Genomic DNA, 72,089 nt, shown 5'->3' with positions numbered 1-72,089 from the left:
CTCAGTATTTTCCAACCAGTGTGCCTCCAGCTGTTACAAAACTACAACTCCCAGCATGTACTGATCGCCAAAGGGCGATGGTGCATAGATTTTTTCCGCCCTAGGCGAAAGTAAATTTTGCCGCCCCCCCTTGACCCCGCCCACTGGCTCCGCCCTTTGACGCGCCCAACCTTACTACTGGGATGACCCACTGTAACAAACCCCCTCCTCATTTAATCTCCTTACTACTGGGATGACAAACTGTAACAAACCTCCTCATGTAATCTTCTTACTACTGGGTTGACACACTATAACAAACCTCCTCCTCATGTAATCACCTTACTACTGGGGTGACACACTGTAAAAAACCTCCTCTTCATGCAATCTCCTTACTACTGGGGTGACACACTGTAACAAACCCCCTCTTCATGTAATCTCCTTACTACTGGGGTGACACACTGTAACAAACCTCCTCCTCATGTAATCTCCTTACTACTGGGGTGACACACTGTAACAAACCCCCTCTTCATGTAATCTCCTTACTACTGGGGTGACACACTGTAACAAACCTCCTCATCATGTTATCTCCTTACTACTGGGGTGACAATGTAACAAACCCCCTCCTCATGTAATCTCCTTACTACTGGGGTGACACACTGTAAAAAAAAACCTCCTCATGTAATCTCCTTACGACTGGGGTGACACACTGTAACAAACCTCCTCCTCATATAATCTCCTTACTACTGGGTTTACACACTGTAACAAACCTCCTCCTCATCTAATCTCCTTACTACTAGGGTGACATACTGTAACAAACCCCCTCCTCATCTAATCACCTTACTACTGGGTTTACACACTGTAACAAACCCCCTTCTCATCAGACAATATCACACATAGAGGGATTAGATCAGTGTTTCCCAACCAGGGTGCCTCCAGCTGTTGCAAAATTACAACTCCCAGCATGCTCGGACAGCCAAAGGCTGTCTGGGCATGCTGGGAGTTATAGTTTTACAACATCTGGAGGCACCCTGGTTGAGAAAAACTAATATAAAGGTATATACCAGCTGTATACAGATCTGTATACCATATAAGTGATTAAAATTATATTAAGGGACTCACAAAAAATCCCATTAGCCCCAATAACTTAAATAATAACGTTAGACCCAATAACTCAAAAAATCCCATTAGCCCCAATAACTTAAATAGTACAATTAGCCCTTATAACTCAAATAATAACATTAACCCCAATAACTCTGAAAATCCCATTAGTGAGACTATATGTGTAAAACTTAATGGAAATGTAAAGTGTATTTTCACAAATGCCAGAAGCCTAGCAAATAAAATGGGGGAGCTTGAGGCCTTGATACTGGAGGAACATATTGATATAGTTAGGGTCACTGAGACATGGCTGGACTCCTCGCATGACTGGGCTGTTAATCTGCAGGGGTTTACATTGTTTCGCAAGGATAGAATGAACAGAAAAGGTGGTGGAGTCTGTCTGTATGTAAGAAGTGGTATGAAAGTCAGTGTGAACGATGCCATAGTGTGTGATGATTCTGAGGAGGTGGAATCACTGTGGGTAGAATTACAAAAGGAGGGAAATATTGAAAAAATTGTATTTGGTGTAATCTACAGACCCCCTAATATCACTGAAGAGATAGAAGGTCGGCTGTATAAACAAATAGAGAGGGCCGCCCGGGCAGGTACAGTGGTAATAATGGGAGATTTTAACTATCCAGATATAGATAGGGGCCGGGGGCTGGCTAAAACTACAAAGGGGAGAAAATTCCTAAATTTATTGCAGGATAATTTTATGGGCCAGTTTGGGGAGGACCCAACAAGAAGTGATGCCTTGTTGGATCTGATCATTTCCAACAACGCAGAGCTGATTGGTAATGTAACTGTGCGGGAAAACCTTGGTAATAGCGACCACAATATAGTTACTTTTGACTTAAAATGTAGAAAACAAAGACAGACGGGGAAGGCAAAAACATATAACTTTAAAAAGGCAAACTTCCCTGGGCTGAGGGCTGCACTACAGGACATAGACTGGGGGGAGGTGTTCTCAAATACTGATACAGAAGGTAAATGGGACATCTTTAAATCAACTCTAAATAACTATACAGCTAAATATATACCAAAGGGGAACTAATATAAACGATTTAAACTAAATCCTACATGGCTGACAAATGAGGTTAAAAGAGCAATAAACACCAAAAAAATAGCCTTCAAAAAATTCAAATCTGATGGGTCAGCTATAACTTTTAAACAGTACAAGGAGCTTAATAAAATCTGTAAAAATGTAATAAAAACAGGAAAAATTCAAAACGAGAGACAGGTGGCCAAAGAAACCAAAACTAATCCTAAATATTTTTTTAGATATATAAATACAAAAAAAACAAGGACAGAGCATGTAGGACCCCTTAATAATGATAATGGGGAGGTTGTCACGGGCGATCAAGAGAAGGCGGAGCTACTGAATGGGTTCTTTAGTTCTGTATACACCATGGAAAAAGGAGCTGACATTGGCCAGGTCAGTGCTGGTAACACATCATGTAATGTATTGAACTGGCTTAATGTAGAGATGGTACAAGGTAAGTTAAGTAAAGTAAATGTAAGCAAATCTCCAGGGCCGGATGGACTACACCCAAGAGTTCTTAGAGAGGTAAGTTCAGTAATATCTGTACCCTTGTTCATGATATTTAGAGATTCTCTGGTGTCTGGTATTGTGCCAAGGGACTGGCGCAAGGCGAATGTGGTACCAATCTTCAAGAAGGGCTCTAGGTCTTCGCCAGGCAATTATAGACCGGTAAGTCTAACGTGCATTGTGGGTAAATTGTTTGAAGGACTTATAAGGGATTACATACAGGAATACATAGGGGATAATAGTATTATAAGTGATAGCCAGCATGGGTTTACTAAGGATAGAAGTTGTCAAATCAATCTAATTTGCTTTTATGAAGAGGTGAGTAGAAGCCTTGACAGAGGAATGGCTGTGGATATAGTGTTTCTGGATTTTGCCAAAGCGTTTGATACTGTCCCTCACAGACGTCTGACAGGTAAGTTAAGGTCCTTGGGCTTGGAAACTTTAGTTTGCAACTGGATTGAACACTGGCTCATGGATCGTACCCAGAGAGTGGTGGTAAATGATTCGTACTCTGATTGGTCCCCGGTAATTAGTGGTGTACCCCAAGATTCAGTACTGGGCCCGCTGCTGTTTAATTTATTTATCAATGATATAGAGGATGGTATTAACAGCTCTGTTTCTATCTTTGCAGATGACACCAAGCTTTGTAGCACAGTACAGTCTATAGAGGATGTGCATAAGTTACAAGATGACTTGGATAGACTAAGTGTCTGGGCATCCACTTGGCAAATGAGGTTCAATGTGGATAAATGTAAAGTTATGCATCTGGGTACTAATAACCTGCATGCGTCGTATGTCTTAGGGGGGATTAAACTGGCAGAGTCACTGGTAGAGAAGGATCTGGGTGTACTTGTAGATCACAGACTACAGAATAGCATGCAATGTCAGGCTGCTGCTTCCAAATCCGGCAGGATATTGTCATGTATCAAAAGAGGCATGGACTCAAGGGACAGGGACATAATATTCCCCCTTTATAAAGCATTGGTACGGCCTCACCTGGAATATGCTGTTCAGTTTTGGTCGCCTGTTCATAAAAGGGATACTGCGGAGTTGGAAAGGGTGCAGAGACGCGCGACTAAACTAATATGGGGCATGGAACATCTTAGCTATGAGGAACGATTAAAGGAGTTACAATTGTTTAGTCTTGAGAAGAGACGTTTAAGGGGGGATATGATAAACGTATATAAGTATATAAATGGCCCATACAAAAAATATGGAGAAAAACTGTTCCAGGTTAAACCCCCCCAAAGGACGATGGGGCACTCCCTCCGTCTGGAGAAGAAAAGGTTTAGTCTAAAGGGGCGACACGCCTTCTTTACCGTGAGGACTGAGAATTTATGGAACGGTCTACCTCAGGAACTGGTCACAGCAGGAACAATTAACAGCTTTAAAACAGGGTTAGATACATTCCTGGAACAAAATAACATTAATGCTTATGCAGAATTATAAAACTACATCCCTTTCCCTTATCCCCTTACACCCTTCCCTTCAATTCCCTGGTTGGACTTGATGGACGTATGTCTTTTTTCAACCATACTAACTATGTAACTATGTATCAATCTTTTCTGATCAGCGTCGTCCTCTTTCCGCCATGATGTCTTCTTCCTGCCAAAACTTCCTTTCTTCAGCATCTGTGGGACAAACATGTTAGACCCTGCATTTTTCCCCCTCCTCCCCCAGTGGCATTTCATTAACCCCCCACCCCCTCCTACCCCTGTACCATTTCATTAACCCCTCCATCCCCCTCCCCTTGCAATTTCATTAACCTCCCCCACCCCCTCCTCTTCCCCCCCATGCAATTTCGTTAACCCCCCATCCCCCTCCTCCTCCCCCTATGCGATTTCATTAACCCTCCACTCCCCTTCTCCCCCCCCTGTGCAATTTCATTACCCCCCCCACCTCTCCTCTCCCCCTATACAATTTCATTAACCCTTCCCCCCTCCTCTCCTCCCCCCTGTGCAATTTCATTAACCCTCCCCCCACCTCTCCTCTCCCCCCTATGCAATTTCATTAACCCTCTCCCCCCCACCTCTCCTCTCCCCCCTATGCAATTTCATTAACCCTCCCCCCCTCCTCTCCTCTCTCCCCCTGTGCAATTTCATTAACCCTCCCCCCACTTCTCCCCCCTATGCAATTTCATTGACCCTCCCCCCTCCTCTCCCCCCTGTGCGATTCCCCCCGCCCCCTCCCTGTACGATTTCATTAGTCCCCCCACCCCCCTAAGCTGCAGTCTCATCTGTCAGATTCCTCCGGGCAGGGCAGGCAGCTTGTCTTCTTTTCCCCAGCAGCTCCGGTGAGGACGAGTGGCGCGCGCTCCAGTGATAACGAGTGACGTCCCACTTCGCAGTGTCAGGGGCGTCACTCGTCATCTAGTGCCGGCCCACAGCAGGCTGTTTCTGGTTGGAAGTCACTGCGGGCGGGCAATTAGAATGTGAGCGCGGCCACGCTGAGAAGCTGGATGCGGTCGGGGGTTGCGGGGGAGGGGGGGGGGGGCGGCCCTGCTCCTCTATCAACATGCTGGGCGGGCAATGGATATAATTAGATGGGGGGGTGCGGCTTTTTGCTTGCCGCTCTCCCTATACATGTGTTATCTCGGCGGCGCTGGGCGGTTGCGGCAACAGGCAGAGCGGCGCTCACCTCAAGAGAGCGCTTTAGGCGGCTGCCTACTTTGTCTACAGGCAAAGCCGGCCCTGGGCTCAAGTAAAAAAGAGGGCACTTCTCATAATTTAAAAAACGTCTGCCAGACTTAATGGGCAGATGTGCTGCGGCCCAGGGATACAGTGGACTCCCGTCGGGCCTCCTCAACATTCCAAACCCACATAAAAGTTGGTGTTTTTGTAAAATAAAGTCAAGAACAGTTTCTCTGAGGTCTGCCATGTGTATATACACATTGGCTGTGCTACCAGTCTTATTTACAGAAAACATGTGACAGCTGCACTATAATATACTGTATTATAGAGGAGATTTATCAAAACCTGTGCAGAGAAAGAGTGGTGCAGTCGCCCATAGCAACCAATCAGATCGTTTCTTTCATTTTGCAGAGGGCTTTTCCTCTGCAAAGGTTTTAATAAATCTCCCCCTATATGCCCCCACCTGAGCTCTATATGACAGAACGTGCACTGTACCCGGTCTCACCCAGCACCCATCCCCAATCACCCAGCACCCAATCCCCATCACCCATCCCCAATCACCCAACACCCATCCCCAATCACCCAGAACCCATCACCCGTCACCAATCACCCAGCACCCATCCCCAATCACCCAGCACCCATCACCAATCACCCATCACCCATCCCCAATCACCCAGCACCCATCACCCAGCACCCACCTTATGCAGGAATCTCCACACAGCTCTGGTTCTTACACTGAAGAGATGGACACCACACTAATATATGCTTACATGCTACAATATACAAGAGTTGGAGAAAAAATAATTATAAATATACAAAGACGGCCAGGCATAGCACAGCATACAGGATGGAGGCAGGGAAGCTCCGCCTCCATTGCGCACAAGACTGACTTCGCATACTAGCAATGTGGGGCAATACCTAGAAAACGGCTGGTCCACATTTAGTAAGTATAACATTATCTTTCTCCTGCACTGTAACCTAGTGTATTGGGTTTAATGCGAGTAAACAGCCTGTCAGTTTCTCTTTAATTATATACCGTACCCCCTTAATGATCTATATACTGTGCCACCATTCAAATTCATCTATTAATTCCCTATATACTGTGCTTCCATTAATTAACTATATACTGTGCCACTGTTATTTAACTATACTGTGCCACCATTAAGGATCTATACACAGTGCCAGAATACATAAAAATATAATGTTCCAATATAAATAAAATATATTCTGTGTTTCCATATATTTTCTATCTAATGTGCTTACATTCCTCTATTAATTCCCTAATAATGTGCTTCATACAATACATACAAGCACATAACATAAAGACACATACAGTACATAAGAAAGATACACACATACAAAGAGACACTTTGACACATGCATACAACATGGAATATATACTAAAAGATATAGCCAACAGGCACATCATACATACAGGTTCACACATACATTCACTCACAGATATATATATATATATATATATATATATATATATATATATATATAGATATATATATATACACACACACACATAGATTCACTTGCTCACATTATACATATGTGAATCTATGTATATGTGTGTGTATATATGTGAGCAAGTGAATCTATGTGTGTGTGTGTGTGTGTATATACAGTATATATATATATATATATATATATACATACACACATACATAGATTCACGGGCAGACTGTGGGCGGGGCTTCTCTCTGCCTCCTCTGCTCCTGTCTCCTCCGTGTGCAGAGGAGCAGAGAAATAGCTGATAATGACAAGATGAGTGCAGGGAGGGCACAGCACCCTCCATTAAACCCCATACAACTCCCCAGCAACGGATCCTTTTTACTGTACCTGTCACCCTGAGTCTGTCACCACGTTAAAGTGCCGCTCTAGGCGGTCGCCTATTTTGGATATAGGACAAACCGGCCCTGTGGGAGATGTAATTATCCAACAGCTGGAGGTACGCAACTACAACTCCAAACATGCCGAGACAGCCGTTTGCTGTTCATGCATGCTGGGAGTTGTAGTTTTGCAAGATTTAGAGGGCCCCGATTTAGAAACCACCGCACAGTGATCTCCAAACTGTGGCCCTCCAGATGTTGCAAAACTACAAATCCCAGCATGCCCAGACAGCAAACTGCTGTGTGGGCATGGCGGGAGTTGTAGTTTTGCAATATCTAGAGGGCCACAGTTTAGAGGTCACTGCACAGTGATCTCCAAACTGTAGCCCTCCAGCTGTTGCAAAACTACAAATCCCAGCATGCCCAAACAGCAAACAGCTGTCTGGGCATGCTGGGAGTTGTAGTTTTGCAACATTTGGAGGGCTACAGTTTAGAGACCACTGTGCAGTGATCTCTAAACTACTTACCGGTTTCCTTAGTCTGCAGCAGGGAGTCAGCCTCACATCATTGCCGCCCACATATCGTCGCCTGCCGCTACTGTGGGTGGGCAGAACGGGGGAACTGAACTTTAACCCCCCCAGCCCCTGATCTGCTATTGGTCGGTCGCTTCTGACCAACCAATAGCAGGGTTAGGAGGGGTGGCACCCCTGCAACCTCACTCCTATCCCTTCAGGGTGATCGGGGTATCTTGGAAAGTCCCGATCCCCCTTATTTTCCGGGTCACTGGAGACCCATTTGATCAGGAATTGCCACAGATTCAGACCGGAGATTTACGGCGATCACCAACATGGGAGGGTCTCAGGAAGCTGCGCACCAAAATGTCAGTTGTACCTGAAAGAGTTAAAGATCCACTGGAAAAATGCGCCAAAGATTCCCACCAAGGCCAACTATGGCCCCACCCTGCTTGTCTAAGGGACTTTTTGGTCCCCTCCCTTCTAGTTTTAAAGGAACCATAACCCAGGAGTTGTGGATCAAATGTGACAGTTCTGTCTTGTATTTTTAACCCCTTAAAGGAGTAGTCCAGTGGTGACTCAGTGGTTTACAACTTATCCCCTATCTTAAGGATAGGGGATAAGTTGCAGATCGCGGGGGGTCCGACCCCTGGGGCCCCCCCGCGATCTCCTGTACGGAGCCCCGACAGCCCACGGGAAGGGGGCGTGTCGACCTCCGCACGAAGCGGCGGCCGACACGCCCCCTCAATACAACTCTATGGCAGAGCCGAAGCGCTGCCTTCGGCAATCTCCGGCTCTGCCATTGAGATGTATTGAGGGGGCGTGTCGGCCGCCGCCTCGTGCGGGGGTCGACACCCGCTATCTCGGCGGAGAGCCGGGGCCCCGTACAGAGAGATCGCAGGGGGCCCCAGCAGTCGGACCCCCCGCGATCTCAAACTTATCCCCTATCCTTAGGATAGGGGATAAGTTTTTCACCACTGGACTACCCCTTTAAGGACCGGGGGTTTTTCCGTTTTGGCATTTTCGTTTTTTGCTCCTTGCCTTTAAAAAATCATAACTCTTTCAATTTTGCACCTAAAAATCCATATGATGGCTTATTTTTTGCGCCACCAATTCTACTTTGTAATGACATCACTCATTTTGCCCAAAAATCTACGGTGGAACGGAAAAAAAATCATTGTGTGACAAAATTGAAAAAAAAACGCAGTTTTGTAACTTTTGGGGGCTTCCGTTTCTACGTAGTAAATTTTTCGGTAAAAATTACACCATATCTTTATTCTGTAGGTCCATATGATTAAAATGATACCCTACCTATATAGGTTTGATTTTTTCGGACTTCTGGAAAAAATCATAACTACATGCAGGAAAATTAATACGTTTAAAATTGTCATCTTCTTACCCCTATAACTTTTTTATTTTTCTGTGTATGGGGTAGTATGAGGGCTCATTTTTTGCGTTGTGATCTGAGGTTTTTAACGATACCATTGTTGCATTGATAGGACTTATTCATCGCTTTTTATTCATTTTTAAATGATATAAAAAGTGACCAAAAATGCACTATTTTGGACTTTGGAATTTTTTTGCGCGCACGCCATTGACCGAGCGGTTTAATTAATGATATACTTTTATAATTCGGACATTTCCGCACGTGGTGATACCATATATGTTTATTTTTATTTTTATTTACACTGTGTTTTTTTTTTATTGGAAAAGGGGGGTGATTCAAACTTTTAATAGGGGAGGAGTTAAATGATGTTTATTCACTTTTTTTTTGCAGTGTTATAGGTCCAGAACAGCCCACTGAGCTAGCCGGCAACTTTCGCTTTAGCTTTTAGCCGTGCGGCTCAGCTCTGAGCGCGCGGCTAAAGGGTTAATATCGCGTGGGGCCGCGATCGGCACTGCGCGCTATTAGAGGCGGGTCCCGGCTTCACTATGACGCCGGGCCCGCCGTGATATGATGCAGGGTTACACAGTAACCCCGCGTTATATCAGGAGAGTAGGACCAAGGACGTACCGGTACGTCCTTGGTCCTTAAGGGATTAATGTCAGTAATAAGTTAAAATGTATAAAGTCATTGGGGAAGATTTATCAAAACCTGTCCAGAGGAAAAGTTGCCTAGTTGCCCATAGCAACCAATCAGCTTGCTTCTTTCATTTTTAACAAGGCCTCTGCAAAATGAAAGAAGGGATCTGATTGGTTGCTATGGGCAACTGGGCAACTTTTTCTTTGCACAGGTTTTGATAAATGTCCCCCATTGTGTGCAGTCATGTATGATGTTTGGTTGTCTCTTTACAAGGGTTTATCCTGACATGGTTGGGAGGAGCACATATTACCCCCATCACCAGCATCTAGTACAAACAAAAGTAAATAGTATGTGTAAGTACACTACAGTACACATAGTCATGTACACAATTAATGTACACATAGTACAGTAAACATAAGTCAAGTACACCTCAGTCACACCAAGTAGTACTCACATTTCACAGACTACTCAAAGTAACATGTCAAGTGTATGTAATGTCGTATGTCATCCTGTACAAAAAACTTTCCTGGCCAGTAAGTATTCCTGAAACTAAACTAAAGCACGTAAACAGTAAAAGGTATCATGAATGTCAAAGTGTTATCCATATTCATTGTCTAGCATAAAAAAATGTCTAGAGTAAACCGAAAATAGTGTTCTGGGGAGATGTGTTTTATGCCAAGGGACACCAGTAGCCAAGGCATTAGGCAGACAGCCTCTGGCAACCCAATCCACAACTATAAGTCTAAAGTCATTAGTCTAGTTGTTTATACAATGTTGTTGCGGGTGATAATCCTGTCTGCAGCTCCACTTATTGTGGAAAATCCTGCATACTACACCAATTGTGATTTTAGAATTAGAGTAAAACAAACATTCCCCTCCCCCGACCATGTGCGTTTTTTTGTTAGAGTCAAAATAGCACCAACTATACGAAAACGGAAGCAGGAAGTTCAGGCTAAAACTATAGGTCCTAAATATTTTTGAAAAAAACACCCAGAAACACTGATTAACTTCTTCAGGACACAGGGTGTATGGATACGCCCTGCATTCCGAGTCCTTAAGGACCGTGGGCGTATCCATACGCCCGTGGGAAATCCGGTCCCCACCGCTAGCCGGTTGGGGACCGGAGCCGGATGCCTGCTGAAATCCTTCAGCAGGCACCCTGGCACATCGCCCAGGGGGGTCCTAAGACCCCCCCCCCCCCCCCATGTCGGCGATCAGAGAAAATTTTCTCCAATTCCGGGCTGATCGGGTCTCTGGTGACCCGATCACCCGGAAAATAGGGCTGATCGGAGCTGTCAGCAACAGCCCCGATCAGCCTAAAGGATAGGAGTGAGGTTGCAAAGCTGCGATCTACTCCTTTCCCCTGGTATTAGTCAGAATGGAGTTCTGACCAATGGCAGCGCAGGACAGGCAAACTGGCAACCCCCCGTTCTGCCCGCCCCTGGATGTCGAGGGGCTCTGGGAAGAAGATGGAGGCTGTACCTGCAGGAGAAGATGCCTGGGGACCTGGGATCTTCGCTGGAGCCTGCTGGATCCTGATCAGGTAGGGAATCGACAGTGGGGGGGGGGGGGGGGAATTGAAAGTGAAAGTAAATCGATCTTTACTGTGGCAACCACTAGGGGGGCCAAACTGCAACTCCCAGCATGCCCAGGCAGCCAAAGGATGTCTGGGCATGCTGGGAGTTGTAGTTTTGCAACATCTGGAGGGTCACAGTTTGGAGACCACTGTTACAGTGGTGCCCAAACAGTAGCCCTCCAGATGTTGCCAAACTACAACTCTCAGCATGCCTCGACTGCCCAGGCATGCTGGGAGTTGTAGTTCTGTAACATCTGTCCCTTCAGATTTAGCAATGTTCATGACATTTTTGAAAATTGCTGCTCTACTTTGAAGCCCTCTAATTTTTTCAAAAAGCAAAAGTATGTCCATTTTATGATGCCAACATAAAGTGGACATATTATGTTTGTGAAGAAAAATAAAATTTATTTGGAATATCCATTTTCCTTACAATTAGAGAGCTTCAAAGTTAGAAAAATGCTAAATTTTCAACATTTTCATGAAATTTGGGGATTTTTCACCAAAAAAGGATGCAATTAACGCCGAAAATTTACCACCAAAATAAAGTAGAATATGTCACGAAAAAACAATCTCAGAATCAGAATATTCGGTAAAAGCGTTTTCGCGTTATTAATTCGTAAAGTGACGGTGGTCATAATTGTGAAAAAGGACTCAGTCCTTAAGGTGAAAAAGGGCTGCGTCCTTAAGGGGTTAAGTTTTGTACAACTATGAAATTATTGTACAAGGTATTTTGGCAGAAATGTCTTGTACCAGCAGTGTATACCCACCAAATTAACAATCACTCGGTAACCAGCAAAGTTGATAACATTTAATAAAACATTAATTAGCTAAACCAAATAAGACATACATACAAGCATTAATACAATAGTACATACTCTATGTTTAGCAAACTAGCATGAATCTACCAGAGTGATTACATGAATATTTAGTGTAGAAATGATACAATCAATATACTTATCCATCCCAGGCTAAGGAGCAGAAGAATGCTCCCCTCTTCAACGAAAATCCAAAAGCAAAGAGACCGAGGGCCATATGGTTTCCTGTGAAACCCCTAATGCCCCACCCCTTTGGCCTAATGTCCGCCTGCTCTCCTCACATAACTTAGAAAAACAGGATCTTTAGCCCTGCCTACTGTGGCTGTATGTGACTAAGCTTTAGACCGTGGGGGCAGGGAAATTTATACTAAATGATGGATGTAAAAACACATAATTTCAATGTCCATAACAAATGCCTAGTAAATAATGTCTAGTATATAGTCTAGTTGTGTACAGTATATCACATGCATGGTCAAAATGTCATGTTTTGTCTAGTAAACAGCTATGCAAGTCAATAAATGCATAGTCAAAAGTGTCAGTTGTGTATAGTTAACTATAACATGCATAGTCCAATAATAAAATGCATAGTCCAGTTCTAAAGTGTATAGAAAAGGTCTTTACAAGTAAAGTAACAGTATATGTACCAGTTATATATAACCACCAATCCTGGTCACAATCTTGTTCAACACAAGATAAGAGCGTGTATGGACTATTATACAAAAGACTCTAATGTTGTTTGTTATTTCATCAGCCTGAAATGGACGTTTGTGCATAAAATGCCTCAGGACTGCATCTGGCCCTACGGCCACTTTGTTCCTCAAGCCTGACAGCACTTTACATCGAGGACGACTTATGTTAATAAATGTGTGTATGTTCCGTTAATGCTTAGACAGGATCCCTATGTCTAGATAGTATACAGGACCTGTGGAGGTCTCAAGGACCTGTGAGTAAGCCTGTCACATGTTATGTTATGCAGTTACATGATTTGTTGTAACATGTACTCCCAGAGAGCACCAGCTTTAACATATCACCCACAGCTTGACCAATGGGCTTTAGTCCAGCCCCACTATATAAAGGGGCGGCCATATTAATTCAGTCTCTTTGAGTTAAGTGCTCATAGCTGTAACATCTAAGTCTCTGCTGAAGCAGCTACCAGAGATCTCAGGACAAGTGTTCAGCATCTGGAGGCCACAAGACTACAAGTCTATGTCTGCTGTTACTACATCTAGTCAAGTCTAATTACAAGTCAAAGTCAAGTTTATTACAAGTATTGGTCCAGAAAGCTGCGAGGTCCTCTGGGTCCTGGCCACCTCTCTGAGAATTCTGGCCTTAGCTGTGAAGATAATTACACCTATCTTCTAGTCAGTAAAGTCTCCGTTTACCCATAACTGGTTTTGGACTCTTTATTCACTGCTAGCCCGTGGGATTGCGGAAAATCCGGGCGTGTGGTGTTCTGGAACCCGAACACCACACTGGCATCACAAACACATAGGGGTTAATAACATCCGGCCCCTGGGGTTAAAAACATCTGATCCCACCACTCAGACCGCAACACCCATGGTCCCGCCATACACCGGTGGTTACCACAGTACCTCTAATAAGCTGCATGTGTGAACACCAACCTGAAACAGCTACTCTTATTGAAAGAAACATGTTACACATACTAATTTATTAAGTATCTGATTCAAGATTTCGAAAGATTGTATCTTGACATTATGTTATAATACTGTGTGTTATTCTCCTGGGAAGTGGTCTTTCAAATGGGAAATTCTTTCACTCACTGAGATGCTATACAACTGAAAAAAACCTTACTAGGCGAACAGTTTTTACACAATGTAACATACAGTACAGTCTTAATAGCTCACGTTGCCCACCATAAGGGTGCGTTTCCACCTGGCGTATACACAACGTATTTCACACTGCGCAAAATTGTGCAGCAGCAGCAGCAGGAAATATGCTGCGTATTCCTCGCTCACTATACACACCGGGCTTTCTGGCGGCAGCCCTATGCGTGTAGTGAGATTTGGAGGCGGTGCAGTGTGGCGGCGTGACTGTGACGCGCAGCTCCGCCTCCAAATCTCACTGCACACATAGGGCTGCTGCCAGAAAGCCCGGTGTGTATAGTGAGCGAGGAATACGCAGCATATTTCCTGCTGCAAATTTTACGCAGCGTGAAATACGCTGCATACACGCCAGGTGGGAACGCACCCTAAATGAGCAAAGAAAAAGCTATTAAAGTGAAGCTACTCAAGTTTCTGTCAAGTAAATACTCCACATATATTTTAAAATGCTGAAATAGTAACAAAAAAGATATGGAATATTTATGAAAGTGTGCTTAACACAGTTAAATCTTGCCAAGGGCAACATTATGGCTGTATATGTTCTATTAAAACTGTGCAGCATGTTTATTTAGCTTTTTGGTTGTGTTAGAATTAATGTGCGATCTCACCAAATGGTGAAAAAATGATGGCATCAGAGATGCTAAATTGCATTTAGGAATAAGACGGGATTAAAAGCTGATATATCTTACAAGGATTTGCTTAAATACTATGCTTTTCCCATAAGCACTAGGCCCGTGGGCATAAGATACACAGCTCATATCAAGGCTAACACCATAAATATCCTGCTAAACTGCTTCTCTTTTCTCATGCAGGGGATTGCAGATATTTGGTTCCAATGGGATGTAAATAGAAACTGCAACAGTATTTAAAGAAGACTTATCACAAATTCAAATAAATCATACTGGGAGCAAACATTAACTCCTTTCTGACCCTTGCATAGAGCACATATTTCTTTTTCCTGGCAGTGCCCCTTCCTCTGGTATGACTGCTGTTTTTTGGCATGAGGTTTGTTAATTGATACATGAGTGGGCAGTCTAGGGGTAGACGTAGTGCACTTTTGTGGCAGTGGTATTCCCAAATGGAAGTGGCTTCTTTCAGCACGATAATGTACCATGCCACACCACAAAAAATGTTCATAAAATGATTGCAACACATGTCTAAGAATAAAAAAAAGGGACTTGGCCTCCAAATTCCATAGATCTCATTTTAAATTGATCTTAGAAAAAAACAAAAACTGAATGCACTTGGGCTTGCAAATAATCAAGATTGGCTACCGCCAGCTCCCTTGCCAATGATGTCCCAGATGTACTTGATGGGAGATGCGTCCGGAGACGCTACAGGCCATGGTAGCATGTTAAAGCCATGCAGGCTGCTCACAGTAGCACAAGCAACATGTGGCCTTGCATTGTTGTGTTAAAAAAATGCACCTGGGACACTTTAGAGAAATGATTGTGCTCTGGTTCCATGACCAAATCAATCTCTGGGCTATTATTGTACTGGAAATGAAGACTAGAGGGGTCCATAATTCCGGAAGTAGGACCAGTGTGAAATTCCTTAGTGAACGCTCTTCGTGACATTGCTTACTTGGTCTCAGATCAATACCTCGAATAACTGTAATTGGATATCTAGATTGTCCCTCAGTGTCATGCAAGCTCCTTCTGCTGCTTAATGTACAGTGTTCTATGCCCAAGGCTTGGTATGTGATGTCCTACTGTATTTCACTTGCAGTACAGAATGAATTACTATGCACTAATCTGGCAATCTGTTAAAGGGGTACTCCCGTGGAAAACTGGTGCCAGAAAGTTAAACAGATTTGTAAATTACTTTTATTTAGATTTCTCTGATGTCATGACCACAGTGCTCTCTGCTGACCTCTGCTGACCTCTGCTGTCCATTTTAGGAACTGCCCCCATAGCTAACATATGCTGCTTTGGACAGTTTCTAAAATGGACAGCAAAGGTCAGCAGAGAGCACTGTGGTCATGACATCAGAGAAATCTAAAAGAAAAGCATTTCCTCTGTAGTATACAGCCTCTAAAAAGTACTGGAAGGATTAAGAATTTTTAATAGAAGTAATTTACAAATCTGGAAAGGCAGGAAAAGGAGAGGGCACACAAAAGGGTTACTTTTGTACACCTGTAGTAGAGCTTCGCCTTCGCTGGGACATAGCCCTACTGACTTCTGGGAGTTACTAGCTGATGGAGGTGCCGGTCTTGATGTGGACGTGGGGAAAGAAAGACTTTCTGTGGATCATGTTAATTCCTGGGTGATGTCCACATCTAAGAAACTGACAGCGATTTGTGTTGTAGTTGTAGTATTTCTTTTTTCTGTTACCATTAGATGATCTCAGTATGGATTCTGGAGCATTAGCATCTGTAGCTCTGGTTCAGTCCATGTATACACCACATCTTTCTGGTAATCTGTAGTGTCACGGTTGAATTTTATTTTTTTAATGTCCATAATGTTATTTTCCAAATCTGTTGTCTTCTGTGACACTACAGCTTTCATTAAATGTCGTTCATCTGTCTGGAGTTCAGCTTCCTCCTCCTCCGTAATGTATGAAATACATTTTTGTGAACATTCAGTAAGGACTGTGTCCCATTTAGTCTGGAATCATTGGGATGGGAGAAAATCCGAGTTGGATGCTTCTTTATTCTCAGACCACGGAGGATCATATCTTTGTAGGTGCTTGAGGTTTGAAAGTCCCACTACAATCTTAATTCTTTTATTTGCAGGGATTCCCTCTGTCTCATTGAGAGAACCAAATCTTGTGGTGCAGAGGCAGTTATACCTGTGAGTGACCGTTATTGGATGCAAATACTGCATGCACTTACTTTATCGGTACGGTTCACACTTGGTGTGAGGCTTATATGTTCCGAAGAACCTCCCGATGCTCCCACTTGCTCTGCTGGAATAGAATCCATTGTATGTAGGAGATGTATGCATGCTTTTTGTACTGTGCAAAAGGAGGGCCTGGTCACTCGCAGCTATAAGCACTCACTTCATATGTAGAAAGACCCTCCAATCCTTGCTACCTCCGCTGTGCCTGGGCTGTAGGGTAGTGCCCCCCCTCTCAAGTAGAAATGTAGAAAACGATGTCCGGAACCATGCAGCAAGTAAAAGGCCACTTTATTGGACCAATCAATAAAAGTACAAGCAGAGCGTAGTTGCCTACGCGTTTCGAACAAGCGCAAACTCATTACAAATTTTTGCGGCACAAACCCTGCACAAATTTAAGAACATGGTGGAAAGTGTGCGAGGTTCAAACGTATTGAGTGCGCAATATCTCGGAAACCAAATGTTCATTTCTGGCACAAACTTTCATTTTTGAAGTACAAATCAGCACAAATGCAGCACAAACTGGTGTATTTGTTTTTAAAATTTAATAACATGGGGTGGAAAGTTGGCAGGGCTTAATAAAAACTAACGCTCAACATCTCAGATCAAACTGGCACAAATGTTCATTTTTGTGGCACAAAGGCAGCACAAACAAATGGTGAATTTATATTCATCTTTTGCGAACATGGAGTGCCAACTTCACACAGGTTGCCTCTGTATGTGCACAAGCACATACATTTGAAAGCTTTCTCTCGCCTACACTGATAAAAGAGCATGGCCTCCACCCTTACGCAGTGTCCAGAGCAGGATATGTTTGCTATGGGGATTTACTCCTGCTCTGTGCAGTTCCTGATATGGATATAGATGTCAGTAGAGAGCACTGTGGTCAGACACAAAAGAAATTCAAAAAGAAAATAACTTTCTGTGGAGCATACAGCAGCTGATAAGTACTGAAAGGATTAAGATTTTTAAATAGAATTTATTTACAATCTGTTTAACTTTCTGGCAACAGTTGCTTTACAAAAAAATTCCACCGGGGGGCCCCTTTAATGCTCGCTTTTCTTGGTGTTGCAATTTCTATGTTGAGTAGTGTATAAAGCAAAAAATAAATATGTAAAAATAGGCACACATTTTCAATATTAAAGGGTACTCTGCCCCTAGACATCTTATCCCCTATCCAAAGGATCGCCGGGGTCCCGCTGCTGGGGACCCTTGGGATCTCCACTGCGGCACCGCGCTATAATTACTGCACAGAGCGAGTTCACTCTGCACGTAATGAAGGGCAATACAGGGGCCGGAGCATCGTTATGTCACGGCTCCGCCCCTTGTGACGTCGCGGCCCTCCCCCTCAATGCAAGTCTATGGGATTGGGCGGGCGGTCGTCACTTCCCCTGCCATAGACTTGCATTAAGGGGGCAGGCCGTGATGTCACGAGGGAAGGAGCCGTGACATAAAGATGCTCCGGCCCCTGTATCGCTCTGTGCAGTAATGATAGCGTGGTGATGCAGCAGCGATCCCGGGGGTCCCCAGCAGCGGGACCCCAGCGATCTGACATCTTATCCCCTATCCTTTGGATAGGGGATAAGATGTCTAGGGGTGGAGTATCCCTTTAATACTGTCTCTTTTTATGTCTCTGCTTATATGGTCACCTTAAAGGGGTTATCCAGGAAAAAACTTTTTTTTTATATATCAACTGACTCCAGAAAGTTAAACAGATTTGTAACTTACTTCTATGAAAAAATCTTAATCCTTTCAGTACTTATGAGCTACTGAAGTTTTGTTCTTTTCTGTCTAAGTGCTCTCTGATGACACCTGTCTCGGGAACTGTCCAGAGTAGAAGCAAACCTATTCTACTCTATGCATTTCCCGAGACAAGCAGAGATGTCAGCAGAGAGTACTGTTGCCAGACAGAAAAGAACAACTCAACTTCAGCAGCTGATAATTACAGGAAGGATTAAGATTTTTTTAATAGAAGTAATTTGCAAATCTGTTTAACTTTCTGGAGCCAGTTTATATAAAAATAAAAAAGTTTTTTTCCTGGAATACCCCTTTAACATCACTTTAACCCTTTCCCACCTTTCCACGGGTATTATTGACAGTGGCAGCCTTAAAATAAACTATAAAATATTCAGTGACCTCTACTTAACTATACCTTGATAAGGAGAAAAGACCCTATGATATACCTATGAAACAAAGAAGCTACTGGTGTTTCCTACCCCAGAGTCCAGACCTCAGCATTATTGAGAATGTTTGAGGTTACCTGGATCAATAATGTTCTGAACTTTTCATTTATTTACAAGCATGAAAAATATCCATTCAGATCTCTTGGTTGTATTCCAGTTTATGTTAACTAGTGTATAAATACCCACAGTTTTCTCATGTATCAGCAAGAAACAAAAGAGACATTTCTAAACTATACAAAATGAAGCATAATTAAATTTAAATAACAAATTAATAATGTGTTCACCTGTTGTCTGACACCCTTAATTAAATTCTAGCCTATACAGGGAAAGATGGGGAAGAGGTTTAAGAATCTCCTGTTTAACACTACGGTAATCCGCATGCACAGAGTGATCTCTGCTCTGTGCCGGATTTCTATCGACCACAGCCCAAAGCGATACATCCCCTCTCCATATATCTCTATGGGAGATTCGTAGATACACAAACTCTGCATCTCCATCTCTCCCCTAGACATGACCCACGGACCCTACAAAGCCCAGCTCAGCTGGTGTTCTGAACATAAAATGTATCCCTATTCTTATAAACCACATTTTCAAATGAAATTACAGTATTAACTACCTTTTCCCACAGGGATATCCTCTAGGGGGCGCTCAGCCATCCAACACAATGCAATAGCTTTACGTCCCATATAGACCACCTCAGATTAACCTCTTAAGGACGCAGGACGTACTCAAACGGCCCCTTTTCCTAGTCCTTAAGGACTCAGGACGTTTGAGTATGTCCTGTCAAATCCCGGCCCCCCGCCGCTAGCTGGAGGGGAGCTGGTGCCCGATGCCTGCTGAAATCGTTCAGCAGGCATCGGGGCATATCGCCCAGAGGGGTCATGATGACTCCCCATGTTGGCGATGGCCGCAGATCGCTGGACAATTCAGTCCAGCGATCTGCGGCGGATTCCGGGTCAATCGGGTCTCCAGTGACCCGGTGACCCGGAATTACAGGCTGTTCGGGGCCGTCTCTGACGGCCCCGAACAGCCACAGCCAGCAGGGGTGAGGTGGCACTGGTGCCACCTCACGATCGCCCTGATTCGTCGGCCGGTTTCCCGGCCGACCAATCAGGGCGCCTGCTGCGGGTGTCACTCCCGCAACCCGCTCCATCCCTCTTCCGGAGGACGTGAGCAGGTGCGGGACGTGCACACCGGGAGCTGGGGACCCCGATCCCCGGCGTCAATGTTGGGATCGGGGCCCCAGGAGCGGCGGCGGCGGCGACGAGGGACTGACCTGATACGGCGTGTATCGTTGGTGGTGAGTGACAGCCTCCTGCTGTTGCTTAGCAACAGCTCCCAGCATGCAAAAAGGGCATGCTGGGAGCTGTAGTTATGTAACAGCAGGAGGCAGACCACCACAACTCCCAGCATGCCCTTACAGGCATTCTGGGACTTATAGTTTTGCAACAGCTGGAGGCACATTTTTTCTATGGAAACGTTTACCTTCAGCTGTTGTGTAACTACAACTCCCAGCTTGCACAAACAGCTAAAGTGCATGCTGGGAGTTGTAGTAGTGCATCTGCTGGTTGCATAACTACAACTCCCAGCATGCCGTTGGCTGTTGGTGACTGCTGAGAGTTGTAGTTTTGCAACAGCTGAAGGCACACTGAGTTAAGTAGCAAACCAGTGTGTCTCCAGCTGTTGCATAACTACAATCCCCAGCATCCCCAGCCAAAGTAGTATGCCTCCAGCTGTTGCATAACTACAAGACCCAGAATGCCCTTCCGCTGTCCGTACATGCTGGGGGTTGTAGCTTTTGCAACAACTGAAGGCATACTGGTTGCAAAACACTGAGTTTGTTACCAAACTCGGTGTTTCACAACCAGTGTGCCTCCAGCTGTTGCAAAACTACAACTCCCAGCATGCACTGATAGACCGTACATGCTGGGAGTTGTAGTTTTGCAGAAGCTGGATGTTCCCCACCCCCCAATGTGAATGTACAGGGTACACTCACATGGGCGGAGGTTTACAGTAAGTATCCGGCTGCAAGTTTGAGCTGTGGCAAATTTTCTACCGCAGCTCAAACTGCCAGCGAGAAGCTACTGTGAACCCCCGCCCGTGTGACTGTACCCTAAAAACACTACACTACACTACCACAAAATAAAATAAAAAGTAAAAAACACTACATATACACATACCCCTACACAGCCCCCCTCCCTTCCCCAATAAAAATGAAAAACGTCTGGTACACCACGGTTTCCAAAACGGAGCCTCCAGCTGTTGCAAAACAACTACTCCCAGTATTACCAGACAGCTACTGACTGTCCAGGCATGCTGGGAGTTTTACAACAGCTGGAGGCACCCTGTTTGGGAATCACTGGCATAGAATACCCCTATGTCCACCCCTATACAATCCCTAATTTAGGCCTCAAATGCGCATGGCGCTCTAACTTTGGAGCCCTGTCGTATTTCAAGGCAACAGTTTAGGGTCACATATGGGGTATCGCTGTACTCGGGAGAAATTGTGTTACAAATTTTGGGGGGTATTTTCTGCTTTTACCCTTATTAAAAATGTAAAATTTTTGGGAAAAGAAGTATTTTAGGTAAAAAAAATATTTTTTTTTTACTTATGCAAATGTCGTGAAACACCTGTGGGGTATTAAGGTTCACTTAACCCATTGTTACGTTCCCCGAGGGGTCTAGTTTCCAAAATAGGATGCCATGTGGTTTTTCTTTTGCTGTTCTGGCACCAAAGGGGCTTCCTAAATGCGGCATTCCCCCAGAGCAAAATTTGCTTTCAAAAAGCCAAATGTGACTCCTTCTCTTCTGAGACCTGTAGTGCGCCAGCAGAGCACTTTTCACCCCCATATGGGGTGTTTTCTGAATCGGAAGAAATTGGGCTTCAAATTTTGGGGGGTATTTTCTGCTATTACCCTTTTTAAAAATGTAAAACTTTTGGGAAACCAAGCATTTTAGGGAAATTTTTCGTGAATGACCTGTGGGGTATTAAGGTTTACTTTACCCCTTGTTATGTTCCCCGAGGGGTCTAGTTTCCAAAATAGTATGCCATGTGGGGGTTTTTGCTGTTCTGGCACCATAGGGGCTTCCTAAAAGTGACATGCCCCCCAAAAACCATTTGTCGCTCCTTCCCTTCTGTGCCCTCTACTGCGCCCGCCGAACAATTAACATACACATATGAGGTATGTGCTTACTCGAGAAAAATTGGGTTTCAAATACAAGTTAAAATTTTCCCCTTTTTACCCCTTGCAAAAATTTTAAAATTGGGTCTACAAAAACATGCGAGTGTAAAAAATGAAGATTGTGAATTTTCTCCTTCCCTTTGCTGCTATTCCTGTGAAACACCTAAAGGATTAAAACGCTGACTGAATGTCATTTTGAATACTTTGGGGGGTGCAGTTTTTATAATGGGGTAATTTATGGGGTATTTCTAATATGAAGACCCTTCAAATCCACTTCAAACCTGAACTGGTCCCTGAAAAAAAGAGAGTTTCAAAATTTTGTGAAAAATTTTAAAATTGCTGCTGAACTTTGAAGCCCTCTGGTGTCTTCCAAAAGTAAAAACACATCAATTTTATGATGCAAACATAAAGTAGACATATTGTATATGTGAATTTAAAAAAATTATTTGGAATATCCATTTTCCTTACAAGCAGAGAGCTTCAAAGTTAGAAAAATGCAAAATTTTCTAATTTTTCATCAAATTTTGGGATTTTTCACCAAGAAAGGATGCAAGTTACCACAAAATTTTACCACTATGTTAAAGTAGAATATGTCACAAAAAAATTATCTCGGAATCAGAATGATAACTAAAAGCATTCCAGAGTTATTAATGTTTAAAGTGACAGTGGTCAGAATTTCAAAAAATGGCCGAGTCCTTAAGGTGAAAAAGGGCTCAGTCCTTAAAGGGTTAAAAGATCCCTCATCATGGGTTTGTCGTCTCTGGTCTTACATCGAGGAGGCCAGAAAAGATGATCACTGATAATACTGATCACTGCTATGCCTATGCATAGTACTGATTAGTATCTGCAATTTACTGATTGCTATAAATAGACCCCTATGGGGACAAAAAAAAAGAATAGAATAAATGTGGAAAAGGTTAAAAAAAAAATTTTTTAAAAGCCCCCCCCAATAAAAATGAAAATTTTCCATAAAAAAAAAGGCATAAAAAAAAGAAAGTTAGAGGGGTCATAATTGGGCAATTTTAAACATATTAACTCTGTTTAAATATATTTTTTTTAAGTAGTACAATAATAGTAAAGTGTGTAAACATGGATATGAAAACATGTCATTTGTACTGAAAAGTGCACTACGTAAAAATGAAACCCTCCAGTTTTCTATTTCCCCACAAAATAATATTTTTTGGTTACACTATACATTTTATGGTAGATTAAAAGGTGTCATTGTCAAAGGTGTCAAAGTACAATTGGTCATGCAAAAAACAAGCCCTCATATGGATCTGTGGAAGGAAAAATAAAAAAGTTATGGATTTTAGAAGGCAAGGAGGAAAAAACTAAAACTCAAATATTTAACTGGCTTGGTCCCTAAGGCCCGAATGGGCTGTGTCCTTAAGGGGTTAACCGAATAGATCATCTTGCCGGTCCTCCCAGCACCCTGGAAGCAACAACAGAGTAAGCATATACTGAAGTAGAGTACAGTCTGACAGAACTGTGATACAGTCTCGCAAAAACAAGCAGCAGGGCGACTAAATCCTGGGCTTGGCATTCTTTAAGGACCAGCCTACAGCTCTGGCCCAACTCTTGACACAAAAACAAATACACAATGGCCCTGATTTACTATTGTAAACCCAACATGTTTTGTCAGATTGTGCACGAGATTTTGCGACAGAATTGAAAAAATCCCGACTAACGATCCATTTTACTGAGAAAACCTGAAAAAGGGGCGTAGTCACAGTGAAAATGGGCCTTGTGGCCAAAAACAGGGTGTGTCCCAGACATTTTCACAAAAACCCAACATATTTCCTAAGTTTTCCACAGAAAATGTAGTGGGTTTGAGCTGAGGAAAACCAGACAGATCAGATCATGTATAAAAAAGCAAAGTGTAGGGAAAAGTGCAAAATGTAGGTAAACCTTAGTAAATACCGTGGAAAAAAAATTGTAGGGAATTAAAGGGGTACTCTGGTGAAAAACTGTTTTTTTAAATCAACTGGTGCCAGAAAGTTAAACTGATTTGTAAATTACTTCTATTAAAAAAATCTTTATCCTTCCAGTACTTATTAGCAGCTGTATGCTACAGGGGACATTCTTTTGTTTTTTTTATTTATTTTTTGTCTTGTCCACAGTGCTCTCTGCTGACACCTGAGGCCGTATCAGGAACTGTCCAGAGCAGGAGAAAATATTTATAGCAAACCTATTCTACTCTGGACAGTTCCTGACACAGACAGAGATGTCAACAGACAAGACAAAAAATAAATTCAAAAAGCAAAGAATTTCCTCTGTAGCATACAGCTGCTAATAAGTACTGAAAGGATAAAGATTTTTTTAATAGAAGTAATTTACAAATCTGTTTAACTTTCTGGCACCAGTTCATTTTAACAAAAATGTTTTCCACCAGAGTACTCCTTTAAAACCCACAAACAAAACGCCATAACACTCTTAGTAGATCAGGGCCAATATGATTAAACATTTCAAATGTTTTTCTGCTTCTAAGTTATGTACTGCTACAGTATGTGTTTAGGACATGTGAGGATGTGAATGTACTAGGGACCTCATTGTTTAGGTGAATGCAAAATGTATGTACTCTTCATCTTCAAAAAGTAGCGAAGCAAGAAAAAACTATGCTCATGAAGCTCATGAAAAACCTCTTAGAAGACTATTACATTAAAAAATGAATAAAAGCAACAACAAGTTGGATGCAACAAGGCATTACCAGACATCAAGCCTTTGACAATGCTGTTGGAAAACCTCTTCAAATCAACAACATAAACTAACATTTCACAAAATGCAAAACATAACAGGTGCTACCATAAAAGTACTGTCTGTTTAATTTGTAAGTATTTCTATAAGGAATTTATCACCACACAATTATTTCTAATTTGCATTTTGAGTTAGCTGTTATGGAAAATTTACAATGTGGTAATGGCTGCTATTTTTGAAGGTTTTATGATCTTATGGGAAATAAGTTAATCAAAATAATCCACATATTTTATTTAATACTTTTGAAGAACACACTATGCCTGTGGCAAACACATAAAAAATTAAAAAGACGTTTAATTGTCAACAACTTGGGAACTGAATTTGGTCTGTCAGTGAAGTTTATGCTGCAGAAGAGTGACTTATGCCATTCAAATATGTATTTTTTTTTTCATTTAAGGGAAAGCAGCATATCTAATTTATTTATTTAATAACCAGCAATATCCATTTTTTTCAGTAATAATAATAATAATAATTAGAGATTGGCGAATTTTGCAAAAAATCGATGCAGCCGATTCGTAAAAATTTCCCCCAAAAATTGGTTCAATTCGAATATATAGGTGCGGTGAATCTGTATTAAAAACGGCTATTTCTGGGCAACAGAGAGCCTCAATAGGGGTGTAAAACACTTTGCCTTGCTGTAACATGCATGGGGTGTGTCACGATGCCGGCTGGCAGGTGGTGGATCCTCTGTGCCAGAGAGGGATTGGCGTGGACCGTGCTAGAGGATCGGTTCTAAGTCACTACTGGTTTTCACCAGAGCCCGCCGCAAAGCGGGATGGTCTTGCTGCGGCGGTAGTGACCAGGTCGTATCCCCTAGCAACGGCTCAACCTCTCTGGCTGCTGAAGATAGGCGCGGTACAAGGGAGTAGACAGAAGCAAGGTCGGACGTAGCAGAAGGTCGGGGCAGGCAGCAAGGATCGTAGTCAGGGGCAACGGCAGAAGGTCTGGAATCACAGGCAAGGAACACACAAGGAACGCTTTCACTGGCACTAGGGCAACAAGATCCGGCGAGGGAGTGAAGGGGAAGTGAGGTGATATAGGGAAGTGCACAGGTGTAAACACTAATTGGAACCACTGCACCAATCAGCGGTGCAGTGGCCCTTTAAATCGCAAAGACCCGGCGCGCGCGCGCCCTAGGGAGCGGGGCCGCGCGCGCCGGGACAGAACTGACGGGGAGCGAGTCAGGTACGGGAGCCGGGGTGCGCATCGCGAGCGGGCGCTACCCGCATCGCGAATCGCATCCCGGCCGGAGGTGGTAACGCAGCGCCCCGGGTCCGTGGAACCGACCGGGGCGCTGCAGTGAGGGAAGTGTAGCGAGCGCTCCGGGGAGGAGCGGGGACCCGGAGCGCTCGGCGTAACAGTACCCCCCCCCTTGGGTCTCCCCCTCTTCTTGGGGACTGAGAACCTGAGGATCAGACTTTTGTCCAGGATATTGTCCTCAGGTTCCCAGGACCTCTCTTCTGGACCACAACCCTCCCAATCCACTAAAAAAAAAGTTTTTCCTCTGACCTTTTTTGAGGCTAAGATCTCTTTGACAGAGAAGATGTCCGAGGAGCCGGAAACAGGAGTGGGAGGAACAGATTTAGGAGAAAAACGGTTGAGGATGAGAGGTTTAAGAAGAGAGACGTGAAAGGCATTAGGGATACGAAGAGAAGGAGGAAGAAGAAGTTTGTAAGAGACAGGATTAATTTGACACAAAACTTTAAAAGGACCAAGATAGCGTGGTCCCAACTTATAGCTCGGGACACGGAAACGGACATATTTAGCGGAGAGCCATACCTTGTCTCCAGGGGAAAAAATGGGAGGAGCTCTTCTTTTCTTATCTGCGAATCTCTTCATGCGAGAAGAAGCCTGTAAGAGAGAATTTTGGGTCTCTTTCCATATGGTGGAAAGATCACGAGAAATTTCATCCACAGCGGGCAGACCAGAGGGCAAGGGGGTAGGGAGGGGGGGAAGAGGGTGACGGCCGTACACCACGAAAAACGGAGATTTGGAGGAAGATTCAGAGATTCTGAAATTATACGAGAATTCGGCCCAAGGTAGAAGATCTGCCCAGTCATCCTGGCGGGAGGAAACAAAATGTCGTAAATAGTCACCCAAGATCTGGTTAATTCTCTCTACTTGTCCATTGGATTGAGGATGGTATGCAGAAGAAAAATTTAATTGAATCTTGAGTTGTTTACAGAGAGCCCTCCAGAATTTAGACACAAATTGGACGCCTCTATCCGAGACGATCTGTGTAGGCAACCCGTGAAGACGAAAAATGTGTACAAAAAATTGTTTAGCCAACTGAGGCGCTGAAGGAAGACCAGGAAGAGGGATGAAATGTGCCATTTTGGAGAATCGATCAACGACCACCCAAATAACAGTGTTGCCATGGGATGGGGGTAAGTCAGTAATAAAATCCATACCAATCAGAGACCAAGGTTGTTCGGGGACAGGTAGAGGATGAAGAAAACCAGCGGGCTTCTGGCGAGGAGTCTTATCCCGGGCACAGATAGTGCAGGCTCGCACAAAGTCCACCACATCAGTCTCTAGAGTCGGCCACCAATAGAAGCGAGAGATGAGTTGCACAGATTTCTTAATGCCCGCATGACCTGCGAGATGGGAGGAGTGACCCCATTTGAGGATCCCAAGGCGTTGGCGTGGAGAAACAAAGGTCTTTCCTGGAGGAGTTTGCCTGATGGAGGCTGGAGAAGTGGAAATCAGGCAGTCAGGAGGAATGATGTGTTGAGGAGAGAGTTCAATTTCAGAGGCATCTGAGGAACGAGAGAGAGCATCGGCCCTAATGTTCTTATCAGCAGGCCGAAAGTGAATTTCAAAATTAAATCGGGCAAAGAACAGAGACCACCTGGCCTGACGAGGATTCAGCCGTTGGGCAGACTGGAGGTAGGAGAGGTTCTTGTGATCGGTGTAAATAATAACTGGAAATCTTGATCCCTCCAGCAGATGCCTCCATTCCTCAAGTGCTAATTTAATGGCTAGAAGCTCTCGATCCCCGATGGAGTAGTTCCTCTCCGCCGGAGAGAAGGTCCTGGAAAAAAAACCACAAGTAACAGCATGCCCGGAAGAGTTTTTTTGTAGAAGGACAGCTCCAGCTCCCACTGAGGAGGCATCAACCTCCAATAGGAAGGGTTTAGATGGGTCAGGTCTGGAGAGCACGGGAGCCGAAGAAAAGGCAGACTTGAGTCGTTTAAAGGCGTCTTCCGCTTGAGGAGGCCAAGACTTGGGATCGGCATTTTTTTTTGTTAAAGCCACAATAGGAGCCACAATGGTAGAAAAATGTGGAATAAATTGCCTGTAATAATTGGCGAACCCCAAAAAACGTTGGATGGCACGGAGTCCGGAGGGGCGTGGCCAATCTAAGACGGCAGAGAGTTTATCTGGGTCCATTTGTAGTCCCTGGCCAGAGACCAAGTATCCTAGAAAAGGAAGAGATTGGCATTCAAACAGACATTTCTCTATTTTGGCATAGAGTTGATTATCACGAAGTCTCTGAAGAACCATACGGACATGCTGGCGGTGTTCTTCAAGATTGGCAGAAAAAATCAGGATATCGTCCAGATATACAACAACACAGGAGTATAGGAGATCACGAAAAATTTCATTAACAAAGTCTTGGAAGACGGCAGGGGCGTTGCATAGACCAAAGGGCATGACCAGATACTCAAAGTGTCCATCTCTGGTGTTAAATGCCGTTTTCCATTCATCCCCCTCTCTGATGCGGATGAGATTATAAGCACCTCTTAAGTCCAGTTTGGTAAAAATATGGGCACCTTGGAGACGATCAAAGAGTTCAGAGATGAGGGGTAGGGGGTAGCGGTTCTTAACCGTGATTTTATTAAGACCGCGGTAGTCAATGCAAGGACGTAGAGAGCCATCTTTTTTGGACACAAAGAAAAATCCGGCTCCGGCAGGAGAGGAGGATTTACGGATAAAGCCCTTTTTTAAATTTTCTTGGACGTATTCAGACATGGCAAGAGTCTCTGGGACGGACAGAGGATAGATTCTGCCCCGGGGTGGAGTAGTGCCCGGGAGGAGGTCAATGGGACAATCATAAGGCCTGTGAGGAGGTAGAGTCTCAGCTTGTTTTTTGCAAAAAACGTCCGCAAAGTCCATATAGGCCTTAGGGAGACCGGTTACATGAGGAAGCACAGGGACACGGCAAGGTTTACTGGGAACCGGTTTTAAGCAGTCCTTGGAACAAGAGGGCCCCCAACTCTTGATCTCCCCAGTGGACCAATCCAGGATTGGGGAATGGAGTTGAAGCCAGGGAAGTCCAAGAAGGATTTCAGAAGTGCAATTGGGAAGGACCAACAGTTCAATCCTCTCGTGATGAGATCCGATGCACATTAGAAGGGGCTCCGTGCGGAAACGTATAGTACAGTCCAATCTTTCATTGTTTACACAATTGATGTAGAGGGGTCTGGCGAGACTGGTCACCGGGATGTTGAACCTGTTGACGAGAGAGGCCAAGATAAAATTTCCTGCAGATCCAGAGTCCAAGAAGGCCACAGCAGAGAAGGAGAAGGCAGAGGCAGACATCCGCACAGGCACAGTAAGACGTGGAGAAGCAGAGTAGACATCAAGGACTGTCTCACCTTTGTGCGGAGTCAGCGGACGTCTTTCCAGGCGGGGAGGACGGATAGGACAATCCCTCAGGAAGTGTTCGGTACTAGCACAGTACAGGCAGAGATTCTCCATGCGGCGTCGTGTCCTCTCTTGGGGTGTCAGGCGAGACCGGTCGACCTGCATAGCCTCCACGGCGGGAGGCACAGGAACAGGTTGCAGGGGACCAGAGGAGAGAGGAGCCGGGGAGAAGAAACGCCTCGTGCGAACAGAGTCCATATCCTGGCGGAGCTCCTGACGCCGTTCGGAAAAACGCATGTCAATGCGAGTGGCAAGATGGATGAGTTCATGTAGGTTAGCAGGGATTTCTCTTGCGGCCAGAACATCTTTAATGTTGCTGGATAGGCCTTTTTTAAAGGTCGCGCAGAGTGCCTCATTATTCCAGGATAATTCTGAAGCAAGGGTACGGAACTGTACGGCATACTCGCCAACGGAAGAATTACCCTGGACCAGGTTCAACAGGGCAGTCTCAGCAGAAGAGGCTCGGGCAGGTTCCTCAAAGACACTTCGAATTTCCGAGAAGAAGGAGTGTACAGAGGCAGTGACGGGGTCATTGCGGTCCCAGAGCGGTGTGGCCCAAGCCAGGGCTTTTCCAGACAGCAGGCTGACTACGAAAGCCACTTTAGACCTTTCGGTGGGGAACTGGTCCGACATCATCTCCAAGTGTAATGAACATTGGGAAAGAAAGCCACGGCAAAACTTAGAGTCCCCATCAAATTTATCCGGCAAGGATAGTCGTATTCCAGAAGCGGCCACTCGCTGCGGAGGAGGTACAGGAGCTGGCGGAGGAGATGATTGCTGGAGCTGTGGTAGTAACTGTTGTAGCATAACAGTCAGTTGAGACAGCTGTTGGCCTTGTTGCGCAATCTGTTGTGACTGCTGGGCGACCACCGTGGTGAGGTCAGCGACAACTGGCAGAGGAACTTCAGCGGGATCCATGGCCGGATCTACTGTCACGATGCCGGCTGGCAGGTGGTGGATCCTCTGTGCCAGAGAGGGATTGGCGTGGACCGTGCTAGAGGATCGGTTCTAAGTCACTACTGGTTTTCACCAGAGCCCGCCGCAAAGCGGGATGGTCTTGCTGCGGCGGTAGTGACCAGGTCGTATCCCCTAGCAACGGCTCAACCTCTCTGGCTGCTGAAGATAGGCGCGGTACAAGGGAGTAGACAGAAGCAAGGTCGGACGTAGCAGAAGGTCGGGGCAGGCAGCAAGGATCGTAGTCAGGGGCAACGGCAGAAGGTCTGGAATCACAGGCAAGGAACACACAAGGAACGCTTTCACTGGCACTAGGGCAACAAGATCCGGCGAGGGAGTGAAGGGGAAGTGAGGTGATATAGGGAAGTGCACAGGTGTAAACACTAATTGGAACCACTGCACCAATCAGCGGTGCAGTGGCCCTTTAAATCGCAAAGACCCGGCGCGCGCGCGCCCTAGGGAGCGGGGCCGCGCGCGCCGGGACAGAACTGACGGGGAGCGAGTCAGGTACGGGAGCCGGGGTGCGCATCGCGAGCGGGCGCTACCCGCATCGCGAATCGCATCCCGGCCGGAGGTGGTAACGCAGCGCCCCGGGTCCGTGGAACCGACCGGGGCGCTGCAGTGAGGGAAGTGTAGCGAGCGCTCCGGGGAGGAGCGGGGACCCGGAGCGCTCGGCGTAACAGGGTGTGTGCTGGGGTAGTGAAATAATACTGTCATTCAGTATGACATGCGGATTACAGGCATGGCTATTAGAATCAGTAAGGTTGCAACAGAAAAAAGCGCACTCTCTCTCTCTGATCTGCCTGCACTATGGTTGCTTGCAGTCTATGAATGGGGATTGCTCCCAGTTCTGAACTCAATTGGCAGATTCTAAAACAACTTTTGAACTGTCCCTGCCTGCACTATACTTGCAGTCTTTGAATGGGGAGTGCTTCCTGTGATGATCTCAATTGGCAGACTATGAAACGACTTTTAAACTCTGCCTGCCTGCCTGCAGTTGTGCGGGCTTGAGGTCAATGGATTTCCCCTGTGCTGATCAGTATCAGTGTTAGGTTTGACCCCAAAGGTCCAGTTGTCTTCTGTTGGTGGAATCCCAATTTGTGTCCCGCCCCTCAATGAAGACACAGACAAGTGCTGTAACTTAAACCGAGGGCAGTATAACTCTGACCCTCTTCTCAAAATGTATTTTCTTATATACCTGATTTTCAATTACGTGCACAGTAAAAAAAACATAAATCATTTACATAGTTAGTAGAAACTTGGATATATATAAAAAAAAAGATACATGATTAAGCTGGAATATAACAAGCCGTTATTTCTAAACGCATCTGTAGGAGAGAAAGATAAAGTTCTGCATTCCTGCATTCCTGTATCCACTAGCCGTGATATCTCCAGTCCATAAATTTGTAGAAAAACAAGAAATGATAGAATGCGGTCGCTTAGACCAAGAATATGAAATAAAAATGAGACTCCATGTTGTCTCCTCTACCCAATTCCATAATTTCCCCCTTTGACATCATCATCTGAAAGAACTGAATCCTCCAGGTCAGGTGTATAGCAGGTCTTTTCTCAGGTACTATCCCAGACCGCGAGTTGTCCGAGGGAACCAAGTCTTCTTAAATTGGCTCTGTCCCCTGAGTAATGGACCGGCATCCTCACCAGGAAGAGTGTTTCAGGTGTGATGTCAATCTAGAAACAAACGAAAAAGAGAGGAGACATGAGAACCTGGAAACAAATGCTGATCATTATTTTTTCTACATCCTGGGAAAACAGCATAAAATGTTTATGTTAACCCATTCATTTGAAGTAAACAATACTCAGTATTTACTAATTCTATTTATTGCAGTGACTTATGCATATCATCAAAAGCTTTATAACTAAATAAGATAAAAGAATAACAACTGCGACTTGTAATATAAAATGTATGGAGCCTCCTATCCATCCTCCAATACCTTTCAACCAGGTAGCTGGGTTCATTATGGAGAAAGTGTCTCCCCACCATTTACCTTTATTTTGGTCATTGTCTTTTGTGTACTGTTCCCTTAGTTTTTGTATGCTTTCAAGTTGGTGGTGCATCTGGATGGTACTTGGGGTGTCTATGTAGTGACAACAAGTGGGGCCTATAATCTGGCACATTCCCCCTTGAGCAGCTGTGAGGTAATCAAGAACTATTGCGTGCTGGTTAGTCACTATCATCAGCTGATTTTGTACAGACACAGAGGTGTTAGTGATTTCCAAAATGTCATATATTTGGTCGTCAAGGTAGGCAGTGGCCTCAACTAATTTGTCCCACATTTGCATCATCATGGGGTATACTAAGAGAGTGCTGAAGAGTTTATTGGCTGTTCCCATCTGAACTACATGTGGTCTTCCATTTTCTCTTTCCTTGTTGTCTGCTGCTCTCTGGTATAGCATGTGTCTTGGGACTGCTCTCATGTCAACATCTTTGTTGGGTATCACAAAAGTCGAGGGAGTAAGTCTGGCTAGGGTACATGTACCATTAACTCCTACTGGCAACCACTTGTAGGCCTCCCTCCCGCATACCCAATACGTGTCTCTTGGGAGTTCCCAATATGATGAATTTTGATTTATCAGTTTATTAACTATGTCACTCAGTCTTGAGGCGTTAGTCATGTAGCACCAACCGGGTTTCTGTCCTAATGTACCACAGTAACCTACATCTGGGTTATTACATGTCGGGTCATAGGGCTGGTAATATGAGGATTCACTAAATTTTTGGTGTCCTGTCATGTTATAACACTCTTCTCCGGTACCTTGAGGAAAAGGTGAATTATTCAGCCAGTTATTGTCATGTAAATACCTCTCTATTTGACTAGGCTTAAATGTATCAGTACTTACAGATGTTCTGCTAAAACTGACCTTTATCCCCTGTGTGGGTATTCTTCCTAGGTCTAGTATTTGTGTGACTTCACATGCTACCCAGGAGCCCCTCTTAAAGGTCAGTATCTGCTGTGATCCTTGTCCAAAACTGCTCAGGCTTCCCTGCCACCAGGGTTGCCCAATCCATCCCACTATTGGAATCCCCACTGAAGTGTTCCAATTTTTTGTGTACCGTGTCTTGTTGCTTGCTAATGTGTCAAAGCAATCCCCCTGGAACATCTCATGTGGTGGTACAGGGATAGCCAAATAAGGCATACTCCGGGCAGATGTAGGAGCATGTGTGCATATCCAGCAATCTTTCACTGTGAGATTTTGTGCCAACATTAAGTGGTGTTTCAAGAATTTGTCATCTGGATGCTTTTCCAGCTCATCATGTAAGGTTGTGATGTAAAATATTAGACAGTTAAACAGAAACCAAAGTGTTGTCATGGTCAGATACTGCCCTTTTGCAGTGTGATGCATGAATCCAGCTGACTTTCCCTTGCAGCTTGACTGATGTGGCTGTAGTCAAGAGGACTTGGTATGGTCCTTCAAATCGGGGCTCGAGGGACTTCCTGGTATGTTTCTTTACATACACGTAGTCTTCAGGCTGTAATGTGTGAGTTCCCTCAAGGCTATCTGGATCTGGAAGAGAAGAAAATACACTTTTGTGCAGTTTAGTAAGATGTTTCTGCAACTGTATGACATAATCAGTTAGACTGTCAGCTTGCAAGGTCAAAGACTGTGGGAAATAGAGTCCTGTTCTTAGCACACATCCAAACACAATCTCATAGGGAGACAGTCCTGTCCTCCCCGTAGGAGTGTACCTGATAGAGAAAAGAGCTAGAGGCAAGCATTCAGGCCATGGTCTGCTTAACTCTTTCATGGCTTTCTGTAGTTTAACTTAATTGTGCCATTCATCCTCTCCACAGAACCTGAGCTCTGCAAGTGGTAAGGTGTGTGAAAAGCTTGATGTATTCCCAGCATGGTCATTACATTCTGCATTATTTCCCCTGTGAAGTGAGTGCCTCTGTCTAACTCGATGACCTCTGGTAGGCCAAATCTGGGTATTAATTCTGTTACCAGCTTCTTTGCAGTATTTTTTAGCAGTTGCTGTCTTTACAGGATATGCCTCAGGCCACCCTGAAAACAGATCTACGCACACTAATACATATTCAAAGGTGCCGCTTTTTGGTAGTTAAATGTAATCTATCTGCAGCCTTTGGAAGGGGTAGAGAGGTCTTGGCTGGTGTTTGCGAGGTGTCTTGACAACCTGTCCTGGATTATTTGCTAGACATATGGTGCAGGAGGCACAGTACCGCTTTGCAGCAGTGCTGAACCCTGGAGCCAACCAGTGCTTTCCCACGCATCTGATCATTGCATTGGTCCCCAGGTGGGTGGGTAGATGAGTCAGGGCTGCTACTGTAGGAAACAGAGAACCAGGTAAACACAATAGGTTCCCTTTCCTCCACATCCCATCTCCCTCTTCTGCCCCCATGTTTCTCCATTTTGACTTCTCCTCCTCATCTGTTTGCCTCTGCAGGGTCTTAAGTTGTTCAAGATCTACTGCGGTGTTCTTTACTGTGGCCAAGGTCTCTACTTGTATAGGTCTTGTATAGGCTGCCTGTTGGCTGCTAGATCAGCTTTCTCATTGCCTTTTGCTTCTTTGGTAGCTAGTCTGGTGTGTGCGGCTACCTTTATGATGCCTACCACTTGTACTTGTGTCAGATTTTCTAACTCCTTTTTAATCAAGTCAGCATGTCTTATGGGGGTTCCTGCTGCTGTTAAGAATCCCTTAGCTTTCCAGATGGGTCCAAAATTGTGAGCTAGTCCCCAAGCGTAGGCGGAATCAGTAAATATATTGCCCGTGGAGTCCCGTATGTATTCCAGGGCCTTGTTCAGAGCAACCAATTCTGCTTCTTGAGCTGACATGTGTGCTGGTAGTGGGTTTGCCTCTATGATCTCATGTTCTGTGACTACTGCATACCCAGTATGGTACCTCCCCCTCTCATCCACATATCTGCTCCCATCCACAAAGAGTTCATGTTGCGGGTTTTCTATAGGGGTGTCATGTATGTGAGGTAAATACATTGTTTCTTGTGACATCAGTTGGAAACAATCATGAAGGTCGTCTTCTGGGCAAAAGTGTAAGAGTGCACTGTTGTCTGCATCCTCTGTCCCCCCTTCTAAATCTCTGTCACTGATTGGTAAGAGAGTGGCAAGATTTAGATTGGTGCATCTAGTGAAGGTGATGTTTGGAGGGAGAAGTAGAGTACACTGAAGACGTACCTGTCGTGCCATGGAAAGGTGTTTAGGATTTACTTGAGAGAGAATACTATAGATGTCATGATTTGTGCATACTGTGAGTGAATTATCCAAAACGATGTCAGATGCCTTGTCCACTAGGAGAGATACAGCTGCCACTGCTCTGACACAGGAGGGAGCACCTTTTGACACAGGGTCTAACCTAGCCGAATAATATGCTATAGGGCGTTGCTTCTGACCTTGTTTTTGTGTTAAGGCTCCCGTGGCATGACCTTGTATCTCTGCAACAAACAGTGTGAAAGGATGAAGATAGTTTGGAATTCCTAAGGCTGGGGCTAGCATTATTGCCTCTTTAAGGTAGTGGAAGGCAGAGACAGCCTCATCAGTCATAGAAAAAGGTGATGTTTTGACACAATCATATAAGGGCTGCATGTGTGCGCTGGCATGGATGATCCACTATCTGCAGTAAGATATGAGACCTAGGAATGCTCTGAGCTGTTTGTGATTCCTGGGAATTGACATGTTCTGTATGACTTGCATGTGGTCTGCTGTAAGTTGACGTATACCTTGTGAAATACATTGCCCCAAGAAGACTACTTGAGTCTGGCATTACTGTAGTTTGTATTGACTTGCCTTGCACCCATTCTCTGCCAGAAAAATGAGTAAGGACAGTGTAGTTTGTTCACATGTGTGAAGATCTGGACAACAGAGTAATAGGTCATCTACATACTGCAATAGGACGCAGTCATGGGGTATTGGCCAGCCGACCAACACTGAGGCTAGGGCAAGTGCGTAAAGTGTGGGGGAATGAGCCATCCCCTGTGGTAGTCTCGTCCATGTATACTGAATTTGTTTAAAGGTAAAGGCAAACAAATACTGGCACTGTTCTGAAATTGTCACAGAAAAAAAGGCATTTGTGAGATCAATGACTGTAAAATACAATGCATGGGCAAGTATTTGTGACAACAAGGTGTGGTGGTTTGGGACTACAGGTGTTAAAGGTAACAAGATGTCATTGACTGCCCTAAGATCTTGGACCATTCTGTAATGCACAGGTCCCCCAGGTTTAACTGCCTTCTTTTTAACAGGATACTAAGGAGTATTAGCTCCTGATTTTACAACTTTTAGGGCCCCTAACTTTAAAAGTTGCTGCACCTTAATATCTATGGCATGTTATGGAGGAGCACTAAGGGGATACTGCCTGAGCTGAGGCAGTGTGATCCCTGGTTTTATTGCCAATTCAACTGGGGATACAGGTAGAAGCCCTATGTCATATTTGCTGGTAGCTCAGAGACAAGGTGGCACCCTATCCAACTGCGGAAAGTTAGTTACCAGTAATAAGGGAGTGCAAGTTTCATAGGCCTCTATCTGGGAGCATGCCTCTAGTACATTGTCATTTGAAGGGACAGAGAGAGTGACTGTGCCATCTTCATGATACTGGATGTTGGCTAATAGGTCTTTCAGGATGTCTGCTCCCAATAGACAGCTTGGGGCAGATTTTGACACCAGGAATCTAGACAAAAAGGTTACTGGGCCTAGTTGAGCTTTGACAGGTTTTGTAAGGGGCAGAGCTTGAGGCAATCCCTCAAATCCTGCTACTGAGATCGTGTCCCTGGATAATTGAGCAGAAGTTATGACAGACTCTTGAATGACTGATTTAGTGGCTCCAGTATCTACCAAAAAAGGTACTGTCTTGCTATTTATGGTCACGGGAACTGTAAGGGCAGGGGAGTTGCCCTTTAGGGTGACCCGACAAATGGCAGGTCAGTCCTGAGCTTGAGCATCTCTTTTTGTCGTCTGATGCTGACTATCTTTGCCTGTTGTGTCCTGTGTGTTACCCCCCTCGTCAGCAATACGTTTTCTGCAGTTCTTTTTTATGTGTCCCGTCTTGTCACAATAATAACAAATTGGGGGTTTCCGGGGTCTGTCTCCTTTGTTATTCTGACCCCCGCCTTGGGATTTTTCAGAGACATATGTTATTATAGTCTTTTTGGGGGCTTCCTTCAGGTCTAGTTCTATCCCCTGGGCTTTTGCTAACAGGCCTGGGGCTTGAACTGCTGTCCTCCAGTCGGGGGTACTTATTTTTAGTTTTTCTCTTATTTGGGGTCTTAGACCGTCCACAAAAGCACGTACAAACAGTCTCTGTATTACGTCTCTGTCCATGTCTAATCCTTTGTCTAAGTAATGTTGCTCTAGACTAAGGTAATAGTCAGATACAGTCTGGGTCGGTGTATGAGTGCCCACTGCTACCGTCTCCCTCTCTCTCTGTCTTTGCATGCAAAAGGTTTTAAGAGAGTTAGTAAACATCTGTCTGGAGGCCTCTCCCCTTGGTTCATTGGGTCTAGCTGCATGAGTGACAGTTATAAATTGAGAGAACATGGTGGGTGGCATTTTTAACCTGCAAAGGTCTTCCCCATCCTGCCATGTGGCATTATGAGATTCCATGACCTGAGTCAGGTACCTACAAAAACCCAAAGGCTTGGTAAGTGGATCAGGGGCATTTTGCACAAGAGCCATACATTCCGCAGGACTCCATGGTTTATACAGGTGCCTATTTAAAGATACTGTCTAATACTGGTTATCTCCTATCATCTCTCTAACCTCGTCCCTCCATAGGTGTACAGGGGCTAGGTTGAAAACCTGTCCTTGCTGAGGTGCCCCACATGCCAAGCATGTGTTTTTCCACCCTGGATTTTGCTAGCTGCAATTTGTGCAGACCCAGGAATGCTGAGGATCATAGGGACCAGGTTGTGACAGGAGGGCAGTCTGTGGAGTAATCATTCTGATATTCCGAGGCCCCCCACAGTGGTAGCATTCTGAGGTTTTCTCTGGGTTAGGATACCCACATTTAATAACCTACAAAATTAGCCCAAAGATATAGTCAAAAATATATTTCTTTATTACATATACAAAAACAGGTAGAAAAAACACCCATAAAATAACCCACCCTTAAAAAAAACCCCAACACAAAGCTAAGCAGGATATCACCAGGATATATACAGTAATCAGTAATGCCATATATAGTCTAGCAATATTAAGTTTAGTCAGCATATGAAATACAATAAATCAAATCAACACAATACCTAATTGTGACATGCTGACGGCTTCCCAGTGATGATCCTGCACCTCGACACGTGTTTCGGATGATTCCTTTCTCAAGAGGCGCTACATGAGGTAGGAACTACCGGCTATTTATATGGTCGCCCTCAAATGGCGCATGTAGCGGAACCGGACGCCGGCCGACTTCCGGGTGGCGTCACCGACGGATGCGCGTCATAACTTGAAGCACATCCGCCCGTACTGACTGCCCTCCGAAAGACGGCATAGCGCCATGAATCCGCGCATGCGCTCCGAGCGTAACCATTCTCAGGTATCCACTAGGGGAGCCGCATCGCATATCCCAACAAGGGAAAGGTACATAAGATTATAAATTGTTTGCACTGTATTGAAAAAAATGATCACACATCAAACATCAAAAGCAGGATTACCATACCAATCGATCCTAAATATGATCACCCTTTGCAACATAATTTTAATACCCTCATTACCTATCAGAGCAATTATAGATTATTATAATACAATTTGATACCCTCATTGTCCATCAAAGCAAGAAACATGAAGACATAAGACCCATATCATTATCCATATCAATCATATAATCACATAATATCTCTCATAACTATGTATCCTTATCTTTAGGGAGCCCCCTATATATTAATATAAATTCTACACAAGAATCCCACAGCCTACACCTAATATCCCACATCCAATATATTCTAACCAACCCTCCATTTCCACTTATCATGAAAACAATATAAACAATGATTAAAAAAGTGAATTAATATTGTGTGAAATGTATTTCTCCTCTATATATGTAAAAGAATTTTTGTAGATATATGTGAAGTGAATGCACATGCATAAATACATACACACTCCCCTGTGTATACATGTATGCATGCGCACACACCCACATACACACCCATGCATGCACAACCAACACCATAATACCCAAAATAAAATGATATGTCATACAAATATGCAATTATATTATTCCCATAAGAGAGCAAAAACTCAATAGAACACCTAGTGATAATACCCTATTATGTGTGCTTGTGATCATTGTATGTGCTAGTGAACATAATGTGAAGATATGCATAACCTAAACTAATTATAGTGCAAGTGTAATTGTAATTAATTAATTCATAAGTTCGTGTAATGATGACGACAACCTCCCCCCCATACCTCATCCCCCCTTCCTTATATATCCATCTCCATGGTAACTTATACCCATACACCACACACACATACCGATCAAAACCCCCCCCCCCCCCCCCACTCCCGAGTGTATAACCCCAAACACACATACATGCACGCGATGATTGGATAGATGAGGGTGGATCACGTGGGAAACCTCTAGCTAGACATTTTAAGATCATGCACCAATCCAATTGGAGATTACTGAAGGTCAAGGGCATTGATAGGATTTATATGGGGAATAGAGGAGGCGATGCCACAAGGGCCCTCCTACGTAAGGAGACTAAATGGATTGTGACATTGGATACCATGGCCCCTAAAGGGCTAAATGAATATGTGAGTTTCTCTCCCTTCTTATAATTTGGGACTTGTTTTTAATGATTGTTTCTTTTATTGAGGTACTACTGTGCTCTTTATGATGAGATGACGTACATGACCTAAGGAGGAGTGAGTCGATTGGCATCATTGCAAGAATCATTTTTTCACCCACATGGAGGAATAACAATTGAAAGATGTGGACCCACACGCTTATCCGACAATAAAGGAATTTGGACTCTCAAAACATGGGACTGATCGATAACAATAATGGATAAGAATTGTTTAGTCCAGAGGACCAATTGGGTCTAATGTATATTGTATAGTTGTGTCCAGTTGTATGTGGCCATAGGCTACGTGTAGGCTGTGTTGTGAATGTGGTATGGGTGTGCAGGTGATGGGTCACAGTGCATATCACACAGTATGGGGTGTAGGTGTGCATGTATGTGTGTTTGGGGTTATACACTCGGGAGTGGGGGGGGGGGGGGGGGGGGGTTTGATCGGTATGTGTGTGTGGTGTATGGGTATAAGTTACCATGGAGATGGATATATAAGGAAGGGGGGATGAGGTATGGGGGGGAGGTTGTCGTCATCATTACACGAACTTATGAATTAATTAATTACAATTACACTTGCACTATAATTAGTTTAGGTTATGCATATCTTCACATTATGTTCACTAGCACATACAATGATCACAAGCACACATAATAGGGTATTATCACTAGGTGTTCTATTGAGTTTTTGCTCTCTTATGGGAATAATATAATTGCATATTTGTATGACATATCATTTTATTTTGGGTATTATGGTGTTGGTTGTGCATGCATGGGTGTGTATGTGGGTGTGTGCGCATGCATACATGTATACACAGGGGAGTGTGTATGTATTTATGCATGTGCATTCACTTCACATATATCTACAAAAATTCTTTTACATATATAGAGGAGAAATACATTTCACACAATATTAATTCACTTTTTTAATCATTGTTTATATTGTTTTCATGATAAGTGGAAATGGAGGGTTGGTTAGAATATATTGGATGTGGGATATTAGGTGTAGGCTGTGGGATTCTTGTGTAGAATTTATATTAATATATAGGGGGCTCCCTAAAGATAAGGATACATAGTTATGAGAGATATTATGTGATTATATGATTGATATGGATAATGATATGGGTCTTATGTCTTCATGTTTCTTGCTTTGATGGACAATGAGGGTATCAAATTGTATTATAATAATCTATAATTGCTCTGATAGGTAATGAGGGTATTAAAATTATGTTGCAAAGGGTGATCATATTTAGGATCGATTGGTATGGTAATCCTGCTTTTGATGTTTGATGTGTGATCATTTTTTTCAATACAGTGCAAACAATTTATAATCTTATGTACCTTTCCCTTGTTGGGATATGCGATGCGGCTCCCCTAGTGGATACCTGAGAATGGTTACGCTCGGAGCGCATGCGCGGATTCATGGCGCTATGCCGTCTTTCGGAGGGCAGTCAGTACGGGCGGATGTGCTTCAAGTTATGACGCGCATCCGTCGGTGACGCCACCCGGAAGTCGGCCGGCGTCCGGTTCCGCTACATGCGCCATTTGAGGGCGACCATATAAATAGCCGGTAGTTCCTACCTCATGTAGCGCCTCTTGAGAAAGGAATCATCCGAAACACGTGTCGAGGTGCAGGATCATCACTGGGAAGCCGTCAGCATGTCACAATTAGGTATTGTGTTGATTTGATTTATTGTATTTCATATGCTGACTAAACTTAATATTGCTAGACTATATATGGCATTACTGATTACTGTATATATCCTGGTGATATCCTGCTTAGCTTTGTGTTGGGGTTTTTTTTAAGGGTGGGTTATTTTATGGGTGTTTTTTCTACCTGTTTTTGTATATGTAATAAAGAAATATATTTTTGACTATATCTTTGGACTAATTTTGTAGGTTATTGATTAAATTATTAGCCGCGTGGGCTTGTAGGTAATAGATACCCACATTTACAATACCATCCCGAATAAGGGGGATTACATACTTCTGACCCACGTAATGCAGAGAGGTCGGGGTAAATTTTCTCAACAGGGGGTTTTAACTCCTGTTGGGGAGAGGGATTATTAGCTGGTGTAACATAGGGTGGAGGTGGGGCGCCTGTTTTTCCCCGGGATTTACTGGGCTTTATTTTCCACCCTTTCTTCTTATTGTCATATGTCCAGCCTTCCTCAACACATTGTGTGGAGGTACTGATCAGACATTTGACTTGATAATCCCAATTGTGGTCTTTTACTCTGCCTTTTCTTTCTTTCTGCAATATTTTCCCAAAACTCTGGATTCAATTGGTCATTTTTTGGAACATGGAATTCCTGCAGTATTCTACCTAGCTGGACTACTGCATCCTTGCCGTGTAATTCTTCAAGGATTGTTTTAAGAGCATGTATCTGGGGTTCTTCGTCATTCTTTTTGGACATTAGCTGACCCATCCTTAGCCGTCAGGTCCTAAGTAGCTTATTGGGGAAACCCTCGTAAGGTGTCTATTCCCTCGTTGCCGTCCTCTTAGGCGACTAATATGTTAAAAGGCTCTCCTGGCCTTTTCTTGTGATGTATGACAATTCTATATCCTATCCACAAAGCGAATAGACAAATGCAACCAATAGCAATAACTGTCATCCACATCACTCTTATAGGGTCACTGTCCGTCTAGATGTTTGTTTTTTTAAACCACACCTTATTCCCCCCAGACTACACGGGCTTATCACACAAATCCTGTCCTGGATTTATGATTTATTCCAGGTTCATGCTAGCAGCCAGATAATGGTTTATGTGATAGTATGGGATTTAAGCATAATCTGTGACCCCGTTAGGCGCTTTCACAGATCAGTTCGGCAATACCCTCATAAAATCACATTCCATCCTCTCTTTGCTCATACACTCCATTCCATGTCACAGCAAATTCTACTGTTTACCGAAAATGGAATGAGGCCTACAAAGAAAAGAACACTACCTACAGTAACATATGGTGGAGGTTCAATGATGTTTTGGGGTTGCGTTGCTGCCTCTGGCACTGGGTGCCTTGAATGTATGCAAGGCATCTTGAAATCTGAGGATTACCAAAGGATTTTGGGTCGCACTGTACAGCGCAGTGTCGGAAAGCTGGGTTTGCATCTGAGATCTTGGGTCTTCCAGTAGGACAATGACCCCAAACCTATGTCAAAAAGCACCCAGAAATGGATGGCGACAAAGCGCTGGAGAGTTCTAAAGTGGCCAGCAATGAGTCCAGATCTAAATCCCATTGAACACCTGTGGAGAGATCTTAAAATTTCTGTTGGGAAAAGGTGCCCTTCCATTAAGAGAGACCTGGAGCAGTTTGCAAAGGAAGAGTGGTCCAACATTCTGGCAGAGAGGTGTAAAAAGCTTATTGATGGTTATTGGAAGCGACTGAGTTCAGTTATTTTTTCCAAAGGGTGTGCAACCAAATATTAAGTTACGGGTGCCAATAATTTTGTCCAGCCAATTTTTGGAGTTTGGTGCGACATTATGTCCAATTTGCTTTTCTTCCTCCCTTTTTTGGTTTAGTTCCAATACACACAATGGGAATAAACATGTGTATAGCAAAACATGTGTTGCTGCAATCCTTTTCTGTGAGAAAAGGGGTGCTAACATTTACGGCCATGACTGTATCTTTAAGATTTATCATTGTCATCATGGTGTTATTTTTTGCAGTATGCTAAAGTAGTGAAATAAGCATCGTTTTTTACAATTGTTGGAATGAGAAGTCAACATAAACCTATAGACATTTTAATCAGAAAAATCTTTTTTTTTTTTTCTTATAATGTATTAGAAATTCCCACATCGTTGGCAGCAAAAAGACTTTTCACAGTAGGGAAATTATTACAAAGAGGCAATATTGCATCCTATAAAATACACAAGAATAAAAACAATGTCTCGTTTGACATATGTATTCATTGAGAAAAATACACAGAATTTTCTTTGAATAATTCTACAATTAATTGTGCAACCGCGATTGCTTGAACCTCACAGCGAGAATCTGCTGGAGACTAATTAGAAATATTTTCTTTAACTAAAAATGATGCTATAGAATGTATTTTTATCAACTCCCTCCAGAAATGCACAACCATGCTAATGCAAAACTAAACTTTTTCTTAGTGTCTTGTTCTTTGAATTAGAAACAGAATAATACCCACTTAACATCTGGATTTTGTTACTTAGAATACGTTTTTATTAATGTTTGTATATTTTCACATATAACTGAAAAAATATAGTTGTAAAACAAAAATAGAGGAACAGAAACATAGTCGCACATCCACCATTTGTATTTTGATCTACTTGCTTCTCAGCATTAATTTAAAAACTAACAGGTTGTTAGTATACATTTTGATCAAAAAGTACAAGCCCACGCGCCACGGCAAGGCCACCTAGTCAGAGTGGGTCTCTAACCTAACACTGGCAAAGCGTCGGGCGTCAGCCACTGCCACCGCGACACCAGGCCCACAGGGGGAGCGACACAGTGGCCAGGCAGCCCCACTGCTACCTGACATGGCGAGTGGACTTGTACTCTTTGATCAAATTGTATACTAACAACCTGTTAGTTTTTAATGCTGAGAAGCAAGTAGATCAAAATACAAATTGTGGATATGCGGCTATGTTTCTGTTTCTCTATTTTTGTTGAAAAAATATAATACTTGGCTGCATTAGAAACCATCCTCGTTACCTAATAAGGACAGTAAAAAAAGATGATAGAAGAATTAAAGGAGTGTAGCGCTGCGGTGGAATCATAGTTTATCACAATCTACTCAGGGGCGGGATAACATTTTTGTACTACTGCTTCCCTTCTTGGTGTGTCAGATGTAGTGTGTCATAAAAAAAATGTTTTACTCTAATTATTGGATATATTAATTGCCAAGTCAGGTTAATATGCTATAGAAGTATTTGCCATATGAAACTACAAATCCCAGTATGAGCTGAGTAATGCTAAGCCTATGCTAGTTTTTTACCTATTCGATGAGACGCAGATAGACAGTATACACAATGACAGTGACTCAGGTGACATCTCCTTTGCACACTGCTGACATCAATGGTGGGACAACATGTGGCTAGAACAATTTTAGATGCATTTTTAACTTACATACTGTTGTGGCGATGTATGGCTAGCATGCTGTAACAGCTGATATACGCTTGGTGCATTTGTCAGTGATGCCATATGCACAGCAAAAAAGAGCAACCCATGGTGCAGTATTTTAAAGTCAGTACAGATGGAAGAGGTTACCTATATGCTATGCTAACCATTTGGGGAAATCTCCACAGACCCTAAATTGATGAGGTGGTGTGGTGAGGTGGTGTGGTCTAAAACCCAGGAATTACATGCTTGCAGTCATAGACCAACATTGTGGATTTTTCCGTAACCATATTTTTTCTTAGTGCCATATATGTTTCTTGGTGCCAAATAAATACACTTTATTGGACTCTTATGTTGTTTTATTCCTGCGGAGATCTTGTCGGTGCAAGGCTAGGGCTAACTTTAGCCTCAAAGAGGCACTGTCATTGTTAAAAACTTTTCATATATTGCAGGACTCATTATAATATGATAAAACAGATAGAACATGTATTCATAAAAATGCTGTACTTTTATAAAAAAAATCCTTGCACTAATTTTATAAAGATCTATTCTTATATTTATACATTTTATCCTGTTATGAATTCACCATAATGTCTTCTGATTACTGCAGGCAAGCTCCAAGTATCTTCCTCTGTGTAACATGACCACAGCATAAAACCAGAGAGGAAAGGGTTACAAAGTAGAGAGTATTGATTGGCTGACTGCTCAGGCTTGCTCCTGTGAGGGAGACAGACTGACACGCCCCCCTCCAGCCTGCACAATGAAAAAGTAACTCACCAGCAGATAAATGCTTATATCTCTGGATATATAGGTCCGAGACACATAAAAATGATATGCACATGATCAGGATTGGGTCCTGAGTAACATATCACTTTTTTCTTTTTTTTGCGCTATGACAGATACGCTTTAACTTTGGTTACAGTACTTTAATATATCCTAAGTAATCATTTCCCTCGTTTGATTTTTATTTTTTTTTTACTTTCAACCATTGCATTTTGCTCTTTTAGTGATGCTGTGATAATTTTTTTTCTCTATTTGACACTTTAAGGACTCAGGGTTTTTCTGTTCTTGCACTCTCTTTTTTTTCTCTCCTTACCTTCTAAAAATCAGTTTTCAGTTTTTAGTTTTCCTTCTACAGACCTATATGAGGACTTGTTTTATGCGCTACCAATTTTACTTTGTAATGACATCAGTCATTTCCCCACAAAATCTATGGTGAAAGCCCCAAAAATTATTTGTGGGACAAAATTGAAAAAAAAAAGCCATTTTGTAATTTTTAGCAGCTTCCGTTTCTACGCAGCACAGTGCACTTTTCAGTAAAAATGACTCCTTATATTTATTCTGTAGGTCCATAAGGTTACAAGGATACCTCATTTATATAGGTCTTATTTTATTTTACTAAAAATTATAGCTACATGCACAAAATTTAGTATGTTTAAAATTGTCACCTTCTGTCCCCAATAACTTTTTTTGCACGGTGGCTCATTTTTTTTGCGCCATGGTCTTTAGTTTCGGTACCATTTTTGTTTTGTTTTTATAATTTTTTTTAGGGTATACAAAATGACCCCAAAAAAGCAATTTTGCATTTTGATTTTTTTTTTTTACATATACACCATTGACCATGTGGTTTTATTAAAGGAGTACTCTGGTGCAGAGTGCTCCTGCTCCGTCCTGCCCGGGCTGCAAAAGAAATTAAAATAAACCATCACTCACCTTCCTGGGTTCCCGTGGAGCGCCACTACAGCTGATCAATCCTCCGGTCCATCTTCTTCATACTTCTGTGTGAACGAAGCGTCACATGGCGCTCACCCTATTATGGGCCGAGGTAGAATATCACGGCGGCCAGCGATAGGCTGAGCGCCATATGACCCTTCGTTCACACAGAAGTATGAAGAAGATGGACAGGAGGACCGATCAGCTGTAGTGGCGCTCCGCAGGACAGAGTAGGAGTACTCTGCACCAGATTACTCCTTTAATGTTATATTTTTATAGTTCGGACATTTACGCACGTAGCGATACCACATATGTGTATGTTTATTTTTTGTGTACATTTATTTATTTTTTTATGGGGTGATTTAAACTTTTATAAGGGTAGGGGTTAATTCACATTTATTAACTTTTATTTTTACTTTATTTACACCATCTTTTAGTCCCAATAGCAGACTATTACATGCAGTCTTCTGATTGCATACACTGTTCAATGCTATGCCATAGCATGGTATTAATCAGAGTTAACTACGCTTGATTGCTCCAGGCTGCTGAGGCATCCTGGAGCATCACAGAAGAGATTGGATGGCGAGGAGGCAGGTAAGGGCCCTCCAGCCGTCCTTTAAGCTGATTGGGACACTGCGGTTTAACCGTGGGGTTCCCGATCAGCCCGGCTGAGCTGCAGGGAATGCTTTTTTATTTTATTTTAGACTCAGCGATCAACTTTGATCATTGAGTCTATGGGGTTAATGCCAGGCATCATCGTGATTGATGATGTCCGGAATTAGACATGGGTCCCGGCTGTCGATTGCCGCTGGGACCACGCCGCTTTGACGTTGGGTCAGCTCGTGAGCCCACGTCATAGCGTGGGGTTGGCACAGGGCGTACAGGTATGCCCAGCATCCTTAACAAGAACCCAGCAGGAGAATTGCAAAACTGCTTGCTGCAGTATTCCTGCTAGACCCTTGCAATACCTTATTTAACTCTAGTCCAGTGACTACAGTCGAGCCATTTTCCAACCATATCCAACTTTTAGGCAGACTGAAAACTGTGGTCTGCTTAGGCTTTCAATCTCATTCTCAAGAGCTACAATATATCAAGTGAATGGGAATTTATCAATATTATATGACTTCAGCCCAATAGAAAGAAATGTTATGTCAATAATTTAGAAAGTTATAATGTACTCAGTCATATTGAAACAACTTTTTTAAAGTTATAGTTTTCTTTGTAACAGCAATGAGTTAGTAGTCTTGGTTTATACTTCATTTCTTTCTAATCACTTGATCATGTCCCTGTGCTTTATCTATAATTGCACCGTACGCCTTTTGCAGCCTTCAATTTCTTAGAAAACACCATTTAATAATTCACTGTGTCATTGACATCTCAAAGTTATAATGCATGTTTGCTTGAAGCACAAATGATTAACTGACTTGTTTTTGTCTTGCTATAAAATGTTGATACTTACCAGTGTCTACAGTCTTAACTGTTTATGTCCTGGCTGCCTTCTTATTCCATTTACAATACTTTTACAGAGTAGTAGTGACATTGGTAGTGGAAATCACTTTAATTACAAATCCAAAAACGTGGAGAGTGATAGTCTGGCACCGCTAATGCAAATGCCAAAGAGAGCCCTAGTATATAGGTGATGGCATGTAGCACATGTAACTGTGTAAGTCAAACAAAAGAGCTGAAGCAGTGCTCTTATCCATATAGGTAGGAAGAATCTTGCCAAGAATCTTGACAATATAATGCATCAGAGGATAAAAGAGGATAATGCACTCACCAGAGGCTCTGCAAAAACTTCAAGCTTTATTCGGCAAGTAGAAAAAATTGTACAGACTGCACAGTGATCTCCAAACTGTGGTCCTCTAGATGTGGCAAAACTACAAATCCCAGCATGCCCAGACAGCAAACTGCTATGTGGGCATGCTGGGAGTTGTAGTTTTGCAAGATCTCGAGTGTTACAGTATAAATATCACAGCAAAGTGATCCTCAAACTGTAGCCCTCCAGCTGGTGCAAAACTACAACTCCCAGTATGCCCAAACAACTGTCTGTGTATTCTGGGATTTGTAGTTTTGCAACATCTGGAGGGCTACAAGTTAGAGACCAATGTATAGTGGTCTCAGACTGTAGCCCTCCAGATATTGCTAGGCAACTCACCTGCTTCCGTACGATCTAGGGAGCCGCATAGCCATCCTCTTCTGCCGCCTGCTGCCACCGCCGATCGCGTCCTGCTGCCATCGCTGACAGGTAAGTGGACTTCCGTGCCGGTCCTCCTGTCGTTTCCCCGTTCTGCCCAGCCTATTGCGGGTGGGCAGGATGGAGAAATGGAAAGTTAACCCTGCCGTCGTGCTTCTGACGACCCATAGCAGGGATAGGAGGGATAGGAGGGGTCATCGCTGCTGACAACCAATAGCAGGGATAGGAGGGGTGGCACCCCTTCCACCTCACTCCTCTCCTTTCAGGGGGATCGTGGGTGTCTTAGACAACCGCGATCCCCCTTTTATTCCTGGTCACCGGGTCACCATAGACCCGTACGACCCGGAATAGGTGCAAATTGCAAGTGTGAATTCACATGGGGGGGTCTGATGACCCCCCCTGGGCATTTGCGCGGGGTGCCTGCTGATCGATATCATCAGTGACCCCGGTACGGCCCAAGCCCAGCGCTCGGCAGGGACAAAAATTCTTCATGACGTACGTGTACGTCCTTGGTCCTTAAGTACCAGGGAGCTAGGACGTACACGTACGTCCAAGGTCCTTAACAGGTTAATTTCACACCTAAACAGTTTTAAAATAAGCCAGTGCCAATTCACTCCATTGATATAGCTATTACGGTCACCTGTATTGTGATCTAGTAAGCTCCGCATGCACCTGCAGTGTGCCCAGCGGAATAGGAGTGAAACACTGTTTTAAAAGCAATTCTCAGCTCTCCTCGACATGTTTCGCTGCTGACGCAGCCTTGTCAGGAGGACAGCAGGCACTGGTATATGGAAATTCTGCCATGTGAATAGATACTTAGGCTATGTTTCCTAGCAGAATCTGGCAAAATAATTCTGCATGGAAATTTCATTGTAGCAGAGTCCCGTTGTATCAAATGGGATTCTGCTGCACCGTGCGCACAATGAAATTTTTGCAGCAGAAACATTTGGCGTGGAAATTTAAATTCCAGCCTCCACAGAAAGAATTGACATGGCATTTTTTCTGCAGGATCTGCTCGAAAAAGCATTGCCGTCTATGGACATCGCAGCACCTTCAGCCTCTATAGTTTCCCCCTGGAAATTTTCTAGACAGACATTCGGCCATGTGAACATACCCTTAACCCCTTAAGGACCAAGGACGTACCGGTACGTCCTTGGTCCTGCTCTCCTGATATAACGCGGGGTTACACAGTAACCCCGCATCATATCACGGCGGGCCCGGCGTCATAGTGAAGCCGAGACCCTCCTCTAATAGCGCGCAGCGCCGATCGCGGCACCGTGCGCTATTAACCCTTTAGCCGCGCGCTCAGAGCTGAGCCGCGCGGCTAAAAGTGAAAGTGAAAGTTGCCGGCTAGCTCAGTCGGGCTGTTTGGGATAGCCGCGGCTAATGGCGGCATCCCGAACAGCTGACAGGACAGTGGGAGGGCCCCTACCTGCCTCCTCGCTGTCCGATCGCCGAATGACTGCTCAGTGCCTGAGATCCAGGCATGAGCAGTCATGCGGCAGAATCATTGATCACTGGTTTCTTATGAGAAACCAGTGATCAATGAGGAAGATCAGTGTGTGCAGTGTTATAGGTCCCTATGGGAGCTATAACACTGCAAAAAAAAAGTGGAAAAAAAAAGTGAATAAAGATCATTTAACTCCTCCCCTATTAAAAGTTTGAATCACCCCCCTTTTCCAATAAAAAAAAAACACAGTGTAAATAAAAATAAAAATAAACATATATGGTATCACCACGTACGGAAATGTCCGAATTATAAAAATATATAATTAATTAAACCGCTCGGTCAATGGCGTGCGCGCAAAAAAATTCCAAAGTCCAAAATAGTGCATTTTTGGTCACTTTTTATATCATTTAAAAATAAATAAAAAGCGATCAGTAAGTCCTATCAATGCAAAAATGGTACCGTTAAAAACTTTAGATCACGGCGAAAAAAATTAGCCCTCATACCGCCCCATGCACGGAAAAATAAAAAAGTTATAGGGGTCAGAAGTTGACAATTTTAAACGTATTAATTTTCCTGCATGTAGTTATGATTTTTTCCAGAAGTTCGACAAAATCAAACCTATATAAGTAGGGTATCATTTTAATCGTATGGACCTACAGAATAAACAGAAGGTGTCATTTCTACCAAAAAATGTACTACGTAGAAACGGAAGCCCCCAAAAGTTACAAAACAGCGTTTTTTTTTCAATTTTGTCGCACAATGATTTTTTTTTCCGTTTCACCGTAGATTTTTGGGCAAAATGACTGACGTCATTACAAAGTAGAATTGGTGGTGCAAAAAATAAGCCATAATATGGATTTTTAGGTGCAAAATTGAAAGAGTTATGTTTTTTAAAGGCAAGGAGCAAAAAACAAAAATGCAAAAACGGAAAAACTCCCGGTCCTTAAGGGGTTAAACTTAAAGGGAAACCTGCTTATAAATCCTTAAAGGGGTACTCCGCCCCTAGACATCTTATCTCCTATCAAAAGATAAGATGTCTGATCGTGGGGTCCCACTGCTGGAACCCCCGCAATCTCCCTGCTTAGATGATGTCATGGCCATGCCCCCTCAATGCAAGTCTATGGGAAGGGGGCGTGATGGCCATTGGGTCCTCTCCCATAGACTTGCATTTAGGGGGCATAGCCGTGACGTCATGGGCAGGGAATGACCGTGACATCACAAGCCTCTGCCCTGCATTGCCAGTCATCTGGCACAGAGTGAAGTTCGCTCCGTGCACCGAATGTCTGGGGTGCCGCAGCCGAGATCGCAGTGGTCCCCCGCGGCAGGACCCTGGGGATAAGATGTCTAGGGGTGGAGTAACCATTTTTAGGATGTAAAGATTTTGCTGCAATATGCCTGTATGTAATAAGTATGTTTTACATACCTTAAAAAACAGTCTAATATGTAGAAAAGAGAAAGGAGATCTTCTGTGATCTATAACCTATGGTTTCCATCTCTGCAATAGATTTCAAAATCAGGATGCAGATATATTAAAAAATAATGCTTTCCCAAGGGTTACTGGTGCTGGCAATGCTACTGCACAAAATCTCGTCAGAACCACAGATTTTTTATTATTTGCACATAATAATAATAATAATAATAATAAATAATAAACATAATAAATATGTTTTCTTCCCCCTGATCACCTTGATGAAATTCAGTGTTGGAGAGAATGCCAGAGAGTAGATATGCAGTGCATGTGAACATCAGACCAATGAATACTTAAGGTACATTATTTATATTTTGAGTTAATTTTGTGTTCTACTGCCTGATACCTGAATTGACCTAAACTATGTTGCCAGGCCACTCTTTTGATTGTTTCATAGCACCTCATAACAATACTTGCCTGATACATGACTGTATTTTTGATTGTTTATCTGACCATATACTATATTTGCCTGATGTCCATTTACAACATCACCTAGTTTGACTATACTATATCTACTTTACTGCAGATACCCCAGATTCATACAACCAAACACTGGGGTAGCTGAGGGCACTGAAGTCTTGTTCCTTCATACTATCTCGACCCTAACCACAGATTAGGGAAAGGAGAATCCTATAGGAGAATACTGTCCTCAGATTTTTTTCTTCCCAAATAGAGCAAACTTTTCAAAAGGTACAGTTTGGCAAGTTCTATGAATTTTGGCCGAATTGTACAAACCTGAACCTCAGCAACAACCCTAACACTCCTGTTTAATACTTTCTAAGATAAATATGTAAGGTTTTGGTATGATGCCATCTTTTCCATTTCACACTAAAATTTTACAAATTTGGGCCATTTTAAAATCCTGAAAAATTCAGGTGTGAAAATGCAAATCACACATAATGAGATTGTGAGATATTATTATAGCATTCTTTTGAGATCTCATACTGGTTTATGGTTAAAACAGGGCTCAAGGAGGTGATTAGAAAATCTGAATTGGCAGTTTATACTCATATGGCAGGAATGCGTATGTGAATCTAGATTAACCCTACAACACACCCACTTTTGCAAAACTGGAGTGCATTGTGTAAATGTTTTTTATTTTGTTAAAATATCGTGTGATTACTTTCAGTATAATATTTGCGTGAAACTCCGTAAACAGTAGTGCATTACATTTTCACTAAATCCCCAAGTGTGTTTTTCAAACTCTTTTTTTATAACGCTTTCCCCAGCTATTTGTGTCTTACAGCTATTTGTGTGTAAAATGCGATTATACAATGTTCTCACAAAAGCCACACAAAATACTTGTTTTTAATGCTTTGTCCTATAAGTGTGTCACCTACAATAAAAATATAGCACACTTCAGACAGAGGAGATATGTGCTGCTGCAGTTGCTTTTCTGTAAAATGCTTTGGAATATTGTATTGGAGTGATCCTACTCTATCTCGGCTATTCAATACACACTGGCTATCAGAAAGATCTGCTGCTTACTACTATTTTACATAAAATGGCTGCTGCATCTACATGTATATGTTTTTTGGTGCTGCTGATCTACCCCTATACTGCCTCCTGTTGGCCTGGAGCTCTATGCGAGGCTTTATTTCCTTCCCTAAGGTCAGGTGATCTTTCCATCTTGTAAGGCAATTGTCCAACCTGAGTTCATGTGATCCTTTCTTCTACTTGTAAGATATTTTGGGTTACTATGAGATCATGTAACTCTACTTCCTTCTCCTGCTCTGAACTGTCGCTGATGCCATAGTACCTGGTTTAGCTGAGGCGAACCGGCCAGTGTTTGCCTTTGCACCAAAGTGAAGGATTCCCCTGTTTCAGTTGACTAGACTCCATTCAAAAGAATATCAGTTAAACCAGATCTTTATAGCACATTGTCACATTTGTATAATGATATTGTTCAGTAAAAAATAACAACCATATCCCTTTGCCATTATTATATCTGTGACACTCGTGATATTTTCTAAATCGACTTTAAGAGGTATACATACAGCTATTAGGCACAGCTGGATTCAAAGTTCCCACGAGGTTGGAAATTCCTGGGTCTCGGTTGGTATGCATTGGGGCTTGCTGCGACCCGTTACCATTGTCCCAGCTACTAAAGAAGGAAGTTGTTGTGTGAATAAGGAAATCCTTTCCAAATGTATAAACTGTGCTTGGGGTATTGTGAGTTAGCATGTATAGCTACTACTTTGTATGTTACAGTGCCATTTTAGCATACACTGGGTTATTGCAGATGTGTAAGAAGAGTTAACATTTTCACTTTTGCTATCACCTATGGTGGATTAATTTGTAAAAGAGGAGTGGATCATTAGTCTCATGACTCTCCCTGGTCAGTTTCTATGTAGACACTTCTAGAAAGAGCTGAGGAGAAATTCCCAAGTCCAACCTTCTCATTTCAGAGGGACGGACTCAAAGCTAGTCTCTCTCAAGCCAGAGAAATGTGAGGAAGTCTCTCAGCTCAGCTCCTGCTTGGTAGAGTAGTTAGTCAGTGTTTAGCCTACTGGGCCCAGTCAGGAAAGTTAGTTCTAGATAGCAAGAGAACTGAGTACAATTCCAGTAGAGAATCTTCTAACCTGAGACAGGTCTGGGTAGCAAGCTATGTGATAACAGCATGAATAGTTTTAGGAGGTTACCAAAGGACATCTCCAGTCCAATTTGTGAAGACATATTTCTTAAAGTTTTCTGTTTTCATCTCCAAGAAGAAGAATATACAGTACAAGTCAGAAGTGGAGAATCAGCTGAGCCAAGACCCTTCTATGTACTGTACGCTAATTTCTTTGTGGGCTTTACTCTGTGCATAGGGTAATATGCTACAAACCATGAGTAAAGACTTTAAGCATTTGCAGTCAGTGAAGGCCCTCCACAGTAGAGTTAAACCTAATTAAACTTTATTTATGTCTGCAACCACATCTCTTACTGGGTCTTACATCACTACTAGCCACTATCATTAGTGCGAGAAGCACATTAGAGACTTTTAGCCAGCATATCTGGCATATCTGGAACCAAAGCATTCTTAAAGGGCTTAGTGACCAACTTTCCCCACATCTATTTAAGAACTGTAATTTTTTGACTCCTTGTCAAAGCGACTCTATTAACCGGGATGAGCATTATTTGCAAGTTGCACGTATCTGGATCCTTTATTACTGCAGGTAACATTCCTGGTACTAATAGTTCCCCCATTTCCAGAGGTTGCACGGACTCACAGGGGAACTCACCAGGTCAGTAAAACCCCCTTGCTACACGTAACACTATTGTATACTTGCTCAGTGATACTACTTTTTATTGTACCATTTTAACAACAAAGTATAAAAGGAATGTGCTAAGAAGCCAATGACATATCAATGCTTAGGAGCTGACACCCTTGTGGACCAGAGAAAGTAGCACAAGAGAGTATGCATTTACTGAAAGTTGTATATAAAGCTCGGAAGTACAGATGAAAAATAAGTCACATAGTACAATAGGTGCCTAGAGGAGGACTAATGAATCAGCATGAATCAGAACTGTAGATTAACTTTTTTTTTTTTAATCTGGGAAAGGTTTCAAGGGTTTTCAATGCTGCTAAAGTCAGGGCCATGTGTGGGCAAGTCAAGTTCTTTCACACCAAACTCACCGAACCATAACTTTTCTCCCTCTAACCTTGTTTCTAACCTCCCTTACCAAGGCAAAGAGGCTTTTTAACATCCCCTGGCAGTAAACTCATTGGACTCATGGGTTGGCCTAACCCATTTAGTTCTAGAAATGAGAAATACATCTTGGACAATAGTATGCTTCGAACTTTGTGGGGTGCCTTTTTCTGTTCATTAAGGTCCATCAAGGTATGGTTGAGGAAGTTTGGTGTGGAAGAACATGAGTTGCCCACACATAGCCCTGACTTTAACAGCATTGAAAACCTTTGGAAAGAACTAGATCAGAGATTGTGAGCCAGGTCCTCTCATCCAAAATCAGATGAAAAGACACAATTCTTACAGACACATTCCAAAATCTTGTACAAAGGCTTTCCAGAAGCAAGGAAGGTTTCATAATTGCAAAGGGGTGACCAACTCTATAGTAATGCCTATGGTATTTAGAATATATAGGTGTCCCAATAAATAGATAGATAGATACAGTAAAGAAAATCAGCAGCACTCGATAAATCCGTGAAAAAATTTGTGGCTTTTATTCACCAAACATCACAAGGATTGATGTTTCTGCCGTCTCGCACGGCCTTTGTCAAGCAGTGACTGGTACATAGTACAAGGTTTATATATATATATATATATATATATATATATATATATATATATATACATATACTAGCTGAGTACCCAGCCTTGCCCGGTTTTTCCTTCCTAATCCTTGTTGGGGAGGAAAATCAACAAAGGAAGAAGCTTTTGACTTCATATCCTGTCCTCATATATTGTTGTCATATCCCACCCCCATATCACGTCCTCATATCCCGACCTCCTATTCCGTCCTCCTATCGTGACCTCCTATTCCATCCTTCTATCCCGTCCTCCTATCCCATCCTCCTATCCTGTCCTCCTATCCCGACCTCCTATCCCGACCTCCTATCCCGTTCTCCTATCCTGTCCTCCTATCTCGACCTCCTAATTTGACTTCCTATCCCATCCTCCTATCCCGTACTGCTATCCTGTCCTCCTATCTCGACCTCCTATCCTGACGTCCTATCCCGTGCTCCTTTCCCATCCTCCTATTTTGACCTCCTATCCCAACCTCCTATACCAACCTCCTATCCCGTCCTCCTATCCCGTCCTCCTATCCCGTCCTCCTATCCCGTCCTCCTGTCCCGACCTCCTATCCCGTCCTCCTATCCCCTCCTCATATCACGTCCTCCTATCTTGACCTCCTTTCTCGACCTCCTATCCCAACCTCATATCCCAACCCGTAATATGTGTACCAGGTATTGAAATATCTCCAGCCGTACGGAAGTTATGTGGGAACATACATTTCCCATTGATTTGCATGGGACTTTAAACAAAAACCCCAGCCCTCACAAATGGGGGTAGTTAAGGGTTAAATTAACTATTCTATATTTTAAGTGGACATATAAGTAACATGTGACCAAGTATTATCGAAATATCTCCAGCTGTTTGGAAGTTATGCAGTAACATATTTTCCCATAGACTTGTATAGGACTTTAAACATAAACCCCGCTCCTGGCAAATGGGGGTGAGTAAGGGTTAAATCACCTATCCTATGTTTGTTCTTGACATATAAGTAACATGTGTGCCAAGTTTCATGTTAATATCTTTAGCCGTTTTGACGTGATGCTGGAACATACACACATACTTACACAGATTGGGGGGGGATTCATCATTATGGTCCAGATTTAGCAATCTGTGAGAGAGAAAAAATTGAGTGATTTCCCCACAGTGACCAATCACAGCTCATGTTTCACTTTACCAGAGCTTGTTAGCTGAGCTGTGATTGGTTGCTGTGGGAAAATCTCTCCACTTTTTCTCTCACACAGTTTGATAAATCTGGGCCTTTGGGGGAGATTTATCAAAACCTGTGCAAAGGAAAAATTGCTCAGTTGCCCATAGCAACCAATCAGATCGCTTCTTTCATTTTGCAGAGGCCTTGTTAAAAATGAAAGAAGCGATCTGATTGGTTGCTATGGGCAACTGGGCAACTTTTCCTCTGGACAGGTTTTGATAAATCTCCCCCTATGTGTCTATTGTAGACACAGTTCTATCCATTTACACTTCTTGTCTATTGTACACTCTTGCTCAGAATTTACTAAGGCTGTTGCACTCCTTTGATAAATCTTGTGCAAATATAGAAATGCCCCCCCTCACTCTACCGTACACTCCTTCTATACCTCACAGGAAAAGTGGATGTAGGGATTTTGTTCTATTGGTTTGAGGCCAGGATTCCATTGAGGTTTTTTATGCATCATAAAAAACGCCAGAAAAACTGTCCGAGCTTTTTCCTGCGTTTTGTCAGTTTTTCTTGTGTTTTTTTTTCTTGCATTTTTTGCTGGTGTGTGTAAACCAAAAAATGTACTAAACTTTTTTTTTATTTCTTTTAAATTTAGATACGTTTATGTGGAGGATTATGTCAGATTTTGTGGATTACATAGTTACATAGTACGGTCGAAAAAAGACATATGTCCATCAAGTTCAACCAGGGAATTAAGGGGTAGGGGTGTGGCGCGATATTGTGGAAGGGATGGGATTTTATATTTCTTCATAAGCATTAATGTTATTTTGTTCCATGAATGTATCTAATCCTGTTTTAAAGCTGTTAATTGTTCCTGCTGTGACCAGTTCCTGAGGTAGACCGTTCCATAAATTCACAGTCCTCACGGTAAAGAAGGCGTGTCGCCCCTTGAGACTAAACTTTTTCTTCTCCAGACGGAGGGAGTGCCCCCTCGTCCTTTGGGGGGGTTTAACCTGGAACAGTTTTTCTCCATATTTTTTGTATGGGCCATTAATATACTTATATACGTTTATCATATCCCCCGTTAAACGTCTCTTCTCAAGACTAAACAATTGTAACTCCTTTATTCGCTCCTCATAGTTAAGATGTTCCATGCCCCATATTAGTTTAGTCGCGCGTCTCTGCACCCTTTCCAACTCCGCAGTGTCCCTTTTATGGACAGGTGCCCAAAACTGAACAGCATATTCCAGGTGAGGCCGTACCAATGCTTTATAAAGGGGGAGTATTATGTCCCTGTCCCTTAAGTCCATGCCTCTTTTGATACATGACAATATCCTGCCGGCTTTGGAAGCAGCAGCCTGACAGTGCATGCTATTCTGTAGTCTGTGATCTACAAGTACACCCAGATCCTTCTCTACCAGTGACTCTGCCAGTTTAATCCCCCCTAAGACATACGATGCATGCAGGTTATTAGTACCCAGATGCATAACTTTACATTTATCCACATTGAACCTCATTTGCCAAGTGGATGCCCAGACACTTAGTCTATCCAAGTCATCTTGTAACTTATGCACATCCTCTATAGACTGTACTGTGCTACAAAGCTTGGTGTCATCTGCAAAGATAGAAACAGAGCTGTTAATACCATCCTCTATATCATTGATAAATAAATTAAACAACAGCGGGCCCAGTACTGAACCTTGGGGTACACCACTAATTACCGGGGACCAATCAGAGTACGAATCATTGACCACCACTCTCTGGGTACGATCCATGAGCCAGTGTTCAATCCAGTTACAAACTACAATTTCCAAACCCAAAAACCTTAACTTACCTGTCAGACGTCTATGAGGGACAGTATCAAACGCTTTAGCAAAATCCAGAAACACTATATCCACAGCCATTCCTCTGTCAAGGCTTCTACTCACCTCTTCATAAAAGCAAATTAGATTGGGTTGACAACTTCTATCCTTAGTAAACTCATGCTGGCTATCACTTATAATACAATTATCCCCTATGTATTCCTGTATGTAATCCCTTATAAGTCCTTCAAACAATTTACCCACAATGCACGTTAAACTTACCGGTCTATAGTTTCCTGGGGGAGACCTAGAGCCCTTTTTGAAGATTGGCACCACATTCGCCTTGCGCCAGTCCCTTGGCACAATACCAGACACCAGAGAATCTCTAAATATCATGAACAGGGGTACAGATATTACTGAACTTACCTCTCTAAGAACTCTTGGGTGTAGTCCATCCGGCCCTGGGGATTTGCTTACATTTATATCACTTAACTTACCTTGTACCATCTCTACATTAAGCCAGTTCAGTACATTATATGATGTGTTACCAGCACTGACCTGGCCAATGTCAGCTCCTTTTTCCCTAGTATATACAGAACTAAAGAACCCATTCAGTTGCTCCGCCTTCTCTTGATCGCCCGTGACAACCTCCCCATTATCATTATTAAGGGGTCCTACATGCTCTGCCCTTGGTTTTTTTGCATTTATATATCTAAAAAAATATTTAGGATTAGTTTTGCTTTCTTTGGCCACCTGTCTCTCGTTTTGAATTTTTGCTGTTTTTATTACATTTTTACAGATTTTATTAAGCTCTTTGTACTGTTTAAATGTTATCGCTGACCCATCAGATTTGTATTTTTTGAAGGCTATTTTTTTGTTGTTTATTGCTCTTTTAACATCATGTGTCAGCCATGTAGGATTTAGTTTTAATCGTTTATATTTGTTCCCCTTTGGTATATATTTAGATGTTTAGTTATTTAGAGTTGATTTAAAGATGTCCCATTTACCTTCTGTATCAGTATTTGACAACACCTCCCCCCAGTATATGTCTTGGAGTGCAGCCCTCATCCCAGGGAAGTTTGCCTTTTTAAAGTTATATGTTTTTGCCTTCCCCGCCTGTCTTTGTTTTCTACATTTTAAGTCAAAAGTAACTATATTGTGGTCGCTATTACCAAGGTTTTCCCGCACAGTTACATTACCAACCAGCTCTGCGTTGTTGGAAATGATCAGATCCAACAAGGCATCACTTCTTTTTGGGTCCTCCACAAACTGGCCCATAAAATTATCCTGCAATAAATTTAGGAATTGTCGCCCCGTTGTAGTTTTAGCCAACCCCGGATTGCGATGATGGACAGTGTTTTTATTTTTTTATGTCAATAAAAGGGTTAACGAGGGCTGTGGGGGAGTGTTATTTTTAAATAAATTTTTTTTTCATTGTGTTGTGTTTTTTATTATTGAATTTTCAGGCTTAGCAGTGGAAGGCGTCTTGTAGTCAGAATCCATTACTATGCCAGGGCTTAGCGTTAGCCCCCAAAACAGCTAGTGCTAATCTCCAATTATTACCCTGGTACCGACCGCCACAGGGTTTCCAGGAAGAGCCAGTACCAACAGGCCCGGAGCGTCAAGAATGGCGCTCCTGGGCCTAGGCGGTAACAGGCTTGCGTTATTTAGGCTGGTGAGGGCAAGTAACAATGGTCGCCCACCCTGGTCACTTCAGGCTGTTGCTGCTTGGTTGGTATCTGGCTAATACTGAAAAAATTAGGGAACCACACACTTTTTTTTATTTATAAAAAAAAAAAAAAATACACATAGGGTTCCCCCTATTTTCAGTATCAGCCAGATACCAACGAAGCAGCAACAGCCTGATGTTACCAGAGTGGACGAGGACCATTGTTACTGGCCCTCCCCAGCCTAAATAACGCCAGCCTGTTACCGCCTGTTACGCCGAGCGCTCCAGGTCCCTGCTCCTCCCCGGAGCGCTCACAGCGTCTCTCTCCCTGCAGCGCCCCGGTCGGTCCCGCTGATGGCCGTCGGGGATGCGATTCGCACAGCGGGACGCGCCCGCTCGCGAATCGCATCCCAAGTCACTTACCCGTCCCGGTCCCCTGCTGTCATGTGCTGGCGCGCGCGGCTCCGCTCTCTAGGGTGCGCGCGCGCCAGCTCTCTGAGACTTAAAGGGCCAGTGCACCAATGATTGGTGCCTGGCCCAATTAGCTTAATTGGCTTCCCCCTGCTCCCTGGCTATATCACATCACTTCCCCTGCACTCCCTTGCCGGATCTTGTTGCCTTGTGCCAGTGAAAGCGTTTAGTGTTGTCCAAAGCCTGTGTTACCTGAACTCCTGCTATCCATCTTGACTACGAACCTTGCCGCCTGCCCCGACCTTCTGCTACGTCTGACCTTGCCTCTGCCTAGTCCTTCTGTCCCACGCCTTCTCAGCAGTCAGCGAGGTTGAGCCGTTGCTAGTGGATACGACCTGGTTGCTACTGCCGCAGCAAGACCATCCCGCTTTGCGGCGGGCTCTGGTGAACACCAGTAGCCTCTTAGAACCGGTCCACCAGCACGGTCCACGCCAATCCCTCGCTGACACAGAGGATCCACTACCTGTAACCCGAATCGTGACAGTAGATCCGGCCATGGATCCCGCTGAGGTGCCGCTGCCAAGTCTCGCTGACCTTACCACGGTGGTCGCTCAGCAATCGCAGCAAATTGCCCAACAAGGACAGCAGCTGTCGCAGTTGACCGCCACGTTACAGCAACTTTTGCCTCTGCTACAGCAGCAACCATCTTCTCCGCCAGCTCCTGCACCTCCTCCACAGCGAGTGGCCGCTCCTAGCCTCCGCTTGTCCCTGCCGGACAAATTTGATGGGGACTCTAGACTCTGCCGTGGATTTCTTTCTCAATGTTCCCTGCATATGGAGATGTTGTCGGACTTGTTTCCTACAGAACGGTCTAAGGTGGCGTTCGTAGTGAGCCTTCTTTCAGGAAAGGCCTTGTCTTGGGCCACACCGCTCTGGGACCGCAATGATCCTGCCACAGCCACAGTCCAGTCCTTCTTCGCTGAAGTCCGTAGTGTCTTCGAGGAACCAGCCCGAGCTTCTTCTGCCGAGACTGCCCTGCTGAACCTGGTCCAGGGTAATTCTTCAGTGGGCGAGTACGCCATCCAATTTCGTACTCTTGCTTCCGAATTATCATGGAATAACGAGGCTCTCTGCGCGACCTTTAAAAAAGGCCTATCCAGTAGCATCAAGGATGTGCTGGCCGCACGAGAGATTCCTGCCAACCTGCAAGAACTTATCCATTTGGCCACCCGCATTGACATGCGTTTTTCTGAGAGACATCAGGAGCTTCGCCAGGAAAAAGACTTAGATCTCTGGGCACCTCTCCCACAGCATCCTTTGCAATCTACGCCTGGGCCTCCCGCCGAGGAGGCCATGCAAGTGGATCGGTCTCGCCTGACCCAGGAAGAGAGGAATCGCCGTAGGGAAGAAAATCTTTGTCTGTACTGTGCCAGTACCGAGCATTTCTTGGTGGATTGCCCTATTCGTCCTCCACGTCTGGGAAACGCACGCACGCACCCAGCTCACGTGGGTGTGGCGTCTCTTGGTTCAAAGTCTGCTTCTCCACGTCTCACGGTGCCCGTGCGGATTTCTCCTTCAGCCAATTCCTCCCTCTCAGCCGTGGCCTGCTTGGACTCTGGTGCCTCTGGGAATTTCATTTTGGAGTCTTTGGTGAATAAGTTCTGCATCCCGGTGACTCGTCTCGTCAAGCCGCTCTACATTTCCGCGGTCAACGGAGTTAGATTGGATTGCACCGTGCGTTACCGCACAAAACCCCTCTTAATGTGCATTGGACCCCACCACGAAAGGATTGAATTTTTTGTCCTCCCCAACTGCACCTCTGAGGTCCTCCTCGGTCTGCCATGGCTCCAGCTTCATTCTCCCACCCTTGACTGGACCACTGGGGAGATCAAGAACTGGGACTCTGCTTGCCACAAGAAATGCCTCTCCCCCCCTCCCAGTCCCGTCAGGCAAGCCTCAGTGCCTCCTCATGGCCCCCGTCCTGGTGTCACCCTGCCCCGTCCCATGCCAAGCTTCACCCTCTGCCCTCCCTCCCCATTCCCACTCCTGCTGTACTGCCTGCCGTTGAGGAAACCCTCCATTCTTTCCCGGTGTCCTCGTCCCAGGTAAAGCAGTTGTCGGACAAAAAAAGGGGGAGACCTAAGGGGGGGGGGTGCTGTTACGCTGAGCGCTCCGGGTCCCTGCTCCTCCCCGGAGCGCTCACGGCGTCTCTCTCCCTGCAGCGCCCCGGTCGGTCCCGCTGACCGGGAGTGCTGCACTGATATGGCCGTCGGGGATGCGATTCGCACAGCGGGACGCGCCCGCTCGCGAATCGCATCCCAAGTCACTTACCCGTCCCGGTCCCCTGCTGTCATGTGCTGGCGCGCGCGGCTCCGCTCTCTAGGGCGCGCGCGCACCAGCTCTCTGAGACTTAAAGGGCCAGTGCACCAATGATTGGTGCCTGGCCCAATTAGCTTAATTGGCTTCCACCTGCTCCCTGGCTATATCACATCACTTCCCCTGCACTCCCTTGCCGGATCTTGTTGCCTTGTGCCAGTGAAAGCGTTTAGTGTTGTCCAAAGCCTGTGTTACCTGAACTCCTGCTATCCATCTTGACTACGAACCTTGCCGCCTGCCCCGACCTTCTGCTACGTCTGACCTTGCCTCTGCCTAGTCCTTCTGTCCCACGCCTTCTTAGCAGTCAGCGAGGTTGAGCCGTTGCTAGTGGATACGACCTGGTTGCTACTGCCGCAGCAAGACCATCCCGCTTTGCGGCGGGCTCTGGTGAACACCAGTAGCCTCTTAGAACCGGTCCACCAGCACGGTCCACGCCAATCCCTCGCTGACACAGAGGATCCACTACCTGTAAGCCGAATCGTGACACCGCCTAGGCCCAGTAACGCAATTTTTAACGCTCCGGGCCTGTTGGTACCGGCTCTTTCCGGCACTCCTGTGGCAGTGGGTATCGGGGTAATAATTGGAAGTTAGCGTTAGCTGTTTTTGGGGCTAACGCTAAGCCCTGGCTTAGTAATGGATTCTGTCTATAAGACAGCTTCCACTACTAACTCTGAAAATTCAATTATAAAAAACACAACACATGGAAAAAAAAGGTTTATTTACAAAAATAACTCCCCCACAGCCCTCGTTAACCATTTTATTGAAATAAAAATAAAAATAAACGCTGGTCATCGTCACAGTCCACCAAATCTGACGTAGTCCTCTGCTTTCACGTATCTGAAATGAGAAGAAAAGAAAAACAAGAAGTATGGGTTAGTACATTTTTTGTACTCTCCCCTGGGAAGAGTGCACATAATGCAGCGTGTTCTTAAACAGGGAGCCTCCAGTTGTTGCTAAAGTACAACTCTCATCATGGGGGGCTGTAGTTAAAGGAGTAGTCCAGTGGTGATTCAGTGGTGAGCAACTTATCCCCTATCCTAAGGATAGGGGATACGTTGCAGATCGCGGGGGGTCCGACCCCTGGGGCCCCCCGCGATCTCCTGTACGGAGCGCACGAGGGCGTGTCGGCCGCCGCCTCGTGCGGGGGTCGACACCCGCTATCTCGGCGGAGAGCCGGGGCCCCGTACAGAGAGATCGCAGGGGGCCCCAGCGGTCGGACCCCCCGCGATCTCAAACTTATCCCCTATCCTTAGGATAGGGGATAAGTTTTTCACCACTGGACTACCCCTTTAAGCAACAGCTGGAGGCACACTGGTTGCAAAACACTGAGAGTTTGTTACTTAACTCAGTGTTTACCAACTCTCTGTGCATCCAGCTTTTGCAAAACTACAACTCCCAGCATGTATGGTTTGTCAGTGCATGCTGGGAGTTATAGTTTTGCAACAGCTAGAGGCACACAGGTAGGGGAACACTGAGTTAGGAAACAGACAATGTTTCCCAACTAGTGTGTGTCCAGTTGTTGCAAAACTACAACTCCCGGCATGCCCAGGCAGCCAAAGGGCATGCTGAGAGTTGTAGCTTTGCAACAACTGGAGGAGAACAGTTTGGAGACTACTGTGTAGTGGTGTCCAAACTGTAGCCCTCCAGATGTTGCAAAACTACAACTCTCAGCATGCCCAGACTGCCAAGGCATGCTGGGAATTGTAGTTCGGCAACATCTGAAGGGCCAGATGTTACATAACTACAGCTCACAACATGCCTGGGCTGTCTGGGCATGCTGGGAGTTGTAGTTTTGCAACATCTGGAAGAGCACAGATTTCAGTGGTCTCCAAACTGCGGCCCTCCAGATGTTGCAAAACTACCACTCCCAGCATGCCCAGACATCCAAAGGCTGTCTGGGCATGTTGTGAGTTGTAGTTTTGAAACTACCAGAAGCAGCAGTGAAGAGCTTCACTGCTGCCTCTGATGCAGATGCCACCACCGCCTCCTCCACTGATCCACATGTCTGCCTCATGTCAGTCTTTCAAACAACAACACACCTCCACCCCAACTCCTCTCCATCCCCCCCCCCCTCTCCCTTTTTAAAAATTAAAAAGCCGGTGGTACATGCAGCTACATCGCGCTGCCACCGGCTTCTATATACACTGTCATAATTCATAAGCCCCGCCGGGGAGCTCTGATTGGAGAATAGCTATTGGCCAATCAGAGCTCTCCTCTCCCGGCGGCGGGGATTAGGAATTATGACAGCTGAATATAGAAGCTGGTGGCAGCGCAGTGTAGATGCATGTCTCGCTGGCTTTTACAGTTAATAAATGCGGATCGCAGCGGGTCACTGCAGAATGACCTGCTGCGATCTGCACCTCAGCCCTTGGACTACAACTCCCATCATGGGCCAAATCTGTCCATGATGGGAGTTGCAGTCCTTACTGTGTGAAAATACATACTTTGGTACGTGTCCTCCGAGGTGGTGTATATTTGCACAAAAAAATTAGACTTGCGTTCTTTTTGTGCGTCCAAAAAAAAAAAAATGCAGTTAGTAAATCGATGTCTACCCGAAGGGTGACATCTTTGGAAAAAGTTCCACCAAAAAAGACGCACAACAAGAACGCAGAAAATATCATTGCGCAAGATTTTGCGCAAGAAAATACACTTAAAATTACTCTATATAGGTTGATGAATCCCCCCCATTGAGTTATATATATAGTTTTATGTGTGTATACACATTTTTTATACAAATGGTGGACAATTACTGTTACAAATTAATTCCAATTAGCAAACATATCAGTACAGTGAAATTATGATCACATGGTGTGGGTCATATATAACATACATGGCAGACTTCTAAGAGACCTACATCATGTAATAAACACAGTGTAAAACGCACAAAAAAAAGTCTATATGAATCAAATTAGTAAATAAATTTCAGGTGACTGATAATGAGGTGTACCTTTAGTTACAGGAGGAGGAGGGTTTTCGGCACACATGTCAATCACTGGATCGTTTGGGGATGCCAAGAAACATACAGTACAATCATGTACCTGGAATCATTTTGTAAACTTTGCACATGCGCCCTATTCAGGTTCCTCAGACGATCCTCCACTATGTGCTGGTATATCCAGTTGGTGGCTGTTTATGGAGTATACAGATGGCTGCGTGACAGTATATCCAGCTGACAGAATGGTATTGCCAGGCTCCAAGATGGTGCACGTCCAAGGATCCTGAATAGGGCGCATTTGCAAAATTTACACAGTGATTTTTCATTTTATCACGTCACTTTCTTTCCAGGACCTGAAGGACCAGGTAGATGATTGTACTGTATATTTCCTGGCGTCCCGAACGATCCAGTAATTCACGTGTGTGCCGAAACCCCTCATCCTCCTGTGACTAAAGGTATACCTCACTATCACAGTGACCTGAACTTTATTTATGAATTTGATTCATACAGACTTTTTTGGAGTGTGTTTTACTGTGTTTATTACATGATGTAGGTCTCCTAGAAGTTTGGCGTGTATGTTATATATGACCCGCACCATGTGATCATAATTTCACTGCACCGATATGTTTGCTAATTAGAATTAATTTGTAACAGTAATTGTCCACCATTTGTATACTATATATACCTTGCACTATGTACTAGTTACTGTTTGACAAAGGCTGTGCAAGACGGCTGGCACATCACTACTTGTGATGTTTGGTGAATGAAAGCCACACGGATTTATTGTTTGCTGCTGATTTTCTTTACTGGATTTATGGAACTTTTGACCATGTTGGGATTTTTGACCATGTTCTCAGCATGAACCACCTTTTCATCTTGTTAGTGCTGCCCATTTCTGGAAACTAGATAGATAGCACAATACTCAAATAGAAGAGTGCATTACAGCACCCTATACTATTTGTGTATCCCACCATTCTATTTGTGATGTGTATTGTTATGGCTACACAAATAGCATTGCACACTGTTGTTCAGTACTGAAATACTCAGAGTTCAGGGATATCTGTACAGTTGGTGCTTGCTACATATTGCTATCTTACCATATTTATGGGAAAATAATTCAGATTTGTTTTTGTAAATAGTTTTATGTGTGTATACACATAGAAGTGGTAATTTTCCATACAATAAATCAGCCCAGTCAAGTGACCACAGTTAATGAAATAATGAATATAATGAAAGAAATTCATTATAGGCTGATAATGGAATGTCTAGTGACAGAATGGGCACTGATGGTCAATAATTAATTGGATCCAAGAGAATTGCTCAAACCCTCATCTAATTAAATGAAATAAATATGTTTTCTTAATTAAATTGGGACTTTTCCTAAATGCTACATTTTAATATGTAGAAGCCAACAAAAGAGACATAGCTCCCAAACAAACATTTTATTTTTCATATTAAATTAAGACTGCAACATAGAGCATTCACCTAGAAATTGAATTCTCCTTTTTGTAGATTTGGCTTATTTTTTACAAAATGATTCTGATAGTTGAACTTCAAGCGTCTCAGACTTATTTTAGTTTTATAGCTAACTAAAGTCTGATCCATCAGATAGGGTAATGAATTTACTGTCCAACAGTATATTTATTACAATGTGGTTAGTTTTCTATAGTGTAATGCTTTTTTTGTAGGGTAGAACAATAGCTGTTAGTTCATTAAATGGGGTTTCCTTTTTTGACTATTCCATACTTGCCAACGTTTAACCCCTTAAGGACCCAGCCATTTTACACCTTAGGACCCGGCCATTTTTTGCACATCTGACCACTGTCACTTTTAACATTAATAACTCTGGAATGCTTTTAGTAATCATTCTGATTCCGAGATAGTTTTTTCGTGACATATTCTACTTTATTTTGGTGGCAAATTTTCAGCGTTACTTGCATCCTTTCTTGGTGAAAAATCCCAAAATTTGATGAAAAATTTGAAAATTTTGCATTTTTCTAACTTTGAAGCTCTCTGCTTGTAAGGGAAATGGATATTCCAAATAATTTTTTTATTCACATACACAATATGTCTAATTTATGTTTGCATCATAAAATTGACGTGTTTTTACTTTTGGAAGACACCAGAGGGCTTCAAAGTTCAGCATTTTTCTCAAAATTTTCAAACTCACTATTTTTCAGGGACCAGTTCAGGTTTGAAGTGTATTTGAAGGGTCTTCCTCTTAGAAATACCCCACAAATGACCCCATTATAAAAATTACACCCCCCCAAAGTATTCAAAATGACATTCAGTCAGTGTTTTAACCCTTTAGGTGTTTCACAGGAATAGCAGCAAAGTGAAGGAGAAAATTCACAATCTTCATTTTTTACACTTGCATGTTCTTGTAGACCCAATTTTTGAATTTTTACAAGGGGTAAAAGGAGAAAATGTATACTTATATTTGTAGCCCAATTTCTCTCGAGTAAGCACATACCTCATATGTCTATGTAAATTGTTCAGCGGGCGCAGTTGAGGGCTCAGAAGCGAAGAAGCGACAAGGGGATTTTGGAGAGTACGTTTTTCTGAAATGGTTTTTGGGGGGCATGTTGCATTTAGGAAGCCCCTATGGTGCCAGAACAGCAAAAATTCCCACATGGCATACCATTTTGGAAACTAGACCCCTTGAGGAACGTAACAAGGAATTAAGTGAGCCTTAATACACCACAGGTGTTTCATGACTTTTGCATATGTAAAAAAAAAAAAAAAAAAAAAAAGAATGTCACTAAAATGTGTGTTTCCCCCCAAATTTCACATGTTTGCAAGGGTTAATAGCAGAAAATACCCCCCAAAATTTGTAACCCTATCTCTTCTGAGTATGGAGGTAACCCATAAGTTGACCTGAAGTGCATTACAGGTGAACTACAATGCTCAGAAGAGAAGGAGGCATATTTGGCTTTTTGAGAGCAAATTTTGCTCGAGGGCATGTCACATTTAGGAAGCCCCTATGGTGACAGGACAGCAAAAAATACCCACATGGCCTACCATTTTGGAAACTAGACCCCTTGAGGAACGTAACAAGGAATAAAGTGAGCCTTAATACCCCACAGGGGTTTCACGACTTGTATACATAAAAATATATATATATATTTCACTAAAATGTTTGTTTCCCCCCCAAATTTCACTTTTTTGCAAGGGTTAATAGCAGAAAATACCTCCCAAACTTTGTAACCCCATCTCTTCTGAGTATGGAGGTACCCCATAAGTTGACCTGAACTGCACTACGGGCGAACTACAATGCTCAGAAGAGAAGGAGTGCTATTTGGCTTTTTGCGAGCAAATTTTGCTCGGGGGCATGTCGCATTTAGGAAGCCCCTATGGTGCCAGGACAGCAAAATAACCCCCACATGGCATACCATTTTGGAAACTAGACCCCTTGAGTAACATAACAAGGGGTACAGTTAGCATTTACCCCCCACTGGTGTCTGTCAGATCTTTGGAAAAGTGGGCTGTACAATATTTTTAATTTGCACAGCCCACTGTTCCAAAGATCTGTCAGACACCAGTGGGGTGTAAATTCTCACTGCACCCCTCATTACATTCCGTGAGGGGTGTAGTTTCTGAAATGGGGTCACATGTGGGGTTTTGTTTTTTTTGCGTTTGTCAAAACCGCTGTCAGCCAACAATCAGCCAGCCCTGTGCAAATCACCTCAAATGTACATGGTGCACTCTCCCTTCTGGGCCTTGTTGTGCGCCCCAGAGGACTTTGCGCCCACATATGGGGTATCTCCGTAGTCAAGAGAAATTGCATTAAAAATTTTGAGGGGCTTTTTTCCCTTTTACCTCTTGTCAAAATGAAAAGTATAGGGCAACACCAGCATGTTAGTGTAAAGAATTTATTTTTTTACACTAACATGCTGGTGTAGACCCCAACTTTACCTTTTCATAAGGGGTGAAAGGAGAAAAAGCCCCCCCAAAATTTGTTAGGCAATTTCTCCCGAGTACGGTGATACCCCATATGTGGCCCTAAGCTGTGGCCTTGAAATACGACAGGGCTCCGAAGTTAGAGCGCCACGTGCATTTGAGGCCTGAATTAGGGATTTGCATAGGGGTGGACATAGGGGTATTCTATGCCAGTAATTCCCAAACAGGGTGCCTCCAGCTGTTGCAAAACTCCCAGCATGCTTGGACAGTCAACGGCTGTCCGGCAATACTGGGAATTGTTGTTGCAACAGCTGGAGGCTCCATTGTGTTGCAACAGCTGGAGGCTCCATTTTGGAAACAGTGGCGTACCAGACGTTTTTCATTTTTATTGGGAAGGGGGGCTGTGTAGGGGTATGTGTATATGTAGTGTTTTTTACTTTTTATTTTATTTTGTGTTAGTGTAGTGTAGTGTTTTTAGGGTACAGTCACACGGGCAGGGGATTACAGCGTGTTTCCTGCTGCGAGTTTGAGCTGCCGCCCAAAATTTGCTGCATCGCAAACTTGCAACCTGATACTCACCGTTAGCCCCCTGCCCATGTGAATGTACCCTGTACATTCACGAGGGGGGACCTCCAGCTGTTGCAAAACTACAACTCCCAGCATACACAGTCTCAGTGCATGCTGGTAGTTATAGTTTTGCAACAGCTGGAGGCACACGCGTTGGGAAACACTGAGATAGGAAACAGACAATGTTTGCAGCATGCTTGGAGTTGTAGTTTTACAACATCTGGAGGACTACAGTTTGCAGACCACTAATACAGTGGTTCCCAATCTGTGCCCTTCCAGATGTTGCAAAACTACAACTTCCAGTATGCCAAAACTGTCCAGGCATGCTGGGAGTTGTAGTTCTGCAACATCTGAAGGGCTAGATGTTACAGAACTACATTTCCCAGCATGCCTGGACAGTAAGGGCATGCTGAGGATGTGTAGTTTTGCAACATCTGGAAGGGCACAGTGGTCTCCAAACTGTGGACCTCCAGATGTTGCAAAACTGCAACTCCCAGCGTGCCCAGACGCCAAGGGTTGTCTGGGCATGCTGGGAGTTGTAGTGTAAGGGGACCAGATGGAGCAGTCCAGATCGCTTTACGGCGGTCTGGAATGCTGCAAAGGTCCCGCGCCGCCGCCGAAGATCAACTCGCCTGTCGCCACCGCCGCCGTCTCCGCCGCCGGGATCCGGGTCTTCAGGGACGAGGTAATTACCGGGGCCGGGCCCCAGCACTCCACCGTCCCCTGCCACATCCTCCGGTCTTCCTCCCGTTCTCTCCGGACTTCCAGGGGCCGGGCAGTGCGGGAGGAAGTAACCCCCCCCCCTGCGATTGGTCGGTTAGCTAACCGAGGAATCGCAGGGGATAGGATCGCTCCTATACTTCAGCATGGTCCTGGCTGTCTGTGACAAAATTACCGGGTGGTCGGGTCCCAGAGATGTGATCAGCCTGGTATCGCCGC

At 43.8% G+C, this 72,089-nt stretch overlaps 1 protein-coding gene across 2 annotated transcripts; it reads right to left on the bottom strand.

Moving 5' to 3' along the window:
- Positions 1-31,427: 31,427 nt before the first annotated feature.
- On the bottom strand, positions 31,428-57,436 carry LOC130357727 (syncytin-A-like). Of its 2 annotated transcripts, XM_056560466.1 has the most exons (4): positions 57,402-57,436; positions 54,097-54,200; positions 52,055-52,126; positions 31,428-33,946 (listed from the first exon to the last, which is right to left on the bottom strand). In XM_056560466.1, exon 4 carries the CDS (start codon positions 33,782-33,784, stop codon positions 32,255-32,257), a length of 1,530 nt encoding a protein of 509 aa, XP_056416441.1. In that variant the 5' UTR covers positions 33,785-33,946; positions 52,055-52,126; positions 54,097-54,200; positions 57,402-57,436; the 3' UTR covers positions 31,428-32,254. The 2 variants fall into 2 exon arrangements, with proteins under 2 accessions (XP_056416441.1, XP_056416440.1); XM_056560465.1 differs by lacking the exon at positions 52,055-52,126.
- Between the last annotated feature and the right edge of the window lie 14,653 nt (positions 57,437-72,089).

The sequence above is a fragment of the Hyla sarda genome, chromosome 2, assembly GCF_029499605.1.
Source record: "Hyla sarda isolate aHylSar1 chromosome 2, aHylSar1.hap1, whole genome shotgun sequence".
Lineage (NCBI taxonomy): Eukaryota > Metazoa > Chordata > Amphibia > Anura > Hylidae > Hyla > Hyla sarda.
Note: the sequence above shows the minus strand (reverse complement) of the source record. Positions and strands in the feature narration are given on the sequence as shown.

Excerpts from the sequence above, each read along its gene's own strand:
- LOC130357727 (XM_056560466.1), bottom strand. The coding sequence starts at position 33,784 with ATGCATCACACTGCAAAAGGGCAGTATCTGACCATGACAACACTTTGG.